This window comes from Chelmon rostratus, chromosome 1 (genome assembly GCF_017976325.1).
Source record: "Chelmon rostratus isolate fCheRos1 chromosome 1, fCheRos1.pri, whole genome shotgun sequence".
Classification (NCBI taxonomy): Eukaryota; Metazoa; Chordata; class Actinopteri; order Chaetodontiformes; family Chaetodontidae; genus Chelmon; species Chelmon rostratus.
This window is the reverse complement of record NC_055658.1, coordinates 3,876,784-3,948,872: the sequence shown is the minus strand read 5'-3', so window position 1 is coordinate 3,948,872 and position 72,089 is coordinate 3,876,784.

Genomic DNA, 72,089 nt, shown 5'->3' with positions numbered 1-72,089 from the left:
TTGCTACATTTTATTCCGAGTATTTGAATTTTTATGAATTGGTAAATAAATGCACCAGCGTGCGCATAGCTGTGCAGATGGATGTTCTGAAGTTGGAGGGGCATTTCTTGCGAGCCAAAAAAGAAAAACTGGGAATGTTAGTTCATGTTTTGAGACAGATGTTGTTTGGCCGGCGAGCATGGCAGATTAATATTTGACTGTGTCTGATGTGTACTTAAGAATGTATCAAAGAAGATGCATCATTTTGGGGCCTACCAGGGGATGTTGCAGCTGGCACAACGACAAAAAGCATAAGGCCAGACTTGGCACCAGTCAGTCATATGCTTACAGGCTGAATAGTTGGACAGAAATGTAGTGATGAGACCGAGGTCTTGTTCACTTCTAATCCCTGACCTTCTTTCTCCCTGGACACTTGGAACTTCAGTCACGCTGTGTATAAAATACTCTTCTCATCTTTCACATACTGTTTGCATCTAGTGTTAGCCAATGCCCGTGTTTGTGTGGAACATGCTGAAGTAACTCACTAGTTAACACACCTTTAAAAGGTGTGTTGTATTTATTGTTTTTGCTGGTTTAAATGTCTGAAATATATTCTATATCTAAAATCTGCTGCAAACATTAGGGAAATATTTGACATTGTTTATTCATGGGAAACCCGCATGTGTGCATTGGCACCATTAGAGACAAAGAGACACTCATTCCCTGCACCCTGTTTTATATCTTGGAAATGTTAAGTGCTGCCTGGAAGGACCTGAAACCTTCTTTGTTTTCACAGCACAGATCCAGCATTCCTCTGATATCTGCTCTTAATGCGCTGTGGTGCGCAGCGATGGTTTGGTTGTTGTCATCAAGCTCTATTGTTTATTTTGTCAAGTTTTTGACAATGGCTTCATGATCATAAAATAGAGATTTGGTGGATGTCTCTGTCAGCAGCGCGGGAGTTTAGATCGTTGTAAAAGCCTGCCCCTCTACTCTTTAAAGTGCTTGTACTTTACTACATTATGGAACTTTATACTTGTAATCCATTACATTTCAATAGGAAATATTACACTTTAACATTACAGCATTGATTTAACAATGGTTGCTAATTACTTTGTAGATAAAAATTTGCATGCGAAAATTTTTGTTCTTTTAAGTGATGGATTTTTAGAGACTAAACCAGTGTTTTCCAGCCTTTGAGGGGTCACCAGACCGATTCGGTTTTTTTTCTCCTGTGAAATATTGATACCTTCAATAGTATGAAAAAATATTTACTCTGAAACTTTAACTTTTCATATTTAAGTGTGGAAAAATCTCAGATTCTTCACTTATTTAAAAGTATAAAAGCTAAAATGTCATGACAGTATGGAAGTACTGTTTTGGGAGCTAAATGCTTTTCTAGCATGTAAAGTAAAATACTCATTTTGCAGGGGGAAAAAAAAGCTTTCAAACTTTACATTATTGTTTTATTATTACTGATGCTGTTGTATTTTAATGTTACAGTTGGTCACGGTAGAGCTAACATTAACTACTTTATATACTAAGAACAATAAAGTAATTTGTTTTTGTTGCTCTTAATGCACTTGCACAGAAATAGACATACAGCTAAAAACAAGGATAATCAAGTTGGTCTAAGGTAAACGTGAGCATTTAACAAGCTGAAGTCCACAAACAGGATCCTAGCCTATGTCCCTGGGGAGTCGAGGTGTTGGAGGATGTAGAGTAGTCCCATGATGACATGATCATCCACTGACCTGTTTGCCCGGTAGGCAAGCTGCAGGGAGCCCAGCAGGGGGCCTGCAGTATCCCTCAGGTGGGCCAACACCAGTCTGTCGATGGATTTTATGACCACAACACTGAATCCAGGGTTTGGTAGTTTAACCTATAACAATGCATCATATCTTATAAAGAGGACAACTAAAGATGGGTCATAAAGTAACTGAACTGAATCAGTAATATGAGTAACACAGCAATATTTATCTAAAATCTGTGAAGATTAGCCAATGTTAACCATCAGCTACTGATCAGACCAGACCAAATAAGGCTGTAGAAGCAAAATCCCTGAGTGTATTGAATCGAATGAAGGGTATTGACTGTAAATTCAACTCTTCATTTGTAAGAGGGAGAATGTTATGTCTTCTTTCAAAAGTGACCTAGTGTCAAGTCAAGTAAAGCATCAGAATCCTTCCATCACTGCAATAAGGTACAAACTACGAAACTACGTGCAGAAAGTTACATGAATTGTTTTATAAAAATAAGGCTAAAATCACATATGAAGCCACACAGCATTTTTGAATGGCTCTTTATCCGTCCTCTAATTATTCTCCTCCTCCCACTCTGGGCTGTCAAACCACTCATCTTGATCCAGCTCCACAGAGGAACACAAAAGTGGGGTCAAAGACCATTACCATCATGGAACACTATCACTCCTCTTCATCCATTGATATGGGTAGTAATGATCATCTACGTGCTCCTGAGATCACTTCTCTGATTGATATACGGCCCAATTCTAACAATAAGATGAGAGCTTTTTTGCACTATGAGTTGCATCTTTTCTACTTGTTTAATGTTACGTCTATTGAGACTCAGTTATATAGTGGATTGAGTTTAGTCCAGGTTGCTGATGTCTTAGTAATGACTCTGTTAGCTGAGGCACCCTGCACATATATTAAACATACTGTAGAATATCAAACAATGGGATGCGGGTGACGCATCTACATTATGATATACATAAGTGGAGAATATACGGCATCATCCCTAGTATTAAATGCAGATATTAAAAAAAGGATCTGCTAGGATGTAACAGACGTATCTGTTTCCACAGAAAATGTTTGAGGATGTAACACAATAACATTATGTCAATGAAGGAACCTACTTGTGGATATTTCAAACATGTGCCTGTATTCCCTGATGATTTCTAGCCGCCTCTATATAATATGACTGTTTCCTTTCAAGATCAAGTCCCCAGGCAATGAGAAATAATAGGCCTACAGTTTGTACCCCTAAGCTTCAGAGCAAAATAAAAAACATAGAGCCATACTCAGCCTTCAATAGACATACCGACTGTCACTGCTGTGCAATTGGTTAAAGCATGCCATCCACAAAGAACTGCTAAAAAACAAATGGTTGCTTTGAACACTTTTTTTTACATCATCATTTCCTCCTTTTCTATTACGCGATGACTCACAAATAAGAACATATTGTATGTATTTTTCATGTTAAATGCTGCAAACAACATCACAAGGCTTAAATACAGTTTGTGCACAGACGATGGAAAAAAGCATGGGAACAGAGCGCAATTGACGGCATACCACTGAGCTGTACAGTAATAACTAAGGAGACTATTTACCCTTAATAGATATGGCCTTTCTTACCATGAAAAGAACAATTATTTCTAGCACCGCACGCATCTTATGTGCACAGTAAGCTATCAACACAAAGTGCCCTGAGTGAAATGAACAGAACTCACCATCAGCCTTTTCCAAAAAAAAAAAAGAAAAAAACTGGCAGAGCTTTTTTCATCTTTTCTTCTTTTCTCTCATTCCCTCTTGATATAAAAGTGCCAGAAACAAGCTCAGAGATGATAAAAAATATGGCAGTGTAATACCAATTTAATATATCAATGGTATTTATAAGGCATTAAAGTCAATGACACATGGCGAGCAACAGCTTAAAACAAAGAGTCCTTGATAAAGTGGATGCATACCACTTTCATGGCGCACTGCATAATTTTGTTGGAAAGCATCCTTATGAAAGTCATCAGTGCTGGTTGGCACCATGCAGAACAGTTTTGTTGATCACACAGATCCCACTCTGTTGAACCCTCTCTGAGTCCATAGTTAGACTGTATTAAGTCGGGACAGTGGAAATACAGAACGCTATGAGAGCACGATGACTGGGAATTAGAAGGAAGAAGCAGTGTAGATGAAAGTCAGTGGAATGAGGAATTTATTTCAGCTCTGTTTCTGTTTAGTATTTCTCTCACTGACTATGACATGAATTGGATTTAAAGTGAACATAAATTAAATCACACTATGGGTGTTTTATGTGTGCAGCACACAGTCGTCACATGAGGCCACAAGCTTTGACATTTTGCAAGTATTTTTGTCACTCAGGCCCTCTTTCAAGAACACCTTTACTCACTCAAAGGCAACTTAACGAATAATCTGGACAGTCATGCACACTTGCATGCTGTGTCTCAGAAGACAGCATTATGTTCATTGCATTGTAGGAAAGCAGATCTGCTCTTGGTGAAAATATTTTCAGTGTTCAGTGTTTATTCTCCCTGTTGTTGGTACGAAACTGGGAGTCTCAGTCATTCATTCATAGAGATGGACAATGACACCTGACGTATTTCTGACAAAAAGTGAAGCAAATGTTAGTCTATTGTTATTTGCATGCACTGACCATCAGACCATTCATTTGGTGTGTGTTTATTTGCCCTTAACAGCCGATGTACCAGCGGTACAGATGTTAGCTGTGAGTGAAGCTGGATAGCCATGCACACGCCAGTCGTGTGTATGGGAGTGTTCCTGCACGTTCCTGTATTTAAGGTCAGCCTCCAACTGGTCTCAGAGCTCAACAGGCACTCAAATCTTTCCATTTTTTTCATACGCTTCTTTCTCGTTTGTCAAGACTTATTTTCAACAGCAACCCGTCCTGACTGTATCTGCATTTAATGCGTCCAGTCGCATCTTTACATTGACCTTGTAGGCAATCGGGCTGCCTCTAAAATTCGACTTGCATTCTAACAGGAAAAATACATTTCCAAGGTAGTCAAACCTTTTGAGCATTGATGGATAATGGATAATTCTAAATGCCATCCATCCATATTTGAGTAGGTAAAGATGTAGCCTATCAGGTGACTCGCATTAATATTAGAGCTGCTCTTTTTCGAAGAGAGCTTGCATTTGTCTCTCTAATAAATTTGCAGAGTGATAAGTGACATTAGTGGGGCTTCTGTCAAATGCTTCTATTTTCAGAGCTTACAACGTCAGTAAATGGCGTATTATCAGTGATAATTTGATGCTTCAAGAGGAGGACTTTTGTTGTTAGCATGCTAAGGCTTAACATACTACAGATACGCAAGTACTGTCTTCTCAGTGTCATTTATAGTTAGTGCTTGGTAGAAGACAAGCCATAGTGTTTTTTGATACATGTTCTATGAATTGGGTTTGAAGTAACAGCAGAAGCCTTGAGGATCCAGAGTGAGACATAATCCCTTTCATTAATCCCTGTGTCCTGCACTCATAAAAGATATTGGCTTGGGGTGTGAGGATATGTTGCTATCATCAAATATACATGTGATTCCTTTTGTTCTTTCTCAGAAAATTTGATTTTACGATCGGCCGTGTTCTAACATTCAGGCACAACCCCCACTGCCACCCCCGCGCCGTACTCCATATTTAAACACTTTGTTTATTTTGTGGCGAAATAGAAAAGTCAGTGCAGTAGTACATAAAAGCAATCAGTCTGCGTGATTTAACAAGAACCTGAGCCCATTAAATGAACTCCAGCGCTATTGGAGGAAAAACGATCCACAGCACATCAGCAGTTTCCCCACCGTCCCCCAGACAGCCAAAGACAGGGCCTGCTCTCAAAATGGCACTTCTGCTGGAGAGAACGGAGGAGTAGGAATAATGTACAGTGAGTTATTTATGTACAACATCTCCAATGGAAAATCAATTAAATGAGATTGATGGAGAGATGAAGACAACTGGGTGGGTTGGGGGAGGGGGAGGCAGGGGGTGTTGGAGGGTAGTTGGATCTGACTGTCTGTCTATCCCTGTTTGCGTACCTCCTGGAGGCACAAATGTCAGCTTTGAGCAGTTTGTGGACTCCCCACTAAGCTCTTGGCCCGCTCTGATCCAGACTGGTTCTATCTTCTGGACTCTTGGCATGCCACGTATGAGCCGTGGCCATCAATGTGTCATTCAAATGCCATGGCTTCACAGCCACCACTTACTTCTGTGCTCATGGATATCAGGGTTAGTATTTTGCACTCACGCTTATCTGCAGTGTTAACAGTGTTCTCACTTTTACTGATTTTCTAGATGAATTGCACTAAAATGATCTTTTTACTCGATTTGCGTTCGCATTTGCATTTATTAGGCTCTCTTATCTTGCATCATAGATAAAAAGATTGAGCTTCAAATCCTAGATCACCAACATTACAGAAAAATGATAGTTGAGAATTCAAAGGTCACAATAATGGTAAGAATTACTAGATCGTTATAAATACAGATTAAAATAATTTATGGTTGAGAAAAAGGGCACAAAGGATTGGTGTTGGTGTTGTCTCCTAACCAATCCGGCGCCCTATCAAGGTTAGAATCCATTTGTTAAAGACAGCGTGTAGAATCATTTTTTAAGATTTTCTAATTTAATTTGTGATATTAGTGGTTAATGAGGTCTCTGTGATCAATCAGCAACCAGTTTACTCAATGCAGATATTGTCATCACATCAGAATGACTGATGTGTCTGACATAGCTTGATTTGATAACAAACAAAAGCAACTAACAGTTATTTTCATCGCGGATTCATCTGCTGATTCTTTTCTTGATTAATCATCTGGTCCATAAGATTTGCGGAAAATGCCCAAGTTCCCAAAGTGACGATCCAAATGTTTTATGCCTGGCCAACAGTCTAATTGACTACAACAGAAGACAATGGAAAACAGAAAATATTCACATTTAATAACACAGAACCAGTGAATTTTTGCTCTAAAAATCATTAAAACAATGACCCAATTATCAAGACTTGTTGCTGATGAATTTTCAAATAATCAATTAATCTAATATGGCACAAGTATACAAGACATGGCTTTTAATTTTTATCTATTTTTTTAATGTGTTTCACTTTTGAGACTGATTATCACTGTTAGATGGTGTCCCAGGATTTTTACTGATGGTGGGACACACAATCCACGAACATTAGTGGCACATTCTTTCTACACAGGGGACTGAAACGACACGCTCTGGTAATTACTATTTTGGTCCACCTTCCCTTGTAAAACAAATTTTTTCCCAATAAGGCTTCATGCTACGATCCGATGGGACATGTTTCCTGCTTTTTTAAATGCCTACATGAAGCTGCAACACGGAGCAAAGGGCTCAAGGGTGCAAGAGGACTCGCATCATTCTCAGTGCTTTTATTTCCTTGTATTATCAGGCTAATCTGCAGATAAAAGGAACAAAAGAGGGAGGAATTTGTTCTGAAATGCAGGAAGTGCAATGTCCCCACAGAAGGAGCACAGCATCGACAGCTGGGTCAGCTGGTCCAAGAGACCCCTCCAGAAATCATTATTTTCTTTTGTTAAGAGGAGCTAAAGTTTACTTATACAAAGATATGAAACTTTTGCTGACACAGCCACTGCAGCCGCACGTGATAACGTGACATGATAATGGTAAATGGTAAAATGTTCATTTCAGATACACATGAAAATCTGGCTGAAGTTTTCTAACATTCAAACAAGAGTGTGAGAAAAGGCTTATGAATTGAACTTTGACGTGGTAAGAAGTGATTTCATTGATAAAAACTACATAAAAAGGCCCATGTCAGTGCATTGAAATGCAAGTTTAAGGCCTGAAAAGACACTAAGAAAATCTCTTGTATGATCAATATGATAACGGTCACTTCACATGCCCTGTAGTAGACTTTTCATGCCAAAGGGCACCTAGTATACGATAAACGCACATGGTGCAGAAAGACAAATTCACTTGCAAAATGTAGCAAATAAACCTCTCTTTTGCAACGGTTTGTTGTTTGTCACCCCTTTTCATTGAGGCATTAACTATTGAAGACAACTGCCAACAAAAGTGATGATGCCAAAAAAAAGAGAGGGAAAAATAAAGACACAGCTAAAAAAGTGCTGCTACTGTAAAATGCAGGTATTGTTTAAAGATAAAGAAAAAAAGAGGAGGAAGAAGTGAGAGTATGGAGCCGGTGGCGAAGAGAGGAGTGACAATGCTGCTGCTAAACAGCTTTGGCAAGAGATGACAGGAAGCAAGTGAAAGAAATAAACAGTCAACACACTTTGTTTCTGCTACTTAAAAATATCCTGTCCCGTTTTAAATCCTGACACATTCTGTGATGGGGCTGTGTATGGATGAAGGGTGTGAGATAATATATTGGCGGAGAGAGGGCTAGCTTTTCAAACGGCTCAGAAGCGAGAGTGTGTTTTTTCCCCATAGCTATTACTACCATTACAATGTGAATCCCAGGGCCCCTATGGATTTGCTTTCTATGTAGTGCCAGCACTTGCTAAAGAAAAACCCCACATGGAATAAGCTAATCCCTTTCAAACGGGTCGCGGCCGGCGCGGACATGACTTTGCAACGAGCGAGCAATGTGGTGAAGGGAGCAGGAGCAGGAGGAGGAGGAGGAGGAGGAGGAGGAGGGTGAAGTCATATGCTCAAAGTTTGGATTCAAAACACTCGCCCCTCTCTCGGCGCGCCTCCCTTTGATCCTCACCGCCAACTATAATAATCAGCTTCTCCTCCAAGTATTTATCAGATAGAACACAGACAAGATTACGTCGAGAGCAAATATGTGTCCCTATTATCCTGCCAAGGAGGGACTCGCAAGACTGACAATAGCAAAGGTGACAGAGTAAGAGCTAGAAATGAGGGTGGAGAGGAAGCGAGCGATATGTAGTGTAAGAGAGAGGGGGAAAAGGTTGTTGTTGAGTGGAGAAGAGCAGCAAAACGACAACTCATTATCCCAAACCCGAAAACATCCCAAGCACACACATACAGTATGCACTCACACTTGCAGTCAGATTTTGTACAGCACTTTTGTTTGCGTGCTCCGTCTCTGTCATTTTGCTTTACTTATTTATGAGACTTTACAAGTTCCTTGACGGAGATGCAGAGCGTTGCAGTTTATGTCTAATTTAGTAAATATCCTTTCGCCAGTCAGGCCTGTCAGCCATTGTTTTTGTCTCTTCCCTATGTTCTCCCCGTCCCCATCTCCTCCTCGACTTCCCCTGTCTCCCGTCTCCGGTCGCTGGGTGACAGTGAGAAATCAAGCCTGGATCTGAACGCCAGATATTCCCTCTGATTCGTGCCCTTTTGTTGTTTGTGGGCGTCACAGTGAAAGTTTAACTTCTGAACTGTGTGCCACAGACAAGGCCAGGTAACTAGTGCGTGATGCCAGGCTAGTTGTGTGAAATGTGTCAAGCCCTCATTGTCATTTAATGCAGAAGGGGGATAACAGCCTGCCAAACAGGCAAGTGTCTCCACACAAGTCTCCTTTGCAGAGCCCTTCGTTAACGATCACAGCGTGCTGGTGGCGGCATACAAAAAGGGAACGAGAGGGAGGGAGAAAAGCAAGAACAAGAGCAAGAAAGATAGAATATATTTTGAATGTTTTATGGAAAAACAATCTGACACAAAGTAATATTCATCTCCTATGAATCGAATATTCTTTTTGGAATGATATTAGACTGTATCTATTATATCTTCCATTGTGTTCCCATCTGCCCTTTTCAGGATCTAAATTATGTGCATTAGTACGTAAATGGGCTAATGCCTGTCTGTATTTAGCTGGCTACATGCCGCGAATATATTCTCTGCTTCAAGAAGTAATTGGTAATTACAGTGGTCATTTAGGCAATCACTGTCTCCCCGAGATTCATGTCATTCTTAAAAATAACTAGCTCTTAACCTTTGACAGAATTCTACAGAAACTGTTCATCATCGCCCCCACTTTGATTAATTTTTACTCACACACACACACACACACACACACACACACTTGCACACAATAGGCACAAATGCACTCAGAAACAAAGATGGACACACACCTACAGTATCCGCTGACACACAGTGTGTAAGAGTACACAGCAAATGGACACACACACACACCATCAGGCCATCTTCATATGAATAGAGAAAGAAATTTCCCGTATCTAGTGGAAGACAGAATATCCCACCTCTGACACCATTAGTTCCATTTCATAAACAGTAAGACTACACATATATATAGGTCATTTAACTTATCTGCCCCCGTCCTCCCTCCCTTCATCCATCCATCTCTCTATCTCTTCCAAATTTGCGCCGGATTTATCTCACCTCATTGATAGTAAACAGTTAAGTCTTTTCATCTCTCCTCAGCACAGCCTCTCCTCTGTTTTCTCTCAGTTTAAACAAGCTCTCTCAGACACCAGTCATTTCCATGCATAATGATCCTCCATAGACAGTGCTGCTGGTGGGGAAGTGAAAAACTGGTATTGTATGTGAGAGATCGTCAGGTTGGCGATATTAGCATCGAAATACTTATCCGCTTACTCTGATGCCCTCCATTACTGAGTGCTCCACACAACTCTTTTGCATCTCCGGTGGCTTCTGTATGCAGAAAAATGTATCATCGTTTTCTTATACTGTCACCCACTGGCATATCAGCAATTTTACAGTAATAAGCAGGCAGAGTGAGTGTTTCATAAATTCTCCATATCCCTAGTACTGGTTTTATGAATCTTTAATGTGAGAGCCAATGACCTCAGTCTTGATATATAGAGTAAAAGCCACAAGGAAATAAAAGCCTTTTACAATGATGAGTAAAATGTTTAGACACAAGCTGCCCCCTTGGAATCGTTAGTCACTTTATTGTCTTTTGTGGTCATTTGTATTGCTTTGTTTTCAATGATCTCGCTCATATTGAATATTGAATCAATGTTTTTGATTTCTCACAAGTTACATGAAATAAACACGGATCTATGTTCACGAATTGTTCACAGAGAAGGACTGTTTACAAAGAATCTGCAGTAAGATTCCATCCAAAGTTGTCGATGTTTTTGTATCATCAAAAAGAAGAAAAAATCACAAATTTATTTACACTGGCGATAGACAAGGTTTTTGCTTCAATGTGTCATTATGAAGTAAATGTTGATTGCACAGTGTAATAGCTATGGAATAATGCAACCATCACCACCACTGTTTAGACTGGCTCACTATAAGCCAGGGGTACAATCTCCCTGGAAAATGAAGGCTGACTGGCGATCCAGTCAGTCTGGCTCTGTTTCTACCTGCTTTCTCTAATCTCTCTAATGTAGATTAGATAAATGAATGAACTTGTGCTTTTTCTGCTAATGTTCTCTTCTACTCCCGCCTCCACAGCGATGCCAAACCCTACTGTAGTTACTTGTTTGCGTGACACAATACTCAAACTATATTATTACTCTATCTAAAATTATGACTTTACCTCCTCTGGAAAAATGCTGAATTCTTCTCTCTAATGTAATGTCTGCATCGTCTCCATTTAATGTCTTGCAACTGTCATGCACAAGAGTTGACATATTTGTTTCCTTCAAAAATAGTGATTGTTGCACTTAGTACCAGCACATCCTGCTAGCATGCCCTGCACTCGTGTGGCCTGCAAGGAGCATGATGCCCAAATAGAAAGTCTTATATATTTAGATGTTCCAACTCGAGAGCACAGAGGCAACACATCACTCAAATTTCCCATCACTGCTTACAAGCCATGTGCAGACAGTGCTATGCTAGCAAAAGTATTGAAGAATGAAGACCACAACATTACAATCCAAAATGACCAAAGTCAGGTGCATGTAAGTTTTTTAAGATGTTTAATTTGCAACGCTGAGAATCAAAGTCTGAGGATCTTTTTGTGTTGCGTCATGTTGTGCTGTCTGCTGTTTAGGCTGACGGTCCTTATGGACCTTATGCATCCACTCATCACACGGTTGGTGGTTCAATCCCCCTGTTTCTCCTGCCTACGTCAAAGTGTCCTTGGACAAGACAGTAAATCCCAAATTGCTCGCAGTGGTCAGGCCAGCACCTTGTGTGGTAGCTTGCTGACATCGGTGTGTGAGAGTGAATGAGAGGCAAATTGTAAAGCGATTTGGATAAAAGCGCTATATAAATGCATCCATTTGCATTGCTGCTTTATGGTAATGCAGTTGAAAATAAAATGATTTCATTGGCTGTATGCAAAGGAGTTCCATGTCCATGTAGACAGAGAGACAACATCATTATTACTGGTAGAGGTATCATAATTTAAAAATATATACAATTTCTAAATTTTGGGTGCTGATTTTCTGCTCAAAAGAGAATACAGAACATACTATGATCTGTATGCTGTGGCGAAAAAGTCAGAATAGTGATAATGCAGGTGATTCTCACTTTGTGCATGCACTGGTCTAACCCATAACATCAACAATTTAATCCAGATAACAGAGGGATGGTCATAAAAAAATATTACTATACACATTTAAAAATTTCAGAGGAGGCAGAAGAGGAAGTGGAAAAGGAGAGGTTAAAACAATTCAGTAGTTCTTCTGTACACTGAACCCTAAAATGTGATTTGCACACCTTATAATTCCTCCCTGCTTCAACGTTTGTCCCCACTCAGATGGAAAAATTAAATGAAATGAAGTCAAAGAAAAGTCCCTGTAATATTAATGAGACACTGGAGTTTGTATGGTATAATTTAAGATGCCTTTTTTACATGCCTGACTTACACACGGCTCTGAATTACGCGTTGTGAATAATTTGAAGTTCGGCTGTCTTTAAGTGAGCAGATGTACCCACAGAATGTTCTTTTCAGTCTCAGTGGGGCTACAATAATGGGCCATTTCCCAGCAACTGCCAGTACACTATGTGTGACCTTGTGAGCACCCCATTTAAAAAGTCGTCTTGACCAAGCCTATTTGTTTTTATTGTTTCATCCTTGTCAGTTTTTAGAATAAAAAGTACATTTAAATTTAGGTTTTATTTGTTGCGCTCAAATGTTATGGGCTGTTAGCTTAACATTTTGTCCTTGATTACAGTATTCTGCTTTGATTAAGAATGCATCAGTAAATAAGTCATAAATTGTGACAGTACAGACAAGAGAAAACCTTGAGAAAATCTCAATTCGTATATATGTGCACATTTTGCTGATACACCCCTCTTCAGCCACTACAGGACACTGTTGTCTGAAATCTCACACTGTGTGCTTACTTACACTTCAGTGAATTGCATTAAGTGGGAACACACACAAGCAATCAACATATTCATCTTAATACATAAAACAGCACCAAATCCTTTGTCAACTAAAGCCCCATGCACATGGGACTAGTATTATACAGGGACGTTATGTAATTTATGGCTCTCTCCTAATATGTGTGTCATACAGTTCACCTTGCACCTGAAAACACTGTCAAAACCTTCCCCCCTAGGCATATTTTACAGACAACATTTTGTCTTGTCATTGCAGGAAAAGCCCAGGTGTTGCTGCCAACATTAATGTGATGTCTCCATTCCATTCAAGTGGATCAGTAAGACCAGCTTTCACAGAACGAGGGACCGGGAACTCTCGCCATCCTTTTTTTTCCAAATATCTGGCGCCGGGTCACAGTGGCAGCAGGCTAAGCAAGGTAGTCCAGATGTCCCTCTCCCCAGCAATGTTTTCTAGCTCGTCCTGGGGAATCCTGAGGCATTCCCAGGCCAGATGAGATATATAATCCCTCCAGCGTGTTCTGGGTCTACCCCGGGGTCTCTTGCCAGTTGGACGTGATGGAAAGCCTCCACAGGGAGGTGCTTCTTTCAAACTAAAGGAGTAGTAGCTGTACTCTGAGCTTCCTCCAGATGTCTGAGCTCCTGACCTCTCTTTAAGGGTGACCCCAGCCAGGCTGCTGTGGAAACTCATTTTGGCCACTTGAATCTACAGTCTCATTCTATCCGTCGCTACCCAAAGCTCATGACAATAGGTGAGGGTCGGAACATACATCGACTGGAAAATTGAAAGCTTTGTCTTGGTGGCAAACCACCCTCGTCCATGCTGAAGGTCATGTCTGATGAAGCTGCACCTTGAGATCCTGTCCATGAAAATCACAGTTAGAACTGAACCCAGCCTGAGCCAAGCCAACCACGCTTGAAAGCCTCTTTATTCAGCTTGACGGCCTCCCTCACCACTGATGTCCACCATCAGGTTCTTAGGTTGTCTCCACAACAGATACAGCGGACTTTATGACCACAAGTCTTAACAACCACCTTCACAACATGGCTTTCAGCATGGTCCACTCAGATTCCATGTCTTGAACCTCCTATGTGATGCATCAGAAATTATTCTGGACCTTGTAGACATGGGCCTCCACCAGTTGTTCGATGTTCATCCTAACTACACGTTTGGGTTATCAAGTCCTCCGCCATGTGATCCAACTCCGATCAGTGGACATCTCTCCTATCTTTACCTAAGTGTCCAGAGCAGATCTGATGATAAGACCACAAAGGCTGTTCCTCCCAATCACCCCCTCCAGGTTTCTCCATCATTGCCCATGTGAGTGTTGTCCCCCAGCAGAACTAGAGAGTCCAAAAGCAGTATCCCTTCCTGGACACCAACCCAGCAACCCCAAGAAGGCTGGGTACTTTGAACTACTGTTGCATAAGCTCAAATAGCAGTCACAGCCATCCTCTCATCCCCTCTCGTTCCACAGGGAGACTCATGACTATCCCCACTCACCCTGGGCAACTCCAGAAGTGGTGAGAGTCTAGCCTCTCTCCAGGAGTTTAGATGTGAGCCCAAGTATATGTATCTAGTTGGTACCACTCCACCTCTCACACTAGCTCTGGTTCCTTCTCCACCAGAAAGGTGATGTACAATGTCCTTAGAACCAGTCTGTGATGCCTAGGTCCATGGCTTTGCCTGCCATCCAGCTTGCAATACATCCGACCCCCCTGGGTCCACAGGGCAGTGGTTCCATTCATTCTTTGTTGTGCAAAGTAAATCTGTACAAATTTTCCAAGTCCAATTTTGGTGAACTTTGACATGCAAATTCATGACACTGACCAAGAGCAAGCTGTCTCAATAGTGCTGACCTTTGAGGCAACACAGAGAGCCACAGAATCCAAAATGGAGGAAGTTATTGTTTTGAATAAATTGTAGAAATGTATTGTTCCACTAGAAACCGTGCTAACAAGCTTACCAACTGTCAGTGCCTCTGAAAACTTTTTACCCCATTCAATAATTCTTTATTCAATTAAATCATGTGCAACACCAAGAGCAAAATACTGAGAGGAATACACACCACAGCACAGAGAAAACAGAAAGAAGCCCAGAAAGCTATTGCAGTTGATTAGCACTAGCATGTTGGCTTGCTAGCATGTTGGCCATTGGCTTGCCAACTACAGTAGTTCACCTAACCCTGCAATTAGTCCCTACGTCGCCAAGCCTTTGGTACTGCCTGTTTCACAAGGAAGCATGGATGAACTTTGCTGTGACACTTTCTAGAGTGACTTGGACTTAAGACAATGTTGCGTCCATCTGTCCTGACTGGATGACGATGGAAATTGTACATATAGAAGACATTTTTCTATACATATAGCACCATGGTATTATGTGTCTTTTTTCCAAATACACCACTGTCTTTTTTCTTTTCTTTTCTTTTTTTTTGGGCTTTTTTGCTTCATGAATTAAATACATCCTGGCATATTTTCTGCTAATTCATTAAGGCATTAAAACAAGATAAACTTGAAAAACAAGCCGGTATTTTTTCAGCACATGCTCAATATTATCAGGGAAATTTTCAGGGGCTGAATCAACGACAGGACTGGACGTCCACAGTAACTATAAGTATTGTGTAAATAAATAAGTTAACATGCACTTGAATGAGCACTCTGTTTGACTCCACACTTGTATGTGACTTGTGGCCCATTTAGCCATGCCCATCAGATGGCATACTGGTGGAGATGAGCAAAGTGGATTTGCCATGATGGATGTGACAGAACGACTGAGCGATCGTGGGGCCTTTTTAGCAGAAACATTTATACACATCAGTATTCATCCTTGCAAGTCTCTAAACATTGTATATCCCTGTCAAGGATAGGAATAACAGGGCAAGAGGCTGAGGGTGGATGTTAAATGATGTTAAGTTAAGCATGTGTGTGTGTTTGTATCTCGTGCAGTAAGTGGTTGATTGTAAAGAAAAGGCAGAATGTGTGTGAGAAAGTGTGAGACAGGCAGAGTTCACTCTCCACTTGGCAATTCAATATCTCTGCATGAAAGGTAGAGATAGTTACTCGCCTGACCCTGAATCCCCTCTGGAGGAAAAAAAAAAAAATCATCACTGACGGATATAATTTTAGAGGAAAAATGAGTCAAAGAGGCAGAGAGAGGATATAAAAGCAGATTATATTTAAGCAGTAATCAGGACAGTGAAGAGCTTGGGAGATTTTAATATGTTTAAATGTTCTTAATTGGGCTCAGAGTGGAGTGGGGCCCCCTGAAAGCATCCACCCAAAACAGTGCTCTAAAGGTAAAAGCAGATTGGCTTTTATTGAATTGTAATGAGAAGTGGGAAATTGGATGTTAATTCTGTCCCCGGAGTAAGTGAGTGCTCCCTCTGCTCAGTGCGAGGTGTAGCTGTATCGGGGTCGTGCGATTGAAGTTGTGTTGCATCTCATTCAGTTATTTAAGGTAAGGGGAGGGCGTTGTTAAAACTTAATGAATTTTGTGCTTGGTGATATATGTGCCAAAGAATGTGTGTGCCAGTATTTCAGTGTGTGCTGGCTCATATTCGCTGGCATACACATACACACCACCAAACACACGCTGATGTGGAACTCATGATGTCTATAGACGGTGTGATCACGTTTAGAGCTGACACTGCTGTCACCTTATTGAGGCCTTGTAGGAATTACACCCCAGAAGATCTGCTCCAAGCATACTCTAAACACACTGAGCTGTGTTTCTCCGCAACTCCGGATATTATCAAGATTTCACACTGGGAAGGGAAATATTAGTGTGGCAAACATATCTGCCAATACAAACTTGCATCTAAAAAGGCGTAGCGACGGCGCAGCTCGAAAACAGCATTTCCATGCACTCTGTCCCTTTGAATTGTAAAATCAGCTTGGCAAAAGAAGCGGCACCATAAAATTCAGCTGTGGTTTTCTTTCAGCCAAAGCGCTTTTCTTTTGTAGGGAGGGGGAAAAAAAGGAGGGAGAAAAGCCTAGGTCTTAGCTGTGAGAGCAAGAGTGTGGGGAAAAGCATGGGTCCATCTGGCAGCGGGAGAGGCAGCTTTGTGGAGATCGGGTCCAAGACACACTGCTACAGAAGGGTCCTTCTCTGCAACACCTGCAGAATACCTCCGAGCTCCCGCTGCCTGCCTGCTTGCATTGTTCTACACAAAGTACGGGCATATGCCGCCACAACCTCTGGTCGCCCTCGCCCAGACCTGGTAACAGAGGATAGGCCTCTCAGATTACATTATATCCTTGCACACACATGCACAATGTGTGCACATGCAGAGACTGGAGTCATAGCAGCGTCCTGTCATCGTGTCAGCTGTTATTAACATGCATAAATGTATCGATATGGAGAGAGAGAGGGAGAGAAAGACTGTGATAGAATGAAACAAACAGGCACAGAGAGCGACATGGAGAGGGAGCAGCAGAGCAGCGAGAAGAACGAGAGTATGTGTAAGAGAGAAAACATAAGAACGAAAGAAAGAAAGAGAGAGATGTCTCTTTTATTTACCCTCATGCTTCAGTGCTCCTTGTTAAGGAGGGGGAGGACACGAGGGCCTTATCACCCAATTTGCTGCCCGTGTCTATGCGTTTCTCAATTGATTTCTCTGACAAAGTCCGGAATCATTTTTCAACTCTCCTTCATCCCCTTCCTCTCCCTGCCCTGTCTGTCTCTTTCTTTATCTCTTTCTCTCTGTCCGTCTTTCTCTCATATATCAGTGCACACGCTACCTCTCTGCTCTCATCGATGTTTGAAAAGGGTGCTTGAGACCCTCGGCTCTGCTGATAGTACATATTCGACACATGAAGATGTCCGTGAGACAAGCATAAAAAGTGCATTAAATAACCATCACATGCGTTAAATATAGACTATTTCACAGATGTTTTATGAAAATGAGAATTAGGACATGCTTGAAGCACACTGATGACAAATCCTCTCTAAGCTTTAATTAGGAACCGTGTTAAAAAAAAAAAAAAAACAGCCAGTCCACCGGCACGTACAACTTTTAAAGTGTATTAAATGCTGCAATCATATTTAAAAACGTTATAATCTCTCTATATAATTAGAATTTTATGCGTAATTGAGAGTGCGAGTCACAGGTCAAGGTGAGTGTTAATTCTCACACAAAACCTCATCTGCAGCATAATGACAACACTACCACAGTTAGATTAATGAAAACTGCTAAAAAGTACTATTATTATTATTAGGCCTAAGACGTTCCCCTGCAAAAACAGGACGGCTGAAACAAAATCTCCTTATATGTTGATTTCCCTTTCAGGATTTTATTCTCACATTCACCCCACAGCTAATAGCCCATAACATCCATTTTTACACAGCTGCTGTATTGATCAAAACAGCTCTAAAAAAAAAAAGTGAAATAGAAAACCTTTTTAATACCTTCTATAGAGCAGAAATAATACCTTGCTATCAGGGAGTGAAAAGAACAAGTCAAGGGTTTAGAGAGCTCTGAGTACTTTGACATAGTACCATTGTGCCAATGGGTGTGTATGTGTTGCCAGTCACACGTTGCCAATTCACTTTTAAAATGGTATTTTCACTTTGATTTTGTTCATTGTAAAAAATGCTGTTGAGTACAGTATAGAAATTGGATGAGGCTCCCCAATAACAATCCAATCCAAATTTCTGTCATTGTGTCAATCACCCATGAGCTATGCCAATCTCTAAACTTTTACATTCGTTTTACACTGGCTGAATGGTTTTCCTTGCTATAGTGTGGTGTTTGCTGGAGATGTCTCTTGAGTTTACTTAGCATCACTGCTGCATTTGACAGTTTTTCCCTGCAGGTGAGACATCCCGTGGCTGTGTAGCTTTCAGTGTACAGCTGGATTTGACCTCAGTTTAGCTAGGGCTGAAGTGTTTAAGCATTTCCTTGAGCTCTATTCTCCAGTGACAGTTCTTTCAATGGCTGCATATTTTTAACAGCGTTTTTAATATCATGTTGTACTGCTGATGTTATCCCCCTGCTTTTATATGATACATGCAGTTAATGTCAATTTTGACACATTTTTTGAAGTGATACAATTTCACTGAAACATACAGTTAGGTGTGGCACCCTTAACCTCCCTTTATTTTGGAAACCACTGCACCACGCAACCAACCTTTTGTACATATATGTCTCTCCACATACAATTAGTGGAGTATTACAGGTGGGCTTAAATTAAAATGTGTTGCTGTGCATTGTCAGAAGTTCTGAGAGTGTAAAGAGTCCTGCTGTGCCCAATGGGAGGAGGCCTTAAACAGAGGGGTGGCTATCAGGTGATCACTTGACACGAGTCAAGTTCCCATGAAGAGGCAAGGGGCCACAGCTAACAAGACCACTTATGATGGTGACAGCTTTAAGTATAGCAAGCCATTAGAGGAACACTGTTCACATTGACTCAAGTGTGAAATGATGTGTGGAGAGATAGCGCGAGGTAATATTACCATTATCACAGGGTCATCTCAGGAAGACATTGATCTAGAGGATTCTTGTTAACACAGAGTAGGAAACTCTGACTTGTAATAATGCTTGTGTTTGGTGATGCTTCCATTGTCTGACTAAGTGAAGCTTTCGCGTGTTCAGAAGCAGCAAAAATCACTGGATGTGAGAATCTGAGCAGAAAGCCCTCAGTAGCGCCTGTGCTATTTATCAATCAACCGACTCAGAGTGAAAGATGCATCGCTTTCCATAGAGTGATGGGATTTAGGTTTGAAATGTGACCATTTCAAGTGTCAGATTATCGGCTAGTCAATGGCCCCGCAGAGCCGCCACTGACACTCTACTGGCCTCTCTGTTGGGTTTCCACTGATACTGATGGCCCCTATTGATCTGAGGACAGCTCATGCGTTTGACATAGCCCGCCCCCTTCGAGGATCCTGCCTTCCCCCTCACATCATGCACGCTGAGATAAAGGCTCGCCAGACGTGAAAAGTTGCAGGCCAAAAGTTTGAGCTGAAGAAAAGAGAAGAAGAAAAGAGAAAAAATGGAGGAAGTTTAAGCTGTGGAGCCCTTCCCCTGAAGGCAAGCTGGCCTGCCATCTGTGCAGGCTCTCTAGCCATAGCCACCACCCCTGGAAGAGAGAGAGGAGAAAGGCAGCAGGGTAGAGGCAGCCAGGGAAGGAGGGAGGGAGGGAAGGATGGAGGAAAAGAAGGAGAGACAGACTGGGAATATGGATGCGAGAACGGATGCTAAATTGAGGATGCAGTAAATGGACAAAGGAAAAAGAGGGGAAAATAAACGAAAGGTAGCATCATTCCTGACTGCCTTCTCTGAGGTCGACCTTTGGAGCAACCCACTAACCCCAACCACTTCTGAAGATGACAACATAGCCTCTCCCTTCGGGTCAGGAAGATAAAACCCAATGCGGCCTTGAGCATGAAAGGCAGCTCTTGACAAGCGGACACGAGCTTTGCTTGCCTGCCACTGACACTGACTCCACTTTTTAACCAAAAAGCATCCCAGTTTTGTTGCCTTTTTTTTTTTCCTTTACTCCACTTTCCTGGGAAAATCTGCCAGAGCTTATCCATCGAAGCCAACACATGAACTTTCAATCAGGGATTAGCCGGATTTTCCAATGTGGATCTTCTTTTGTGAATTTGGCCAGCGTCGCCTGTGTCGTTGGCAAAGAGAACGTAAATAGAATATGATCCCTGGGCCAAGGGATTGCCTCGCTTATTTCAAAGAAAGACTTCAAAAACAGGGCCCACTTAGCCTGCTCCATGAGTGTGATGTTTCTGCGGTTTTGAAGTACATCCTCCACATCAGACCACCAAAAAAGTCCAAGAAGGCATGGACACGCATGTTGTGCTCTCATGCACTTTGTCCAAGGGGACAAAAGAAGTGAAAGAAGTGGAAACAATATGTCTTAAAAGAGCAGGAAAAGCAAAGAAAACAACTGGTCACACCAGTGAAAGGGGGATGGCAGAAATGTTGCTCTTTGCTCTACTGGTGAGTATGACATCCCTCTATCTCCTGTAACACCCCCACCCCCACCCCCTCTATCTCCATCTTCTCGTCCCGCCACCTCCTCTCTTCTGTCACCATTGTCCCCTGTGCTGACGTCCAGTCTTCGCAGATCTAGATGCTAATCCTAGCTTACCGTGCTGGCTGCTCCGATAAGAGAGGCCCCGCCATACGACAGCAGTGTGTGTGACTCCCATAGACTCCAGTGCTCTATCAGACCACTCCATGTGGCCGCGGGCCACCGCCGAAGTTGGACCGAGGTCTATCTGAATGAGGGTTTATATGCAGGAACACACATGGGCACGCACACACACATGCACGGCCACGAAAAAACTATATAGAAACGCACCCGCGCAAACGGAGGCGCTGAGCCGCCCAGACATAAAGAAAAACACTCAGATACAACAGCTACCCGAGAAGATTTAAACTTCCACATGGACAGAAGTTTTATCTTAAAAAGGAACAAAAGGCAAATATGCCACCCAACTGAGCACTGTGTTTGTTCTTTAAATGTCAGAGTGAAAATCCCCCCTACTTTGAAGAAGATAGGGCTTTAATCAGCCAGCTCACGCTGTTGCATCCGTCATTCGTCACTTGGCTCGGCCATGGCAACAGACTTAACAAACACTGTATGTTTGCTCAACAGCAAGTAAAAAGATTATCTATAACTTCACTCCGTCTCTTCCTCTCTGTCCGTCTGCCGGGGACAGTTGATCTTCTCGTCTCGCCGTCCCTCCTGTTGTGAGGTCCTCCTCATCAGGTAGATAGCCTCGCACGGGATAGGCCTCAGGTGAAAGCAGGGCCTCGCCATGAAACTGATGCGAGTAAGAGGCTATAAACAGACATGTTTGGCTTAGTGACACACACACATATGCACATTTTGAGTAGGAGGTGCTAAATGACACATTCTTCCCATGACTTCTGTCGTGTGGTTGCTCTGTAAAGCAGGCGCAGCAGTGACTGCAGATCCGGGAGGTGAAACGGCTGACAGCAAGCACAGGGTTAAAGACTCACACATGGCTCAGGGCCACTCCCACACCTATTCTTGTCCTGCTTTCTTCTTTTTAACGTATTTTTTCGGCGTGGAGATCCTTGTCAAACAAACAAACTCTTCTTTTGTTTGGATGTAAGACTTGCTTGTTTCCCAGTTTCTCCACGGTGGTGTGTGGTGGAGATTTGTGTGTTTTTGTGCGTGCATTTCTGTTTCTGGGACACCTTTATAGCTAATGAGAATCTTTGAATGGTGTGTGTGTGTGTATGTGTATGTGTGTGTGTGTGAGATTAGGGTACAGTTTCTGAGATTCCCTTAGGGCCTGAGGGTGCACTGTGTGTGTGTGTGCGTGTGTGTGTGCACGCGCAAGTGCGTGCGTGCGTGAATGCCTGCGTGTGTGTGAAATGTGAAAGGACCCTCCTCTTTGCCCACCTATCTCTCCCTCGATGCCACGGCTGAAAACCACACTAAATTGAGCCCTCAATGTTTATTTTTACACTTTGCATTGTAAATTAAAAAAAAAGAAGAAGAAAGGGAGAAAAATAAGTAGGATGGAATTTGAGGTATTGTCACAGCTACATTTTTTTTTCTAATTTGTTTCCCTGCAAATGAGATTGTTCTCCTTGACTAAGAAAGCAAATGTTACAGCCCAGAGCACACAGGAAGACGATGCATGAGAAATATGCGCAATGTGTGTAAAAGTCTCTCTGTGTGTGCAATGGAAATGCTCAAATGCACTTGATCTTTTATTTGGTAGCACTTTTCTCCAAGTGGTGCTCACATGCTATTATAAGGCACAATAAGCCCTTTCTAAATGGATTATGAGCAAATTGTGATCATGATAATCTGTACATAATATAAAATGCTTTACACGCTGAACAATGAAAAACTATTGGCTAATATTTTGTGGGGCAGCATTACAACTAATGTATTTCAGAACACAGTGATGATCCACTGTAATGCATGAAATAGTGCATCTTAAATATTAATTTCCCTACAAAAATACACATATATGTCACATGTAAAAAAATACTTTTCAAATAGGAAAAATGTACATGTGGTTCTCTGACATGTGATAAATTCATAGCAGTTTCACATTCGAACACGTCACCTGTGGTCTGTCTATATAATGTCTAGATGATGTTAGGACTGCTTGGTTTTATTTACTGCATGTGCTGCTGTAAGATTACTCGACATATTTTGGATGCTTGATAATTTCATGACATGGAAATAAAAACTAATCTCACATGAGGAAAACCACTTCACATGTAATTACTTCACGTACGTATTTATGCACATTTACTGTGAATAATATCATGTCACAGTGTCACACATTCACAGTTGAAAGCATGAATTGGACATGTGTTTATTTTAACTGAACTACATTTCAGAGGAAAATCTTTTCATCTCACCTTTAATTTTGTACTTTTTACTGTACCACAGTTACATTTACACATCAAGTCTATGATGCGTTTATGAAATGTAGGAATAGATGAATGTATCCAACAGTACATGACACAGTTAAAATTAGCTTTGCATCCAGCTGCAACATTAAATCCAACTTATATGTTAATCATAAATAATAACTATCAGTATAGTATAACTATAATATCAGTGCTAACGCTACACTCAGCTGCATAATGAGTACTTCTTTACAGGACTTTTACTTGAGTATTTTTACAGTGTGGTATGGCTGCTTTTACTCAAGGAAAGAATGACTACATTGTCCACCGCTGGGTCAGAATGTGAGCTGTGGTTTACACAATCTAAAGAAAATTTTACTAGTCTGATACAAAATGTATATAGAAGTGATTTGAAGTTAATGAATCAATATTTCAGTCTGTTAAGCATGTAAGCAATGGATGAAGCAAGACAGAAATCCAGAAAACAAAACATGAAGTCATGACTGAATGCTGATTCTTAGCTAATATGTACATGTCTAGCATGAAAAATCTCCATTACACGTCTCTCTCCCTTTAACTCTGTTCTGTGTATGCAAGCATATTTGCAAATGTGGTGCCAGCTCTCAAGTATGTAGAGTTGTAGAGTAGAGTTGATTAAGGAATGAATACATACAAAAGGCAGCCTATCACCCATATTTAAGATATGGGCCAAGATGTCTCCACATTTTTTTTTTCTCTAGACAGTATCGTGTTATGAGGCTTCTCAAAATATGATACTGCCTTTAATGTATTCTGCTATATTGCTCTAAATGCTTTCATCAGTCTCTGAATAGTGAGAAAATATGCAGTTTCATTATCTTTCAATCGTGGGTGATGAATCTATGCCAAAGGCCTCTAAACTGTACATGTGATTTAGATTTGCGTGTGTGTGTGTGTGTGTGTGTGTGTGTGTTCACGTCCACAGATGTGGATAAGATTCATATGTGTGGCTCCATATGTGAATTCTTTAAAAGTCTGTGTATACATGTGCTCACATGTGTGTGTGTAGATTAGTGTGTGTGTGTGTTGGTGAGGGGATGAGGAGAGAAGGGAGGGAGGCACAATCTTCTCCCCTCTGTCTCTCCACAGTTATTTGTATCAGTGCTGCGCATCACTACCTTAAAGTCTCCATTAATCAATCTCCCCTCCTTTTTATTGTATCACCACGCACTGTGCCGAGATTGCTAAATAAAAAGACATTTCTGTATGGGGAGGAAGGGAGGAGAGAAAGGAAAAAATGCAACTGTATTCATTGGACCTTAAAATGTTTTGATGGCTTCTGGGAGCCACATTATATTTACATAGGAATGTGTCATTAACATCAATGGTGCAGCAGAAACTATTAAACTAATACAATGCTAAAGCCAACAACCTTGAGAATTTGATTAAAGGCCTTTGTTGAGTTTTAAAAACGTTCCATTCTCCGGTTAAAACAAAAGACTGATGGATTCGGCTGCGGTTATAATTCAGCTGTCAACTTCTATTGACGCTTCTGACTGTCGCAGCCAGACGACATTTACATACTTTATATATAGACCAAAATGAGGGGTCTGTACGCCTGCAATCATAATAGGAGAAGGTTCTGGAAACACACACGCATGCACACGCACGCACACGCACACACACAGCCGCTGTTTGTCCTTCATTTCAAATTAGCCCGCTGTAATTTTGAAAGAGGCTGCAGGCGTTGTTTGCTTGGCAAAGTGTTGCTGTTTTAGTGCATCTTTAATTCTGCTTTAATTGTGAAAGCGTCTCGACCCCCTCTCGCTCTGCCAAGTGCTCTTTAGTTCTTTGTTAATCTTAGACCTTAGCTCATCATTGTGTGGATATTACGCCGCCCATGACCTTCTAGGCCTGTTTATTAGCTCACATGTACTGTGTGTGTGCGTGTGTGTGTGTGTCAGTGAGAGTGTGTGTGACAGGATGCCAAACATAGCATCTTAAGGGAGTCTTCTACCATGAATTTGCTTTCCCTCTCCCCCGCTCAGTGCACAATATAGTCGACTCTCTCTAGTAATTTACTCTTATAGTAATAGGATGATAATGTATGCCTCTGAATAGGTGGGGGACAGGCAGTATCATATTTAGCACCTAGCTGTGTTATCCCCTGATCATATTTTCAATATAATTATGAATTTTCAGAAAATGCAAGTGGGGATGTTTCGACAAATAGGAGCCATGGCAAAGCAGACCCTATTTGTGTTTCATTATCTGTTGGAACATATTTTACAGTCATTGTGAGATATTTAACATTGTTTTATCATACCCCCGAGATATCTTACACACCGATCTAATTAAAGTCACCATTTTGCCCAGTATCCTATTTAAAAAATCTATATATTCTATATAATTATGAAATGATGCATTATTTAATATATAAACCCCAAAGCTCCTTGCAAGTGGCGATAATTTTAATCAAAAGAAAATGAATAGATTCCCCCTCTCTTGGTTCTGTTTAGAGGCTTAATTGGAGAATGGGGTAATTCTTGATTGTTCTCGGAGTTTTTCCAGCCAAAATGAAAAATACCAGTGAGTGAATTAGTATGAAAGCATGCATGAAATCTAGTTTTAAATCATTTACGAGCCATGTAACAAAGTGAATGTGATTACATCGACTTAGGCCACCACTTAACAAACTGTCTGTGTGTGTTTGCGTGCGCGCACCTCATGTACACGTTTATTTGTGTGTGTGTGTGTGTGTACATTCCATGCATATGCACGTGGGAGGAGAGCGAGTGAGCCTGTGCTGCGCCTCACGCCAAAAGAGGCTGTATCATCAGTTTTTACAGGAATATTACACAGACACACATTGTTGTCTCCGGTATTGTTGTTAAAGTAGCCCATTAAAATGCAAGCATGTATATTAAAGAGCAGCGCTGCCTTTTGATGGATAGTCGACTGCCCATGAATAAGTGTGCATATTGATTGGTGAAAAAGGTGAAAAGCAGTTTGACACAATTATTTCTGAAAGGCCCTGGTTATCCCGCATGATTTAAAAACCATTTTAAATGCCTGTCACTTACATTCCCTTCTATGAGACCCCAATGACTCCTGAAAATAATAATTATGTAAAATGTCCAGGCGATATTGGATGTGGCAGGCTATATGCAGACGCTACGATATGTATTGATATGCATCTATAAGAGGAGATAGAGAGAATAAGAAAACCATTACCAGAGCCACAAAGACGACTGTCCTCTCTGTCTCTCTCTTTCTCTTTTGCTCTGTGTCTCTCTTGTCCAATAGATCCAGATTTGTTAAGCCAGCATGTAAAGTTTCTTATTCCCCAGTGAGAAAGCAGCTATTAGGCTAAAAACTCACTAAAAGTCCAAACATTTTCTTGCAAAAAGATGAATCCTATTCGGAAATATTAAAGATTGCAGCCGGAGACTGGATTTACAACACAGTGATAGTACTGCGATGCAATTATCTGTGCTTTCGCAACACAGACTAAAAGAATGACAGGTAAGGATTTTCTCCTCTGAAAGGGTTTGGAATTGAAAGCCATTGTCAACCGTTCACCCCCGTTCTCTTCAGTCTCTCTTATTTGCTGGATTAGAGTGTTTAAGTGGAGATTCTTCTTTAGGTTTCCAAATTTAATCAGCAGGAGACACAGCGAGGAGATAAAGCCGGTGGAGCCGAGTACCTGGATTCTACTTTCTGTCCCGAACCCGTTAAAAGAAGCAAAGTCCCAGTTCACGGCCAACAGGATGCTGCTAAAATGCGTTTGGAGAGTAAATATATGAATGCACAAGCAGACAGTCATCTGACAGCAGTGAACGTGCATCCTAATAGACAATTATTCTGCGTGCACGTTCGTCTCTCAGTAATGTGCCTCGCGTGCTGGTAGCAGGCTTGTGTGTTCTGCTGTTAGTGAGTTCAAGAGGTGACAAAAGGAGAAGCACAGTAAATGCGTGGAGGTACGTGAACAAACGCATCAGCTGTTCTCCAAATCTGACCAGCTTCCCCTGGTTTTTCCTCGCGTGTGAAGTCAAATTTACCAGCATGTCTTGATTCTCCAGTTAATCACTTGAAATGGCATTGCACCAGGGTTTTAAAGCATGTCTGTCACTGCAGAAAGTCACAGCGGGAAACTTTTCTGAGCAGCATTGATTCAGCTAGACAACTGGAGATCAACAAATACATCGTATTAGGTGTGCCACTAATGATTGATATGCCATTGATTTTTTATTAATTGATTGATTTTCCAGAGCCCAGGGTGACGTCATCAGATGTCTTTTTTTCTGTCTGACCAACAGTCCAAAACTCAGATTGAATTTCCAAAGATATGAAACTGCGGGAAACAGAGAACTGTCAGATTTGAGAGTCTGGAAGCAGCAAATGTTTGGCACTTTTATTTGAAAAATGACTTTAAGCATTCAATCAACGATTGTCATTTAATATTCTGTCAATTCAGTGATCAATTGACGAATTGGTTCATTTCAGCAATACTCAACAACAATAATGATGCTATCTGAATTCACTAACGGGAGAAAGAGCAGGAGGGCAGGAGTTATAAGAGAAGTTACTTTTGTCTCCATCACTGAAACTGTGCTCTTTATTCTTTTTGTCTTTCTTTGATCTTGTCATCATAATTCTTTGTGGTTTAGATTTTTTTTTAATTTACATTTATCTTGTCCTTCGACACATATTGTGCTGTTATTTTTCAGAAACCAATCCAGGGCCATGTACTGTATGCAATATAAATACTACATTATTGAGGTTTTCATTCATTTCTGATGTGTTTTTTTGACAATTGCTGTTTTTTTCTATGCATTAAATTAACAGCAGCTATTGGCAATCATTGTTTTTCATCATAATTCCCTAGTAAACATGTTTCAACAAAGAATTTTATGATGGTGTCAGTACCTGAAAAAAGGAAGAGAGCAGGAAAACAATACCAAGATCTGCTCTGCTGTATAACAACCACTGTCTGAACTACTGTACGCCTGAAAAACTGTTTTTCATGGGATTTGTGAGAATGGGCTGTGTGCAGCAGACAGACAGTGTGTGTGTGTGTGTGTGTGTGTGTGTGTGTGTGTGTGTGTGCGTGTGTGCGCGTGTGTGAGCATGCACGCCTGTCTCTGCATGTGTGAGCAAAGTGTATATGACTGCATGAGTGCGTATGTTATGTGTGTTTTTGTGTTTTTAATGTACTGTAGTTTCCACTAGCATCAATCATTCCGTACAATTAGCCCAATTCCTGCTCAATTTTCTGCTTTCTGAGGAGAGCAGCATTGCTGACTGCACAAACAGCTGTCTCTGACCAACACACACGCACAAGTATAAGTCCAATCTCTCCCTCCCCTCATGCTTATGTATAAGAGATCACGCACAACCCTCCGAACATGTACGGTGCACAGAGGACAGCAGGTGTCTTGTCAGAGGAGGGTTGGTGTGTGTGTGTGTGTGTGTGTGTGTGTACTCGCACATGTCAGTTTTCTTTCATCAGCTATTTTTCTCTCCCTCATTCGACTGGGCACACCTCTTCCTCTCCTCCTTCACCGCCATCAGCCTCAAGTGTCATTTGTTTACCATAGCAACCGGATTAAATTAGGGGAAGTGATTACGGCTTATTAACAACCAAACGCTGTCAGTATATTCTTATAATTTGGTATGTAAACACTTTGCCCTCATAACGCTCTCTACTAGAAATTGCTTTGTACAGTGTGAGGGGGCCCCCGAGCTTAGTCATAATAAAAATATAATTATGAATCAGACAATAGCCACTCATAGTGCCCCCTATTCCAACCTTCCACCCGCTGCCCCTTTACCACCCCGCCTTCATTCAAACACACCAACACACCCATGGCCTAACAGCAGCAGCAGCACCCTCAAAACCCCACCACCACCACCACCCCCCCCACCCCAAAGACAAAAAAAAAAATCCCAGGTACCACCAGAGAGCCACTTGTAATGAACAATAAAAATGCTAACCTCTTCTCATTTTTTCCCTCCTTAATTCTAACTAATAAACCCACTAGAATTAACATTCACACTTCATGTAATGAGGTGAGGGGGGAGGGGGGCGCAGAAGGAAAGGGTGGGGGTTCAGACTTTAGTTCTCCATATTGACTGCTCTCGCCCTTAGCCCCACTTTGCATTTAATACAGTACTCGGGGCCAAAGTGATTGTCAAATTATTTCCTTGTTGTGTGGAGAGATATTTGTAATTAATATTAAAATTAAGCATTGCGTTGATGCCGGGTGGTGTATTATTACAAGAGCTGCTACCAAAAGGCCGCTGTGCTTGCCCACTGCTCTCATCTCATTCCGGCTTTATCTTTTCCTCTCGCTTATGTTACGCATCAAAATATTTCTCTCTGCTCACCTTTTATTCTGTCTCGAACTCTTCGCTGCTCATATTTTTCTCTCTCGTTCATAGTGAACCTCTCTCGCTCCCTCTCTCTCCCTTCTCTTTTACTTATCGCTTTTCTTAACCCTCTAATATTTTCTCTCCTTGCCCTCCCCTCTCCTTTAAGACATCAGTTATACACCCACGGATTATGTTTTCATGGGGTGTCCCACCGGTTTTGGCAGAGTGCTTTAGAAACACAGGATCATTTTAAATAAGCACCTACTCAGAGAAAAAGAAAAAGGAGGTGGGGGGGTGGGGGGGTGAAGGAGTATGAGAGATGGAGAGAGGAAAATAGAAAAAGAGAGAGGGGGCTGCTCTAGGCCAAGAGAATATGAGCAGGTGCAGCAGGGAAAATGAGTGCTATAAACAAGCCTAGGTCCTCGTAATTTATCATTAATCTGGGTGCCTGTGCTCGCAGGGCCGGGCTTATTCTGCATGCTGATAGCCATGTCATATTTCTTATCACAGATTTGTTTATGCTTTTATCCTTGTTTCTCAGGCTTTACACTTACTGCCATGGCATCAGCTATTACCACACTGGCATTTGGGGAAGGGAGACGGTAAATTGTGTATGCATGATGAGCCACAAGCAAGAATGATCCACAAATGTGTCACTTTGGCACTGATGGATAAAACGGACAGGAGCACGGCGGTTTCGCCGCGCAGAGAAAAATACATGTTTCCCATAGACGGCGAATTTAGCCTTTGACGGACAAGAGTAGAAGTCAATCAAGCAGTCGCTGCACTAATCAGAAACACATTAACAGTTGTGCCTGAGCTTGCTGTGGAAGTCCCTCCTTTGTACTGCAATATCTGAGTTCCTCAAACTAGAGACAGATTGCCACGGAAATCAGTTCAACTTTATGGAGGCTCAGATGGGCATCAAATCTGTCCAAATGTTCTGTACATTGACTACACACACCAGATTTATCATGAATTTCTCATATTGGACTACTTCATTAAAAATGTTCCAACCATGTTTACTTGAATAATCAACCAACTAACTGTATCTAAAGCAACAACATGATCTACTTTGGAAAATTGTACCAGAGGCCTTACTGTTTGAGTGACTGTCTCGAATGTTTATTTTTCATCAAAGTTAGGACGATTAGAATGCCCCCCCGCCTCCCTTCATCCACATTTGAATTGGTAATACTGCTTCTTTGTTTACTCTGTGCAATTTACTAATGAAAAATATGTGCAGAAGTTATTGATTCATGACCGTAATTGTTTAATTATTAATCAGTTTAGTCTTATATTAGCATTTTAAATGTAGCAGACAGCTTGAGAAAACTGAGACGCAGGTTCAAGTTTGTTTTTTCTTATGTGCCATCGGAGATTGCAGGAAACATCAAAGAGAGACTTGCATGTGCTGAAGCATGTGCAGTTTCAAATGATAGCCTTAAATGTACAGATTGTGTCGTGTGAAGACCTTTCACTTAAATTTCAACTGACTAACAAACGTTGTTTTTATACGTTTTGGGACGATAATGTGAAAGAGAAAGGCCATCAGTGGATGTGTGATGCTGAAATGGCAGCTAGCATCACATGATGGTAAGTTATTGGTCATCATTTACCAGATTAAAAAATAACACATTCTGTCCTGAAGCAATATGCCACGAGCTTTATGGATTTTACATTAAAAGGACAAAACAAAGAGACAGTCGCATGAATGTATCTCATGTAACAGCTAAATTTATAGCTAAAGAAAGGGCAACAAGTGCCTGATGTTCAGCTGCTTAGTTTAATATCACCTGGAGATGTCCAACTGTAAAAACTGCAGCGGATTGTGAGTGATTCATGGTCACATCTGTCATAATTGCTGAGTAAAACTTTTAGCACAAATTGCCCACTGTGCTTTGGTAAAGACAGAGCTCCCCCGATGATACCATCCAATGTGAACCGAACTCTCAATAATTTCAGAGGTAATTTGTTTTCTTCTATATGTATGAAGCCTCTCCAGCCTGCCTGCTGTCATGGGAGAGATAGTGGAATCAAAGGAAGGTGTCAAAAGCACTTTGATCAAAAACTTTCTTTTCATATTAACAGAGGTTCAAATTACTGTGTTTAAACTAAAAGGGATTGTTCATATGTAATCATCTGACTTTTACACACATTTTAGTGTTTTTCAGCTCATTTTTTGATTTTCTGGCACTCAAAGTCCACTGTGATACTTGTTCCACTGCACACTACCTGCCCAGCACTAAAGAGACACAGTGGAGCATTTAAGTTTAAGGAGTTATTTGTCAGGTGGCCAAAAACCCTCCAAAGGAACGCTAATGTTCCCTGCTGAATTAATAGGCAATTGTTTGCTAAGAACTTTATAAGGTGATAATATGTCAATGTTACTTTAGTGCAGCTTTAGCATTCGCCTTGCTGAAACTCAAATAGATTATTTTCGTTCTGTGTTTCTGGTACATGAACTACCAGTAACAGTTTGATGTGGTCTCCGTATTACGTAAGTTTAGTTTGAGCATAGCAATAATTATTTCTACCATTCCCGGCTGAAAGTTCTTTTCCTCAGAATCATACTGCACGTGGTTTAAAGGACATCAAGTTATTATGTAACACACAGGCCAAGAAGTGGTGACTCCCCGATTGTTGGGTATTTGTTTTGTTTCTTTCAGACCTTTTGCTCTGTGTTCACACCACAGTCCTTAAATCTACATTTTCTAGTCAACTGAGTCACTTAATGAGAGGTGCATTTTACCACCACGGCTAATCACCCATTAGGCAGTAGCATGGGGATACTGCTTCAAGCGAGCACAATGCTTTTACACACATTCTACACAGAAGTATTAATATTGTAAAAACACAGACAACTACACTGAAAAACTTGGCGTACTGGCACCAGTTCCAGTGTATGAACAATGAAAATCCATTGCTTTTAACTGTCAGGCTGTTCCAAAAGTTATTTCCATATGACGTGAATGCAACAATACACTCATTCTTCTTATGAAATAAAAAGCGAGGACAGGACAATGATGTTTCCAGATGACGATGTGGGAATACTGTATGTGGGCCCTTGTTCTCACACAGAGGGAAAAAGGTCACTACAGGACTGTCACAGCCCAAGGTCAGAGTCTGTACTTATCCAGATTCAAGCCAAGTGCATAATTAATGATGTAGCTCTGAGGCACCAAACTCATTTTCAGCTATGAAAACATAAAGGAAGTGTTTCATAGCAAAATGAGATATTTCTCCATTTGGAAAATTTGACACCTGTTCTAGTAAAGATTTCTGGCATTTAAAGTACAACTCCAAGTCAAATGCTATTGTCCTAAATAAAAATGAAGGAAGCAAAAGCATTTGGAAATGGACAGTTTATTTTAACATCACTGTGACGTGACGGCCATTACTGTAATCTGTTCTGTGACTTGTATATTTGTTGACATTTTCTGTTTGTTTTCCTGCTGTAGCACGGACATATTTAATTCTTCATGATGGTTTTGGTTCTTCTTTCACTCGTCTGCCAAACTAGTAATCATTCTGAAATGAAACCCTTCAGACATCAAAACTGGGAACACAGGCTTTTGGAAATGGCATTGGTAGATTTCTATCTAAACATAGTCCCATCTGACGGAAACCCAGGTGGGGTAGCAGGTGTCTTCACTCTGTGACCAATCCCGGCGATTAATGGATCAATTAAGCTGCAGGTAGATGAGAAAGCAGCTGCACCCACACCCATCCTCAACATAAGTGACCTATCTGTGAAGACCTTCATTTCAAAATGATTGCGAGTATGAAAGGACAGCACATTATGGTTTGTTACTGAGGTCATGATTGGAGGTGGTCCAATCCCATATAGTGTTATTTTCAAGCCACTGATATATTTTGATACTCTGGTATGTGTTTAGTAATAGTAAAATTAACTCAAATGTTTCAGTCAGTGCTATTTTGTCACAGTTACGGAAAGCTGCAGCTTTTCCCTCAACATTTAGATTTTTCTCCAGTATCTCTGTAGATAATGTGTAATAAGAGAAATCAGCCAATCAGAGTTTGAGAAAGGTTCGACCTGTTTAACCCATCTAGTCAGTGAAGGGCTAGAAAAAGGCCATGAAGACCCAGTGCAATTTATTTGCATTTGTAATCCCTAAACAGCCTGTATATTGCATTAATATATTGTAATTAGTATACACTGAAATCCACTACAGTAACACCACTAATATAGCACTAATATTTTGGGCCATGTGGTCTGTACAGCACATACAATGTGCTAAAACAAGACAATGCAATTTGCTGTGGCCACATGTGGCAGTGACAGCATAACATAAAACTGAGTTTTCCTTGATTTCCCAATGAGAAGCCAGTTGCTCTGAAAGTACTCTTTCAGTGTTTCTCATCCCAAAACTTTATTGTGTATACTTGATGACTAACAAATGTGTTGAATGCATTTCCTTCCTTCTGAAATATTTGCAAAGCTTTTGAAACTCTGAAACCCGCAATGTTTACATCCATGTTTGCCGTCTTTGTCTCCACTGCATTTCCCTCTTTTTTTTGGAGGAGAAAGAATTTGTCGTTTCTAGTTTCTTTCTACAACAGTTACAGTCTCGTGTCATCCGCCCACAAACTGTGATTCCTTTTGTTTCGAAAATGATGTTTCCATACAACGTAAAGCAATGATCAAAAACTGCATACGTCAGTTATTAGTTTTTGTATTGAAGCTATATTTACTCTGTATTGAATATTCAACACGAACATGCAGGCACACTTAATTCTAAAGGATTATCTACAGTATGTTTGGTAGGCTACTTAATGACCTAGTTAGAGACTGGGTTAAGCTAAGAGCATCAAAATAGACATTAGCAAGACAAGCACATTACTTACTACATTACATTTCTCATTGCTGCTCCTCTCTATCGCTCTCAGCATCTGTCTTTTAATATCAGCCTATTACTGTGTTGATCTCAAAGGTCTATCTCTAAGGTTGAGTATCTCTTGTTATCTCTATCAGTCCATCTCTCTCTCTCTCTCTCTCTCTCTCTCTCTTTCTCTGAAACCGAGCAAAGGGTTCCTCTTTGAACCTCCCATAACATTCGATCTATGATGGTCCATAACTGGTACCTACTTAAATGTTACAGCGTGATGAAAGAGCACAGTTAGTTCTGTCCCACATGGGCTTGATCACGCAGACACACACATATGGCCTCTATGAGCGCCCACATTCACACTTTCAGTCATTCATACCAACACAAACAAACAAATGAAGACAGGCAGCGATGTATGCTTGCATGGAGACGCGCGCACACACACACATTCAAAGTTGGTTACCTGAGCTTTGATGTGTGCAATACTGTGAATGACAGGATTGATTCTTGGGAACCGAGTTCATTTACATATTTTTACTTTTCTCACAGCATCAGCACACTTAATTTTTTCCCCCTTACAAATTTCCCTGTGCCGAATGCTCGTGTGTGTGTACGTGTGCACACACCCCACTGGTGAATGTGTGTGTCATAGTGTGTTATTACAGGGGAGAGAGGGAGAAGCTTGTCTTTTTCAAGGAACACCCCCAGAACTAATGTTCCACACCTGTGCACAGTGCAGCACTCTTTATCGAGCATCACAGGTGCACTGCATTAATTGTGGGAGAAACCATTTCATTGTGGGGGTCCTCCTCCTCCTCTTCTCTGGCATGCATTCAATCACTCAATATTCACATCTGAATTGCTTTTAGCTTTGAGGGCTTGAAGGTTTCGAAGCATCTGCATGGATGATATCAGAGGAAGAGCATCACCCTATTTTTAAGTAGTGATTTTTTTTTTTTTTATGTTAGTTTGGCATAAGTCCCAGAGTGTGTTTGTGCATGTGTGTCTTTTCATGTGCATGTATGTGCCAGAGCTGGCCTTGCTACTGCACTTACTAACAGGCATGAGAGTCTTGCCAAATGCATGTAATGTTTTCAATGTTCCTTTGTGGTGAGGGGAGCAGACAATTGTGATGTGTGTGCATGTGTGTTTTTGTGCAGTTGGAACACCTGCAGGACCCAGAGTTCAAACGTACAAGACTGCCCCCTCTGGTGATGCAATTACCATGCGTAAATACCTACCCCACACTCTTTCCCTCTCCTTCCTCTCCTCCTTTTTCCTCTCCTCTCCTACACCTACTTTTGGCTGGAACCCAGTAAGGTGGGGCCAGCCCTATAAATGTGCAAGTCTGTCCCTGACTTACTGAATGATGAAGTTACACCATAGGTCAAGTGTTGGAGTTCCCCATTTTAGCTCTTTCAAAAGAAATCGGCCTGAACGTTAGTTATGTACTGTAATTCCAGATTCTGTGAACACAGTACTGAAGAGTTTTAATTCACACCCAGTGATTAAGTGGTCTGTCTCACCTTGTTTGAGGTAAGGCCAGACAGTCAGCTTCCACCCAGCTTTTTCTTCAGCTAGTTAAAGGAACCAGCGGGGCCCACTATTTAGACCTGTACACGTAGAATCTGGGGTTACAATACGTAACTAACATTCTGTTTTGTCGCCTTCAAAGGCTATTCCAGTGGAATAGGATGTGGTCCGTGCCCTGCTGGGTCCATCCGGTACTTCACAAGCACAAACACACCCATTTCACGTGAAATCAATAACAAGTCCACACTCCGTCAGTGTGTCACATCACAATCCCTCAGTGCACATAAAGTGACACAAGAGCAATACAGCACCTGTTATTTGCTAAGAGGAAACGGCAGCAAAACAGTCCAGCACAGAGCAGAGCAGGAAAGCGAACAGGTCTCCATATGACGAGAGGCTGCTGTGCTCGTTTCACTGGGAATGTACACTGTTCTGATGGAGAGCAAGTATGTGTGCGCCCAGCGCATTAGTTGTCTGGCTATGCTGAGCTGAGCACACTGCCCCTTGGCGATTCATGTAAGCTGCTGCCGTTTTGTTGTCTGTACGAATCAAAACGTGATGATTCTCCGGCAGCCGAGCGAAATGTTGAATCACCTTTCACACACCCTGAGAGCGATTCGTCTGAGAACACTGAGATGTGTGACGCAGCTCTGCCCAGGGGCACTGCTGACAGGATGGGAGGGCTTTTCCAATAATTCAGACCTACTGACCACTGCGCCTCCGATGACACACACGGATACATCGTTTTTAATCTCTGTCTTTAACCTACAGCATTAATAATCATCCCACTGTGTATGTCTTCATTGTTACACACCAGTCATATTATTTTTGTCATTTGTCAGATATTTTCACATTTCACACATTTCACATTCCGTATGTCGTGCTCATACCGTTCACCTTGCGTACACTGTAAAATATACTGACTAACTAACAAACTCAGCCATTTATTGTTGAGTCCACACGCTGGTCCAGACCGCCGCTAAATAAACCACCTAGCTGTACTCAACCATCAGGTAATGCAGCGCTAAATTCCTACAAATAACTGAAGCAACTTACCAAACAGGCAGTAAAGAATCCGTTTCCCCTCTCTCTCTCTTTTAGCCTGCTCAGTCTCTATCTGCTCTGGTTCATACAGCTATCCTCGTCTCTACAGTGAACAGCATTTTGTTGTTTGCTGCTGTCATAAATGCTCATTTGAATTTTCTTGTATTTGTTGTCTCAACCACATACTGCTGAAAGTCTGACAAGGCACTGTTGCTCTTACGGCGTATGAATACGGAAGGTCTGCGGTCGAGAAAATGTAATATACCTTATATAATCCCTCTTCAGAAAACCCAAGCTGTCTCTTAAACCATGTGATCTGCTACTTCAGTCCACTTTAAGAACAATTATTAATGGGACCACTACAGAAAACTGCAGCTGAACATTTCATATCCAGGAATCCACATTATAGACACTTCCACTGACTGTCTTTGTAACAGTCTGGCCATAATTCAGCACATTGACCGAACACGGTTCAGACATATGCGATGCTGCGATCTCGTCTTGTTTTCTTCCAGCTGGGATTAACCATTCCTTTACATCACCTTTTATCGCTTCCTCCCCTTCTCTCCACCTCCTAATTTTTACCCTTCTTCTGCCGCCTTATCCTCCTCCTCCTCCTCCATCACCCCTCTTCATCTTTTCCGTAGACCAGATTATGACTTTCTGTCAATCACTCCATTTAACATCTGCTCTGGGTAAGGCGAGGCAGACAATAACACATCACGGTCACTGAACTGAATATCCCTAAAGATTTCGGAGGAGGCCTTTTTTTTTTTAGCGTTTTCCTTGACTTTTTTTTTTTCGCTTTCTTTTTCTTCTCTCCCCTCTTTCCCTTCTTTTTAGGAGGTCCAGTAATGAGTGACAAAAGGTCATTGGAGCATTGCAGCTGCTCATCCACTCGTGCCGTAATCCAAGGCACTCATGCCTGATTACCTCTCCAATGGTCAAAGGAAGGGGAGGGAGTAAAAACAATGGGTGCAAGGCATGAGGCTCCTCCAAAAAATATGGGCCAGGGGTGTTATTTTGGACGGCGCCAGTCAGAGAGAAATAACCCTGAGCAGATCCATTTATTCTTTTAAATCAAAATGCCTTGGCAGCAGCATGCAGTGAGGGGGAAAACATGACACATTTTCTCCCTTCCCCTCCATCAACAGCCATTTTGATCTCCACAATTGACCTTCCATGGCATCATTTACAATGAGTCATATCACAGCCGCAAAGTGTTAAAGCTGTAGTGCACTTGCCACACACACACACACACACACACACACACACTTAAACACACAGATAATCATTCTCTTTTCTTGCCCACACAAGCTTGCAGGCACACACACACACACACAAAGTTGTGTTGCCAGGCACGTGCATACACACACGCTTCGACATTATCAAACGCGCACTTGTAGGCATAATAGCTTTAACTAGACCAAATTGTCCGCCCTTCATTTGTATGTCTATGGCGACCCACATTCTCCATGACTCGCCCTTTGACAAAGAGGGGTCATTCCCCCAGCAAAGAAAATGAAGCCCAGTAGATATTGTTTGATTGGATTTTTCCTTTTCAAGGTTTCAGGATCATTACAGGAATTCATTTGAAGTGTTGCTGAAAATGAAACCGCGACCCTCTTCTCGCGTTTAATTATTCTAATACCACTTTCTTTTTTGCTCTCATTCTCTTTTTTTTGTCTGTCTGCAAAGTGTGTCATTTCCAGAAATTAAAATCATCAGGCTAGCCTTAAAATGAGACCAGGGTGGACCAATTTTCACCCGGCAAGTTATTTTGTTTCTTCTCAGCCATCTCATCTCTCTCCTCTGCTTGTACACCGCCGTCTTTTTTTTTTCTTCTTTTTTATTATCTTCATTCTCCTTTTTTCTTTCCTCAAAAATCATCCCTACCTCCTCTGTATCCACTCTGGATTTTTTTTCCCCTCTGTCCTCTTCTAACTTCCTCTGTCTTGTCTTCTTCCCTCTCTCACGTTCACAGTGTTTCCATCACTTTCGTCTCATCCCTCCAACCCCCTCACCCCCACCCATCCACATTTTTAAACACAAGCCAGCGCATTGGTTCCAAACCAAATGTGTTCTTTCCAACATTTCAATAAATTGAGTAGGGGAGGCATTAACGTTAATCACAGCGACCACATTGTGCTTTAGACACGTCGGTGGGATTATGGATTACTATTAGCTGGATGGAAACCGATTCTTTCATTTGAATTCCGACTTCCTCGTCTTGCTAAAATTAAAAAGAGAACTAATACTTCTTGGACAATAATACTTCTTCTTGGACAAGACTTTGCTTTGCTCTCCCCCCTCTCTCTCTCTGTCTCTCTCAGTCTCTCTCTCTCTCTGATCTGCAGGAACATCCAAGGAGTAGCGGATGACAGACAACCAGACAGTTCACATCTCCATTTAAATCACAACCACATGAAGCTTATTGTTTCATTTAGCCCACTCATACCTCTGTAGCTGATAATGATAATTTCCCTTACTGAGGCCAATTACTAGTCTGTCTTACTATATATTCCCTGTTGGTCACATTGGCCATGTCACACTACTGACAAATTGCATCTGCTGCGTTAATCAATTTGTGTGTAAGTGTCTAGGTGGCAGGACATCTTGTTTTTTGTTCAGCCAGCTCCTCAGAAAAATATCTGGACCTTCAGCTTTTGGCTTTTGGTCCTGGGCTGATGAGAGCTGTGACAATGAAACGTACAATATAGATTTGTCTGACTTCAGTCCTAATTGAGTATAATTCTATGTTTATATGAATGAAATTCATTATTTATTAAATTATTGCCAGTTTTTTTTTTTTTTACAAATGTCACACACATAAAGTCATGTTATAATAACTTTATCAAACAAATCAACGCACTATTTTACTCCAATAATTTTAAGACATTTAAAAATATATTTTGAGAAATTAGCAACATTAATGGCTTGTAAAGAAAACAAACAACACACCTCTGTGTTTGTGTGTGTACTACACAGTCTCAAAGTGATACAGCCTGCGTGTGGGTTGCAGCACTGCAGGAGCGGAGTGCCATATATCTGGTCACGCTGTAGACATGTGTAACAGATGGCCTGAGTTATGGCGTCCATATCGTCCTCTTCATCGCGTCTTTACTAAAGGAGTTTCCCTCCGCCGCTATCAACACTGCTGATCACGTTAATAACCTCATGTTGGATAGTGACTGTTTGCACATTCAGCTTCTGTTACAATATTAACAGATTAGCTTGTTTGGGTGACACAGATCAACTATGTGTCACGAGGAATCTTTGGACATGATCAGATATATAGATATTTGCCCTTTGATGAATTAGTTAAATTTAGTCTTTCTAGATATAACAATGAATGTTATTTCCTGGACCTGTTAATTCTAAATTATACTCGTTAGCCTTGCCTTGCCAAATACACAGTTGAAAGAAAAACCAAGTGAAAATACCCTCCCAACCCCCTCTTTCATCTCGAATAAGCCTAGTGGGACTATTTTGAGAGAGCCAAGTAGCTGTGTAATTCACACAGTCACATGTTGAACAGGAATAATCATTTGAATTCACCTCTTTTGTCTTCTTTGATTCTCTCTTTGAAATTTACTGCGGCTAACGGAGAAGAAACAGCTTTTCACTGCACGGTCACTGTGGAGGTCTGAGTGTGGACAACGTGGAGTAAGACTGAACCGCAGAGCTTCTTGTTTTTAATCGTTCAGTGGTCTTGAACACATGCACACACCGACCCCGGCAGCTCTGTTTTGTTTTGTTTTGTTTTGTTTTTTTTCCAGGAAAAGTCCTTTCTTTGGCTTCTTTGGCAAGATGTTGAAAATGTAGGACGTGTGATGATCTTATCCTGTATGAGTAGTGGAGAAAGTGGGGGGGGCTTTGACGAGGCAAGGGACAGGACTTTGACACTGGAGACTGGGGTTTCTTTACCAAGCAGCTGTGGTTTGGATTAATATCTGAAAATAGCTGCTTTCCAATGGTAACAAGGTCTGCCTACCAGCACCTCTAAAGATCATTAGTTAACGTGTTATAATTCCTTCGTGCTATTAATTAAAAAACAAAATCAGCAAGTTGTGGTTTTGCACGGAGCCATCGGCCAGACTATTTCTTGCCCCCCCGGTCACCTCATAGTGAAGACAGGAAGTGGACGGTACCTGGCCAAGGAGAGTGACATCCGTCTCATCTATCTAAGCAAACAAGTGGACAACGCTTTCCATCTTGTCACTAACATCAAACCTTCACCGAGTGTTTAATCGTAACCATAAAAACATTCATCATGCTTCAGTAGCCAGGAGAGGACACTAGGAAACAAATGCAATTTATTGAAAGGTTTTTTTAAAATATCCTCATTATGTTGATAGAAATCCCAATCCAATCTGCATTATGATTCCCACAAAACAGACTTCCTGGCCCACTTCAAATTAGTTTTATATAAATGCATTCTTTAAGAAACCTGGTTACACATACACAAATTTACAAACTTTAAAAAGAAAAAGACAAAATTTTAATATGCTTAACAAATTCACATTTACTGTAGCTGTGATCCATCCTCAAAGCCGGTTAATGCGAGGTGAGGAAAAGCACCCAGGACTAATAATTCAGCATGTATAGAAAGCACTTTAGCTATCAGGCATCAGAACATAATATCAGAAATGAGGAATGAGGCAACACCATCTGTGATTTAACAGAGTCATCCTGAAGTTCACCGCAGGATATAACAGCTTTTGATGTAATAACCTAAAAAGATACTGTTCCTAAAAACTAAGTCTGGATAGTCTGAATGATCTGAAACGGAACCAAATTAAACCTGTCACTCTCTCATTTGAACACCTTTTTAACTTGCCCCATATTTTTTGACAAGTACTATATCTAAACTAAGAGTGCTTCTAATAGGCCGGTGTATCTGAATATCAGTGTGTGTGTGTGTGTGTGTGTGTGTGTGTATCCCTGACGCTGCTGTCACCAGTGGATGGTATATGTCAGCCTTGACTACATGCTGGCTCCACTTCATCACCAGCTGCAGCCCAGCTCAGCTGCAGAAAAACTGGCAAACTGTTTGTCTGCCTGCCTGCTTGATGCACAATAAAACTGTGTCTCCATGAGACAGGCCTCTGCAGGCCCTACACACACACACATACACACACACACACACACACATATAAAATTTCCACACAAACATACAACCATTTGCACACGCAAGTGTAGCCCGGCACATGCACAGATAAATGTGCAAATGGACACACACTCACACCGTGCCCTTGCAGGAAGTGTGTCCACAGTCCTTTCGTGTGTGTGTTTACGTGTATACGAGAGTGTGTGTCCTTTGTACCTTTTCTAGAGACAACTGCAGTCTGTGCCAGATACCCTCATAATGTTGGACAGGTGTACAACATGGTAATCAGGGATTTACGAGTGTGTGTGTGCATGTGTGTGTGCGTGTGTGTGTGTGTACATGAAAAAAGATACAGCGGAGAAGAAAAAAGAGAGAAAAGCAAAGACGGAAAGATGGCCAAGTGTTCAGTGTTCTTTACCTCTGTCTTTTGCCCAGACAGCTGTGTTGTGTGTGTGTGTGCATGTGTGTGTTTGTGCGTCCCTGAGTGGGCCGTCTGGACAAGGTCAGCCTCCGCTGTCCTCGCTGCCCCTCAACACCTCCTTCATTACCCCCCATAACAGCCGATTCACTCTTCCTCTTCACCCCCCAACACACACACACACACACACACACCTTTGTCTTTCTTTCTCCCACCGTCGTTCTCTTTTACATGTTAATCCCGCCCCTCCTCCTTCTGTTTTCCCTCCCTCCCCTCCCTACTATTTTCTACCTTTCCCTGGCTGCGGAGCTTAAATGACAGGCTGTCAGAGGACACTGAGTGCTCTGGCCTGGTTAGTTAATGTGTTAGTTACAGACACACCTGCCAGTGAAAGAAAGCGCCATCAGGGATACAGACTCCAGATAGCAGAGGGCAGACGAATGAACAAATCGATTGATCAATCAGTCAGCGAACAAAGTCATCAAATTTGTACTTGCTTAACAGCCAGTGGTGATCACTCTACACACACACACACACGCACACACCCTCCTTTATTTTCATATTTATTTCTCTATTCACCATTACCCTGGCTATTGCACTGCCCTCATAGATGCACACACATTAGCACATAGCGCTGTCAACCTAAATGATACTTTTCACCATCTTTCCATTTGCACCTCCTCCTCCTCCTCCTCTCGCCTTCCTGTGCTTTAAATTATTCAGATCTCTCTACATTTGATTTAGCATGCCTCCTGTCTGCCATTTCCCCCTCTTTTTTATACATTTCATTATGTTGTATGACTTTAGACCCACTGGCTGGAAAATGACAATTATTTTGCTCCAGCAGCCAGCTATTAACAGAGCTGAAGAATACATGGAGTGGCGTGCTGAGTGGGGACTGCAGTGTAAGATGAAGACACGTGCAGGCATACACACATGCACACACACACACACACACACACACATGCTGAGATATACAGACAACCACACATGCATACAGGTAAATCTGCATGCACAAACAGTTTGACCCAAAATACATGAACACGCGTGTATGTATGCAGCTCCTGTGCAGCTTTATGTCTTTTCATTTCTTGCATTTTCTCAGATATACACACACGTACTATCCATGCACTGTACTACGACGCAACAAAAAGCTGGCTTGTGGCCGAGACCACATGAGGAATGATCCCACGGAAAGAGCAGAACAAATAGAGAGATCCGTCACTGGAAAGTAATGCCTTTTAAATGTACCTTTAGCGTGGCCAGGCTAGTGAATTCAACCCATATCTAATGGTAGCTTGTTTGGCCTTTTCATCAATTCTGCATAAATATATATGAGCCACAGGGAAACATACAAGGGAGCCTAATAGAAATGAATGAACTACTCAACCATATATTTGCTGTGAGAGATATGCAGCTTGTGATTGGAAAGGGCATCCACTATCTGCAATATTGATAATACTTTTCAAATTTCATCTGCTTTTGTTTGCGTTCTGCGGCCGCCTGTTTAAACATGGTGAGAATTATAATGAGGCCAAACATTATCTCCACTGGTTGTTCTAGGCTGAACATATAACTTTATCACTGAAATGATTCCCGTACTTTGGCTGCATTGTAGCGTTTCCATTAGAGCTTGGCTATCTGACAGAACTCCAACCAATCGGCAGCAACAGTGGCCCACGTCTGGTGGCCAAGCAGTGCCTGAGTCTGTGACACTGTGCTCTGTGTGTGTGTGTGTGTGTGTGTGTGTGTGTGTGTGTGTGTGTGTGTGTGTGTGTGTGTGTGTGTGGAATGTGCCAGGATGTTTAATTGTAACCATCTCTGATCAAATATGCTGGGGGACAATGTGAACTCACTCTATTTTACCTGGGATGGTACTTATTAAACATCACAATGTTCTGTGTATTGTAACATCACTTGGCATTTCAGGGTTATTACTGAGATCCTGATCTGAAAGATTTCATGTTACTGTATAGGGTCCATACCAGACTCGAAAATATCAACTGCCTGTCTGCATTTGTTCTTTCTTTAATTTTGTTTTTCAGCATAGCCTTTGTCCTGCTTTGCCTGTTTATCTCTGGGACGTCGATCACATCGATGTACGGTTGACCTTTTTGCGCTAGGGCTGAAAACATAGTTCTGCAACGATACCCATAACCTACAGATCTACGAAGGGATGGCTGTAAGTCAGTCAAAGGGGCTTGCAGAAGAACTGACTTGTGCACCGGCCAAAAAGCAAAATCGGTTCAGGCAGTCTTCAAACAAACTGGCTGATTGATCCAACGTCTTGTTGAAGGATTGGTTTGAAACGGACAACCCGACATCCACGCCCAGCTCACGCAGAAGAGAAAGTATGCAGAGTTTGAAATGTCCTCCCAAGTGCTCTTTTTTCATTCGCCTTTGAGCTGTGTCACCAGGGATAGACATGTCACAAATGCCTTCCAGGAGAGATGTTTGCTGTTATCACCCTACTTCAACCATTATTGCATCAAGCCTCACTCTGTGATGGCTGGCTGTTCACCTCTCCTTCAAGCTGACCATTCAGAGCATCTATGAACACAAAAAAACTTTTCCAGTACAACCTAGCCCTTGCATGCTCGGCTGTTCTGTCACTTGAATGCGAGTTGCATCTGGACTGTTTATCTTTTCGATGTCGAACGCATCTGGACAACAATAGCACAGTGATCATAATGTAAGGTTGACCTTTTTGGGGTAAGTTCCGTTCGGATAACTCTGCACATGAAGTGTACAGACCTGCCTGGAGACGGGTGTCTTTGGCATCCATGGGTCAAAGAGGCTTGAAGAGGAGCCAACGTGCACATCTTTCAAACTGCAACAACCCAAGGTGCATCTCAAACAAGCTGATTGGTTGATCCAGCTCCTTGTTGGGAGGAAGATCAAAACGGAACAGAGTAAAGTGCATTCATGTTCGTACATGAACAACACTGGTGCACATTCACTCGCGTGCATCCCAATGAAAAATGTTCCACCTTTACGGCCAAAGCTTGTACCTCATTTCAGCTGATCAGTGATTTATCACCTGGCTTTGATTCATTTATATAATTTCTGTCAATATCATAGCAGTGCTACAAGTGTGTGTCACAGCTAAGCAGTGGATATTGCAGTAAACCTTTATTCTTTTCCATTTGTTCTTTTTTTGCTCAGTTTCTCTATTTTTTTTTCATTTTGTTCTGCTTGATTTCGCTCTATGTTAGAAAACATGATCCTCCTTGGTGGCTGCCGAAGAGTCTTCTCAAAGGTTCTCAGCAGCAGTAGTATGGAGAGGTGAACTGTATTATATATCCTCTTAAGAAAGCACGGGAATCAGTCTTGCATGATTGCTCCTCATAGTGGCTCACAGAGAGGGAGAGAGCAGGTTATCCATGTAGAAATTGCACAGCAGATATCATACACCGAGCTCTGTCATGCACAAAGACGCTGGAAAAAGCACCAAGACTATCTTTCATCCCGGAGTTGCTGAAATCCCCGACACACACCCTTCGAAGAGCAGTTCAGCCCCCGCGCAGGGACTGAGGGTTATTTGAACTAAAGCTTTGTACAGGGTTACAGGCAGCATTCAAGCTCTAAGACCAGGGTTGGTCCGTTGCCTACCATGGACTTATGGTGATCTTGGTGACTTGGCCAAACGTCGCAGCCCAGATCGAGCTGTGTCACCAGGGATAGACATATCAGAGGAGCTCAGTGAAGCTGGCAGATCATGATAGTCATCTTATGGAGAGGGGTCCCAGTGATTAAATCCAGGCTGTTGGATCCCACCCTCTGGCACTTGACCACACACATGCGCGTGCACACACACTGACACGCACGCACACACACACATATGCAAATTCGCACACACATACATACACAAAGATGCATGTGTGTCCAGAGTCCCAAACCCAGGATCATTAATATTTGCACATTATAACCCTCCTCTTTTCTCACACTGCTGCCACCAGATATACCAGCTGGGCCCGCCTATCCATTACCATAATGCCATCAGTGTATGTGTGTGTGTGTGTGTGTGTGTGTGTGTGTGTGTTTTTCGATGACTGTGTCTGTCAGCGTGTAGTTTCTTGTGTGAGATTTCGTTGTGTGTCTCTCTGTATGTATTCTGTGCTCACATTTGCCGGTGCTGTTCTCTCTGTCAGTGTATATGATATTTATACGTGCGTCTTATCGTATGCCCGCCTGTTACAGTGGGCACGCATATTCAAAATGGATTTAAGGGCTAAATTGTATAATGATTTCTGGGAAAACAATAAATTGAGGTTCCAAATAAAGGCCATTATGGAAATGAGATTAGGGAGCAATTGAATTAGGCTGTAATCACCGTTTCTATATGTCATTACAATGCAACTTTATACAGCATTACTGTGTGCCGAGGGCTATAAATGACAAACACTGTTGTCTTTGAGGGGTATTTCAGTAAATCCACAAGGGGAAGGTTTAATTCAGATTCTCTAAATGCAGCTCTACCTCCACCGTTTTATTTCTGAATTCACATTATTCCCATCGGGCCAGACAATAAGAATACATATTTTCAAATTTAACAACTCACTCCCATGTCGCAGACCAAAATATGACTAGAGACAAATGAATTCCCTAAATAAACTAAGGATGACAATTTAATCTTTTAATATTCATGTAATGTAATCGGCTCCAAACCAGAGTTTTGTATGAACAGATTTTCATGTAGGCCGATTTCTTTTCAATCAAATAATCAATCAAACAAATTCAGTGTCCCATTTGAGCTTTTATAGTTTTTATAATTTTGTTTGGATATAATTTGGCTAAAAATAATGGATAATAACAAACTGCACTAAGTGAAAAGATTAACAGATTCACAATAATCATTTACAGGGTTTTGGCTGATAACAGCAAAGCTGAATTGCAACACATCCTGGCCACGTCTGGTGTGGCGTCATGGCGTCATGTCATTGAGGACTGTAGCAAACACCAGGCATGCATACAGACAGAAGAAGCAGTCAATGCAGGACAGAGGAATAAATCAACAGGGCCCATCTATCAACTAATATTTTCTTATTACAGATATTACTGTATCAGAATATTATAATTGATTTCTGTTATGTATTTAGGAATTAAAGACTGACTATCTGTCAACATATAGTTGTCATACTGCCATGAAATGCCAGTATCAGATGGGTTCTAGTCACTGAGATGTGCCAGTCAGGAGAGAGAATTTGATGATATTGCTGCTTTACTGAAGCAGTGACGTATCCGCCCGCCATGACGCGTGTCAGTGCATCAAGACCCCACCAGTGTGCGAGGTTACATAGAAAATAAGAGGTGCAGGTGTTGTGACATGTGTCATACCTTGCCGTCGTGTGTTTCCCCTAACAAACAAATCAAGTAAATCCGTTCAGTAAATGGTTGAATGCTGCAAACTGGGCTGATTCAGACTTCAGCGTTCCTTCAGCAAGAGGAGCCAATCAGGGCGATGCCAGCTGTGACAGTCTTCTTGCAAGGCATGGTGACTTCCTCCGAAGGTACAAACTTTGATCATTACCAGTTACTTTAAGTCTAGAAGTTTGTAAGAATGCGTCCGAACATCTTTGACCATATGCACACATGAAGATAATTTACATTCCTGGAACAGGCACTATTATTCTTACCATCATCCACCCAAACCACACTCACATACAGCGCTGCCAGCACACACACACACACACACACACACACACACAGTCCATCATCACCAATGAGAGTCCTCTCCTCCTGTTTTCTGTGGTCCATGGGGATTTGTCAGTGCTCGTCAACCAACCGTGTCAACCGTGACAGTCGTCCAGATGTCTCCTGCTGCCACGGAGATGACAGGAAGGACAGGAGGAGAGGAAGAGTGGAAGGATAGAGAGAGGAATATCCCTCATCTGACAAGCACTACAGTGGGACATCCGTGAGCAATCAAATTCAGAGCACAGAACTAGCCACGTTGACGAGCGCTAATAAAGTGGATTCCATGCCTGTGGTACTTCAGGGAATACACAAAGTTTGTGAGGAAATGGCCTGTTGGTCAGCTTACCTGTTGAAGCATAACTCAGGCTTTTTTACACGTGCGCTCCGTCTTATGATCTTTTAAATTCGGACCCGTTCTCAGCAGCTGCTTCCCTATTGAACTATTTGCAGCTCTCCTGCGGGCAGCTCTATAGATCTCCTCTGGAGCTAAAGAACACTCAAAAGGCAATTTTATTCAGTTGTTGCCATGGCAGCTCTTCTTGTGTATTTTACATGACTTTACACAGAGGTGCATATCAAATAAGGATTTTTTAAAAAAAAGTTTGAGAAAGGCCTGGCTTAACCTTTTAACTGCTGTTCTGCCTGTGAGACATGAGCACAATGTGTGGACTGCCAGTTACATGGATCTGAACATGTGATATATTTAATAAGAGACTAGACTCTTGTATTTTTAGTCATTATCTCCAGTTGGTGGGTGTTAAGGCTTCCAGGAACACTCCAATGATAGAGGATGGAGTATGATGCCATGAAATGGGCGTAAGAGAGGGGGAAACAGCATAGTGATACATGCAAATTGTAGAGACAAAAGCATTTATTATTTTTACTTGTGTTTGCTCAGACCACCTCACAAAGATTTTTTGTAGCTTGTTGACTAAGGCACAGACTGACCTCTTCAACTCTGAGCTGAGTGTTACAGCAGCCACTTAAATACTGCACCTGTAGCCAGCACAGGCAGGAATATCTGTGTTGCAGCTGCACTCTCCAGCTTTTGATGTATATGTTATTATTTAGATATTCTGTCACTGTACCAGAACCTAATGGTAATTGATCTCCTGTGCTTTTGAGGTGTTTCACACATATTTCATGTTTACACAGTGAGATTATTTGTAAAGCAGCAAAGCTCCACACCCCGTTTTCTCTGGATAATCAAAATCTATAATGTCAGCAGGAGGGAGTTCTCAGTTTTTGTAAGTTGCTGCTTACTTTTCTCATGGTATTTACAGTAGCAGCATTGTTCTGCACATGCAGCCGATACCCTCATATGACTAATGCAACCTTTTTTCAATTAAGTAATTAAAAACATTACATCAACAATAGTGGAAACACAGTTTTAGATGGAGCCCCACCTGTTAAGCAAGTAAGGTTGCCCACATCATGTTCACACTGATAGTGTGAGTTTCTGCCTCTCCTGAAATGTAAATTCAACATCATCTTCCTTTAAAAGCATATTTGGATTCTGTATGACAAGACTAGGAAAGTGAATTAATACATGAAGGTCAATATTATAGCATTTTAGACACTAATTCACTACTATGGACTTCTGCTCTGTATCCATTTTTGCCAGCTAGAGAAAAACCGTTTTCTCCAGAAAGCCATCTTGGACTTTCCCTCGAGCTCATTTAACAGTTAATGGTTAAAGAGAGGAACTGATGTGATGTGATTGGCTAATGGCATTTTCAGATCTCACCTCGGGCCAGACTATCGCTGGCACTGCTTTGGTTTGTCGCTACCATGTTAGGTTATCTCTGTCGCTTGCAATCAGCGTATGCAGCCGTAGTCGCGGACAAGTTTCAGAGAAGCAATAACAACTGTGCTGTGTGTCGGGAGCTCGTGTGCTGGTCTCACATTCAACATTGAGGAAATAGGGAAATTACCATTGTGTTGCAAAGTGGGCAATCAAGCAGATGAACAAGTGCTAAATTGCTAAAGTATTGCTAGTTACTAATCTGTCACTTACATGTGGATCCCTTTTAGACAACTAATTAAATAACAAATGAATCCTGGATGTTTAATGTGTAAGATTAGCAGCCCTTTATGTCCAAAATCTGTGAAAAAGTTTTCAGTAGCTTGACTGCTTCACTATACTGATGTTCATCATTCAAACAAGAGGTTTATAAAAGGAAAATGACGACAGAAAGAGAGCCGACGGAAGCAAAGTGCAATCTTCAGACTCACCTCCCAACCCTGCCGTACATAAGCATGTTTTTTGCGTGCATATGTCGCCTGATATAGCTGAAACCAGTACAGACAAAACATTTTTATGCGCAATTACTGGCAGTGAAAGATGAGTGACCCTTACAGTTTCACCATCAAAGATTCACTACCCACTCTTGTAACCACATTAAGCTCATGTGGAGGGCATGGCAAGGCACGGATCCAGCAGGCTGGGTTGCCTGTGCCAGGAAGTGCTCTGTAAAGCACATGGTGAGAGCCTGCAGCACCAATCAGCCTGTACTGAGGTTGTCAATTGGCTCATTAGCGCTCATTACAGCGACCTGTTGGGCACCTGGGTGCCCTTCAGAGCTCTTAGGGCAGGGGGGTGGGAGTAGTCTGTGGGGCGGGTGAGGAGCAAAGCAAGAAAAAACAGAGCAAAAAGAGGGCAACACAAGTGATATCATGTGTTTTGTCTCACATGAGATGAGGGTGAAGACTGGTGAATCAGGGGAAGGGAAGGCAGGAAGATGAGGTGATGATAATGATGTTAGACACAAAAAAGGTAATTGGGAGAGAGCACGCAGTTAACACTGGTTTGCTTTTCTGCGTTGTTCTCAAATGATGAAAAGGACCTTTACTGCCTCCACATGTAAAAAAGGCGCATGCACTGTCCATGTGTTGTTTTCTCAACATGCATTCTGATCGAACACAAAGTGAATTTTTGCCTTTTAAAATGTATTCAGGTTAATCTGACCACTGAAGAGTTCATTCAGTCTGTTTTTTTTTTTCGACAATACAGACATTAGAGCTGCAGCTTGCTGGGAACATGGCTAGACACTACTCTGACTGATATCACAACCAAAAAACTCACTGTCTTTCTGTTTCTTTCCTGGAGTTTCTTTTCCCTCTTGTATCCATATGTTCATAAAATAGAGTCACCAAAATCTAAGCGCATATCTGTCATTAAAGCTGAAATATTTTCTAGAGGTCAGACTTTGCCTTAGTTTGTGCTGTATATATACGGTATATAGAGCAACTTTGCATGTGTTTGCTCCGAATCACCTGTTTGTGTAAACTTTCTGGACAGCTGCACTGCCACTGAAGTTTGTCGTGTGTTCAGTCGAAACACACCTTTAAGAGTGTGTTGTGATCATGTCTGCATTTTCAGTTGGACAGATAATCCAGGACACAGAATGTACAAAGCATTACACTGTTCATAACATTAAATGATGAGGTGAATCCAGGTCAAAGCTTTAAGCCCTTGTTAATTTCCTTTATTTAAAGCTGTACTAATGGGGGGGGGTTAGACAAGTTCTCATTTTTGAGTCTCCCATTGCCACTCAACACCAGGATATTTTGTAATTATTTCTGTATTATGTGTTTGTTGTTTGAATTATTTGTGTTCATTGTATGCAGGCTATGCTGTATTTAATTTAATGGGGTCTTCAGACAGCAACAAGTTCAGCATCAATAGTAACAGGTTGAACAAAGCTCACACAACCATGAAATCAACTCAAACAGCCCCATCAATTTGACATCCTCTTACCCTGCTCCCTCTGCTTTCTCTTTCAATATGAAAGCTTTCGCATGATGGCTATACCTACCTGACAGCTCTTCTTTATGCTGCTTTAGCTTTGAGACTCTTACACTTGAAGTGTAGCACTTTTTGCTACAGCTAGAAGTATTTTACTTTCAGCAACCTGTGTGCTGAGCACTAAAAATATCAATTTTACGCAGTCAATTTTTTTACTTTGCACACGCACAAAAGACGAGGCTGTAAAGCAAAGGCACCCTCATAACGAGCCACACAAGGCACCTCTTTCTAAGCAGTTCAGAGGATGTAGCAGAGCCAGGGGACACACATGCATTTTTTGAACGCAGGAGCTCTCGTTTTGACACCAATAAAAGTAGACAGAACCGGCAAAAAAAGAGTATTTACGCAGATATTACAGAACTGTCAAAAAAGAGAGTATTTACTTAGATATTATGCAAACAGATTATGAAAAGAAAACTCTTTCAAAAAATACATAAAAAATCAGAGGATTGAACATTTGTTTCCCCGGAGTGCTTCGACTCTGCCTGCTCCATGTGTCACGCCGGTTTAGGCGTTCCTTGCACATTAAATAAATAATATACTAAAACTGGGCACAGTAGTTTTTATCAAACGTCACTCAGGCAGGAGGAAATTGTGCATTTGTCGGGGACTATTTTCAGTCATGGACTCGGTGCACAAGTGTATATAAATATATATAGCAGCAGCACAGTGTTTTTGAGATTAGGTTAAAATAGAGCAGTGTGTGTTCATGGTGTAGCCTGAGCCAAAGTTACAGATGATCAGTTTTCAATAAGGTGCAGAGAAAAAGCCAAATCAAGCACTGTTATAAGCAGTTTTATTAGGTATGAACATGGATACAAATTATCTGATAGTCCTGCTAAGACACGAGGCTAAAGGAACAAAATACTGTTTGACTCATCCAACCTACAGGTGACCACACCCAAGCTACCACCACACATCACTCCACAAATACAAACCCGGGTGCCAAACGAAAACCATGCCCAGTGCACCCAGTGCTTGCTTGGGCAGATTTTCCTTTGAAAAAACCCACATCCAATGGGTATCCATGTTTGCACATTATGTCCATAAGAGGGCAAACCAATACAACAAGAGACATGCTTCTCTCATATTCAACACAAACATTTTTTAAAAGATCTACAAACCTACACATTACAGAATAAACAAATCAAATAATGCTCTCTACCATGCTGTTGAATGATTCGCTTGTTTCAGCTTGACCTACAGACGTCGCAGACGTGCAGTTTCCAGTTGGTTCTTGTCCACGTGTCCTGGAAGACTTCAGTGTCAGAGAAACTGGACAAATTCTGGTCAAATATTATCTGATTATGGACCCTTGTGTCCCATGTTTTTGTGCCCAAGTGGCTAATGGAGACAACACATTTTGAAACTGGTCCAGTATTGAGCGAGAGCGCTGCAGCTGGCAGCTACGAAACGCACTGCAATGCAATCCCTTCTGAGTTTTGAGCATAATTAATGTACGTCCACGAAAAGTGTTTGTTTGTGCTGCGGACAGGCTCAGATTGTTACTTAAAGTGTCTGACGACATTATGGAAAGAATCCCTACAGAGACAGACCGTTTTGTTAAAGAGTAAGCTCCTTTTCGTTTAAGCACCAACAGCATATATTGCTCTCACCACAGCCACCAGACTCCATTTGTTGGACAACAGAAACTCTGGTTGTGTAACTCCTGTCCATCAGGCTTTTGGTCCACAGTAGAATTTTCACGATCAAATGTCTGTCTAATTTTTTACAATCCAATTAAATATTCCAATTTAGAGTATTCGTTGACAGCCCTAGTGCCTAGTGATTTCAAAGTAATGTTCCAAACAGGTGTTCCCAACTTGTTTGAAACGTGTTCCTGCATCAAATTCAGAAGAAGTGTATATTTACAAAATCCATGAAGTTGATGAGTAAAATATAAAACATATTGTCGTTGTACTGTTCTCAATTGAGTAGATGTCAAAAAGCATCAGCAAGTTATCACATTCTGTTTTATTCTCTGTTCAAGATGGTCTCTAGCATTAGATCCTCCTTGATTGTCCTCCTGCCGTCCATTGACCCCGGGCCCTTTCCCGTCTGATGCTGTGACCAGCTTCGGTCTGGTGTTAACGTACAGATGATGTGAGTTGCTTTGCAGTGTCGATTCAGTCTGTTGTGCAGGGTCCTTTTCAGGGGCCATTTCACTAAGGAAGTATTCCCCACAGCAGGGTCAGATTAATCTTCTAGGGGGCCCCAAGCCACAAATTTATTGTGGGACCCTCCAACTGATTTTGAGCAGAGTCCCAAAAATAACCAGTATTCTTATACTAGACTGCTACCCTGTCCAAGTTGGCTGTATGTCAGTTAGTTTGTTATAATTTGATTTATCCCAAAGTAGTTTAAGGGTATGCACCATCTACGCATAGCATCAACTGAATATTAAATGTATTAAGACTAGGAAGTGGCACAGGGTCCATCTACAAGCCCACAGTAGGGCTCTTACTATTTGAGTTTGTAACTGCATGTGATGTCAAACTCCAGTTCCTGTCTTTTGGGTGCACAAGCACAGATCTTGAATGGAGCTGCAGTTGTTATCATGGAGGATCTATAAAACTCTTGCCTTTGATGGGTTAACCAGTAAACAATTGCACATGAACTTTAAGTTTATTAATTTATATAACCCTGTATCACAAACATTAAAGAGAGGTGCGTACCCACAAACAACCAATCACATGACTAAATGAAGTCATTTGCTTAGAAAGAAAGACAGGAGATGCCTCAGATGGGTTGAATCAAAGAAGTATTGCATCCCATCAAGGATGGGTAAACCTGTAATAGTTGCCTCTCACATGAACAGTGATGTTACGTAGACACAAAGCAGCAAAGATCATCCACACCTAAAGCAAAGTATCATCATATCGGAACACTGTTCTGGCCTGTCCTCGTCTTTTTTCAGCTAGAGCTTCTTGTTTCCAAAAACTCTCTTTGAAAAATTGTGGTGAAGCAGTACAGCGGGGTTAAAGGTACGATCGAGTGGCTCCTTGGGGAAAACAGGGGCATTACAAAGCAGTGCTGAAGCACTGGAAGGTAGGTAAGTAGGACAATGTCCCTTTAAATAAGCAGAAAGGGGAGGAAGAAAGTGTGGGACATAAATTTTTAGTGCCTTTACAGAGGAAGAGTGCAGAGCTACAGAGATAGGAGGCAGTGATATAACAGGGTGAGGGTTTAAAGGAGTGTAAAGGCAGCTCAGTGAAACATAATCCAAGAGGCCTTTTGTTCTCTTTGCAACGTGATACTGTTGGTTCATAAAAAAGCACTTCAATTGAGCGAGTGTATTGAGTGGGTGCATGAATTTGATTTCATTCCAAACAGCATTTCTAATACGTATTCTGCTCAGGTGTCACCAAAGATGAAATACAATTAAGGGACCTCAATCTGATCTAACATCCTGCACAGAGAAAACTGGTAAAAAGGGCTGAAAACACTTGAGCTGAAAATGAGGCCAACAAGAAGAATACATACATTAAAGCCTCCGATTCACAATATTTGCTCTTCATATTACTCACACAACAAATTCCCACCTGGGAGTGAGGCTGCCTTTTAACAGGCAATGTCAATGAATGTTGCCTGCACCTAACATGACACAGATTTTTCTCCTTGAAAAGCTTAAATACAACATCAGCCCCCCTTTTTACTGCGCCTAAGATACTGTCATAAATGTTTCAGAAGCAGCAGTACAATATGGAAACAAAAAAGGATAAATACTCAACTCCCTGCTATGGGGATAAAGCCCCAAAATATGTTTTGGAAACATAATCAGCATCATAGCAGCTCTGTGTGTCTGTTTACATTGTGGCCTCTACCATCGCTCCCCTCTCCTCCAACAAACAAGAGGACGGGGGGATGGAGGAGAGGAATAATAAAAAAAAGCAAGAAATATCTTTTGCATATTATTTTAAGTAACTGTTCAAATTTCATTTCAGAATGGTAATCCACAAAACAAATATGTAGCGGCATATTTTAAAAAGGGAGGCTCCGCTCGCTTCAATTTCCTATTGTGGCGTTCGGCGTGTGTTTGCTCTTTGTGTCTGTTTGAATTGATTTGCACAGCTCGGCAGACAAGGGCTGAATGCTCAGACCAAGAATCCATAATTTCATATGATCTGATAGTTCTGCAGTATTAGATTGATTTTTTCCCCTCTCCCTCTCTCCCTCTCTTTGGTGTTTATGTTAACAAACAAGCTGAGGTACCTGCGCTCATGGAACCAGAGAGCAAAGAGAGGCATTTTGTTCAGTCTAAGGTGATAATGTGGAGACGGGGACATGTTTGTTTGAGGAAGGGGATATGTTTGTTATGTGTTGTTTTCTGAGGAGGTACTTCCCATCCAGCCTATTTAGCTGGCGGGCTGTGGTGTCTGTAGCCACACAATATCCAGGACTGGAGGCTTAACAGTTGCTTATCTACACCTGGTTAGCTCTGCACGTAAGGCCCATGCTGCCAACGCTTCATATGCGCAACTGCAGCAGTCTTGATGCCTCACGGTAGATGAGTAGATCAGATATTGGTCGTGATGGAAAATAAGCCATCAGCCAATGACACTGTAGGTCTGTTACATTGGTGCAGGGAAAAAAAAGAGCAAAGTACTGTCTTTCCTGGTGAGATAACCTCTTCCCGACTCGTGTATCAAAGCACTTCCACTATAATTTAAGACTGTGTCATGCCACTCTGCACACTCACTTAGTATACTCTCCCAAATCAGAATCACTCATTCAGACTTTCTCTATTTTGTACTAAATATCAGCACAAAACCCCGTGAGAAATCATAATTGCCACCTGGATTACACTCACTTACAGTGTTTTTGTTTTTTTTGAGTCAAGTGTATTTTCTTGTACCATGCAGAAATCAACGTTTGGTGGGTGCAAAACTTTGTCAGTGGAGATCCGGATTTGTGCCTCCAAAAATGGGTCCTCCAAATTAAACAGCAAAATATATTTGTCTTTTCTGAATTTACTCCCTATTGGCAGGACAACATCATTTGTTAATGCCAAACAACAAAACCAATCCCCAGAGATTTCACCAGGCACAGCTGCATCACGTTCAGGCTACAAGGCGGTTTTGTTCCGTCTTCCACGCGGCTCACAAACATCGAGGAAAAATGTGGTCATTTTTCCTCGATGTTTGTGATTGTACCATGGGGAAACAAGCTACGTAGTTAAATCGTTTTCCTTTTTTTGTTTGTATTAATTGTGTTTGCAGATCAGGTCTGCACAAGGTGTTTTATTTTGAAAACTGACTGGATGCTCTTTGCCATGTCTGACTTCCTGTCTGGCTCAAGCTACTCTGCGCAGCTTGACGCAGCTTCTGTCGAAGGTGGACAAGGTGCATATTGTCCATGGAGCAGGTCCTAGAGCAGCTTCTGGGATGCCTCTGGTATGTGCTGCAGTGCTTTTGGGGAAATCACAAGCACTGTCTGGAGTTGATGCGATGAGTTCCAGTGGCCGTGCCCAGTAAGATTTGTGAGCTATAAAACTTTGCAAAATGACCCTGTTCTGCCTAAGGTTGAATTGGGTTTTAGACTCAAAAACAACCTGGTCTGGATTTGAAATCATGGTTTTGGGTAAAATAACTACGTGGTTAATGAAAAAAAAAAAGAGCGATCCAATCGCTAGTCAGATTCTAGTTGTGATCTTTTTGATTTTCACACTCACCTGGGATTGGCCTTGAGGAATGAATAAAATATTTTTGAACTGAGGATCACAATCTGAAAAAGCCATCAGCATCTACTGTATTTAGTTACATGTCGCGCAGGTGAGCAATGCTATCTGAAAAGCTGCAGTCAACAGATGTTTTACAGCTTCAAAATGGAAAGACTAAGATCTCTTACAGCCCTGACAAACAGTGCCTTATCAAGAAAACTGAGGAGCAGAAAAAAATGCATGTTGCATGATTTATATGAGGCAAAACAAGAATAAAACATATTTGCACTGTGCACTGAAACAAATGAGGTTTCACTCTATATCGGGAAAATCAATACAATAACAGGCTCTGTGCGCAACGCACCCAGTGTGCATGCTTAATAAGTACTAGCCTCCTGCACCGTTACGCTGAGGATGCAGCCTGAAAACTTACATATTATGATATCAAGAACCTTTTTTTCCTATTTTTAAACTCCAATCTCAAACCTCTCATTTGGGATTTGGTTTGAAGAGTGGGGTGTTAAGTACTAAAACTACAGTTCAGAAGAGGCTTATGCTAAAAGAGCTATCCTGAGACACTCACCCACCGCCTTAAGAAGGGGAGAGACAGGGAACTGTGATGCTATCACCTTCCTTAACTCCTGCAGACCCCCACACACCCCCATCCATCCCCACCTGCCTTCAACTTGCATACACCTGTCACAGACTTATACAAATACTTAGCTCCGACTAACCGGGCAGGCAAACACCTCAGAGGGAAGACTGTGGGTGGGCAAGTGTGCTTGAAAAAAGACGCAAAGAGAGGAGGGGGGGAGACAATCAGAGAGAGCGCCTCTACGGCAGGGGAAGAAAGTAAGTCAATGATAGAGAGAGATGGGGATAGAAAAGAGCGATTAGGTTGAAAAGCGGTAACATCCTCTGAGCATTCTCCTATCAGTGGGGCGACAAAGCGGAGTGAAGCCCAGGTATTAGCCTTCCCCCTCTTCCTGTCTCACTCACTCTGCCTCTCATTCTCCTGCCGCATACCTCCTCTACCTGCCGGCGTCTATTTTAAGCCATTCCTTTAACGCGGAGTCAAACAAGCCTGAAATCCCTGCTAATACTAGTTACCCCTGAAACACTGATCTCACTGCAGCCCCTCGCCTCCCCCCCGAAAGGAAAAAACTTAAGGAGGAAAAACAGTGTTTTGACATTGCCTTTACATTTTGAGCTCATTAAATCCTGGGATCTGTCTCACTTCTACCTGGATTTTTTTTTTATTCTCAGAGATAAGCCAAATTAATATGAACACGCCAGGGCCGGTTTTAAATGCTTTGTGTTATCCAAAGCCCTGTGCTCCATCTCCCTCTCGCTCACACTCTCTCAAAGTTATCATGGGGCCCGTGATAGCCTTTAAACAAGCAAGGTGAAGTGCTTTAATTAAAACTAGCAGGGTTCCATGGGAGAAAGGAATGGGAAACGAATAGGGGGAAGACTTCATAATTTATCATACCAAAGGGCTTTCCCACTGGTGGCTAAAGGAAGAGGAAAAGGAGCTAAACATCTCTTAAGTAGAGGCATGAAAGATGGCCACTTTAAAGAGATGCAGGGCTTCCCGTGCATATAGGACACACCTTGGAGACAAAAATGAAAGCCTTCTGATGTACGGCTGCTCGCACACTAGGACACGATATACTCTCTGTACAGACTGCTCCTATGGCTGGTCTCACTCTTTAAAGTAGTGACACAAAATCAAGATTCAAAATGGGTGTGTTTTCTTCTTCTGATGTTAAGTGCAATGGCGCACTTAACATGAGGGAGAAACCCCCATGCAAGCCATGTAAATCAATCTGAGTTATATTGCTCTAAACTTTATGCAATATACCCTCAGCTGTCATTGCTTCTATAATGCACATTTACATACTGTCTACACAACATGCACGGATAGCAGCATGTACAGTACACGCACAAACTTCCTCACACACACACACTTGCTTATAAGAAATCTATTGAGAGTATTTCTCCTTGCCAAGGATTTTTTTTCCTGAGTCAAAGATAATACAATTCCTTTTTTTCTTATTTCCTTACAATACATCTTTCAGTTCTGCCTTTTGCGTGCATGAAATTCATTTTCTAATGGAAATATTTGTTTTGTAAATCAAATATGTATTATGCACAGAATGCAAAGCACAAATTAAATTATGTTAATGAAATGAAAGAGATATGAAATGCATATTTCATGGACAAAACATAACCCTGCCAAACAGCCATTTCTTGATAAAATCTTTAAACACAATCTCATTCGGAGAAAGACATATTGCCATGGCAGATAGCACCTCATTAAAATGGTCTCCTTTAATATCAGTGCTTAGTATATATGGGATTGTAAATAACCACTGGGGAAGAGGAACCAATAATGAAATACTGTATTTAATAGCTTGCCATTGATGTCAGCATAAAAAGTCTACTGGAGGAATATTGAAAATTGGGTGTGCACACACATATAGTCAAAAGCTGTAAATGATTGCATATTTAAATAGAGCTGACTAAGGAAAAGATGATATAGATATTAGTAATAGGCAGAAAATTATGCTGACCTTACATAATTCCACAAAAAAAGCCCAGACTGTTTTAAATTTTATATTGGTTACACTTAATGAATAATAGATTCTGTAGCTGTTGTTGTGCAGTCCATGATGTTAATAAAAGCCTAAGAATAGGAGCCCTGCTCTGCCCGGCCGACTAGCAAATGAACTAGACTGGCTTTTCAGCAGAAATAAATACAGCAATAAATACAAAAGGAGGGGGACGGGGTGGTGGGGAGTTGGGGGTGAGGGCAAAGAAAGCGGGAGAAAACAGGGGAACGATAGCGGGGGGGAGAAAGAGGAAAGATGCAGTAATAGATAGGGGGAGAAAGGTGTAAATATACAGAGAGAAATATGGAGAACAAGGCAGGAAGAGGAGCAGAAAACGCTGTGGACTTCACTGCAGCACGGTGGAGGTTAGATGAGGCTTGTAACTGGACGTGACCTACCTCATACACACTGACCAGGACATACAGTATGTTTCTTTACACATACAGTATGTTTCTTTCAAAGATGAGTTCAGCATTTTAGGAAATACACATTCGCCTTCTTGCAGACACATTAGAAGGTCGATATCAATATTATATTATATCAATATAAGATTGGTAAAAGGAGAAACAGCTATCCTGCTAACCAGCACCTCTGAAACTCACTAATTAACAGGTTCTCCCTTTTGTTTAAAGCGGTAATACTCTGATGTGTAAGAACGACTGTTGGTTTTATGAGTCGCTCTATTTCTTGGCAATGTAACATCACAGGTTCTGACCTGAAGGTGCAGCTTGAAGAGTATAGGGATACAAGATACTGTAGTCATTACACAGCCAAAAGAGGGCAAAAGTCAGGAAACCAGGCAGGCAAACAAAGAGAGGCAAACTCAAGCAGGCGGAGGGCAGGCAGAAAGGCAAGCATTTGGTAAACTATGATGTCATGACCTCTATTTGGCAGACTGCTGGCTAGTTTACGCTTGGTTAGCAGTGCTAGGCCGTGTGTTAGAAAAGTGTTAAATAACATAAATGAATAGAATTAGCTACTATTGTTTTGTGTTTTTAAGTTACTACCACCAAAATAAGCTCCGTATGCAAGCTCGGAAAGTTCTTCTCTGATGTTTGGTGTAGTGCTGATGTAGACTTTACTATCTATTACCGACTGCCTTGTTTGAGTGTTGAGTGTTTTTTTTTTTTTTTTGCATTCCTGTGTGTACAGACATATTTTGTAAAACGAAGGCCATGTGGACAAAGAGGGGGGAAATATCAGTTTTAAAAAATATCTGTATATTTATATACATGTGGTCAAGGCACAAAGCAACTTCATATTTACTATAAAGACACAAGAGTGGTATCCATCAGTTTTTCTCCCAAGCATTTCTTTGCTGTCCAGGCAGGAAGCAAGGCCTTGACAGAATGACACTGTCCTTTAAAGTTGCTCTGGTCATATTTTTTGCTGTTAGCATTATAGCATCATTCAGCTCATTGTTTATGTTTTATGGCCTGAAACTCTGTTGTTACAGTTATAACAGTGACTAGAATTTAGCTACTGAGGAGGTCAAATATTTTCCTCAGCAGATGGTGGAGACCAAAACAGAGCTAAAAGGCCAGTGACATATTGGACGTATTCATCAGGTGGCCAGAGACATGACTCCAAATGAATGCCGATGTTGTTCTGTGTTTGTAGAATGTGTTCATGGCAAAACCATAAAATCTCTATTAGGTGATAATCTGTCACCGTCTGTCTAAAACAATCGTCAGATGCCCAAATGAACACTGTAATCGTTCCCCCGGTTCATACTGGCCATTCAAAGATCCCATCTAAATTTGCTTTAATGTAAGTGATGGGGAACAAAATCATTCAGTACAAAAGTGCAGTTGAGAGTTTATCTGAAGCTAATGGCTAAAATACATCAGGCATGGATGCAGCGCGACACGTCTGCCGCAGTACAGCAGAACATTATAATCAACTGAAGCTACACTGATATGGAAGCTGTGTGCACCTGTGCAGGCATCACGCTGCTCATATCTATTTTTACATGCCTGGTCTGTTTTTTCTTTCAACATGTACCTATGCAGTCCTCCAACAGGTAAAAACTACATACAACTGTGTAAAAACTGAGTATAATCTCTTTGAAAATGATTCAAATAAATATTTAATTGTATCTGAGACAGTGTGATGCAGCAGAGCAAGCTTGTGGGTGTTTTTACATTTCACATTGAAATAAATCAATCAAATAAATGTGTATCCATGATCCTGTAGTTAAAATGAAGCAGTTATTCAATTCAGTACCAGTACCAATACGGCCAAACCCTGCATAACCAACTGCATTATCACTTGGGGATATGCACACAGCGAAGCTTGCACGCAAACACGCGCCACAAGGACGTGTCAGTGTAGCAGTTAAAAAAGCCCGCTCCACCACGCCTACGTGACTCATCACGTCCATGCCCCATGTGTGGCGGTTATATGAGGCTTCAGGAGTCTGAGTTAAACGTATCAAGTGGATTTCATCCCAAGTTTCAGTCTTCCTTTCACTGCAGCTTAAGTGTGTTTACTGCAGTTTTCAATACTGGCCAGTGATGTGGTTTCAATTATTTTCACCTGTTAAAACAATACGACAGTGAAAAGCTGAGGTCAAGCCATTATCATTTCTCTTAGTTCTCCCACTGCCCAAAACCATTCTTTGTTGTGCAAATGCACGGTGACTTTTTTCCCTACAGTTTGTCTACACTCATAAGAAAAGGAATAAAGCAAGACAGGAGAAAAAGATCAGTGGTCAGCTTGTCACCCCTGGGCTGAAACAGATGTGACAACAAACACAGCAGGACCCATCACATAAATACAGTTATGTTGTTTTCCTGTTTCGATTAGCAGATTACTCATTTCAAATATGCTGAATGCTGAGAATGCACGACCCAGCATTGTCTCAAGTGCATTACTTTAAATAAATCAAGTTTTCTAATCACATAAATGTCATCTGTTTCTACCACTGGCCAACCTATTATCTTGTTTACACGGAGTGAAAGGAACTTTCATGGTCAAAGAGAGGAGTGTGTGTGCCATTTTAGATCACACATTTTTCAATAATATATGTTGAGTTCAGATAAATAAAAAAGGGAACAAACCAGAATCAGTCCTTTTGCAAGAAAGGAGTTCAACATTGAACATTTTGTTACGTACGGAGCTCCTAAAGATAAATGCCAGGGACCCATACTGTAAATAAAACCCCTGATAGCTCTGTACCAAAGTCACACTGGGCTCCTAAGCACACACACACACTGTTGTTTGTAATTTATGTTGTAACAAGGGCATGTATGGCTATTTCTAAACACATTTCAAGGTCACTCGAGTGCTTTATCCAGTAAAAAATAATCAGATTAACACTTTTTAATTGTGTTTTAGGTAATTGTCATTCCGTTCCTCTCTTCATTGGCAAAGAGAAGACGTACACAACATGAGACATGAGACAGAGAAGGACGGCGGCGGCGAGGAGAGGAGTGTAAGGAAAGTCAGGGATGGGATGGTGGTGTAAGACGGAGAGAGACTGATGCTACCTGTGCAGTGTGGAAAAGACAGACAAGTCAAGAGATGCATGTGGTAAATACTGAGAGATAAGAGATAGTAGATCTGTTATCTTGTACAATGACCAGAATTCCAAAATATCCCTTTGTGTTTGTGGCACTCGTCGCTGAGCTATTCCTGCACTGCATTTCCCAGAAATCACTCATCAATCAAATCATTCCAGTGCTGTGACATGCCTTTGTCTGGTGAAGTTTGACTCTCTGTGGGTGGCCTTTATTTAAAACAGCGTACTTCTATTCTCAAATAAATTGCTGAGGGCGTGGCTGGGTAAAATAAAAGCCAAGTGATAAACACTGAGATGCGATGTGGTCATGTGAATATTGAGGGGGGTGTTTTGGGGTTTCATTAAAAATTAAAGGAAGTGAGATGATGTTAAAATAGGTTAATCTAACTTCAGCTGCAAAAAACCAACTCACTTGATAAATTCGACAGTGCAGTACAACAGCAGACTCCAGTCATACTCTCCATTCTACTCCTCTTTTTAACAAATACTTTCCTTCTTCACTAAATAATTTCAGTTCCTTCTACTTTGCCATTATGTTCCAAATAGCCAGGGGTGGTATGATATACTGTTAAATTAACACCTTCAGGCTACAATTGCATTAAATGTCAATCCAACAACACAACTGGAACAGCACCACACCAGCAAGCTGTGATGTCCAAACCAACAATAAATTCCATTTGTATAGACAGATTTTCCAGCCTGTGCATACCACGGATTATCAATGATAAATATACAACAGGAACAAATAAAAAAGCTATGGACTAATTGTAACCTCCAGAGCTGAAAAATGAAGCTATCGTGGAAATGCCAAAAACTCCAGCGTACTCACCACAGCAACGATGGTACTACATGGATCAAGTACCAACCCTCTAAGGGTGGGAGGCCAGTTCAGTGGCATCATAGAATACAATGACCGGACATCAAAGCCACCTATATTTGTGATGCAAAGTTCGCTACTTCCCTGCTTGGCCAGCCGGCAGTCGAGGCACTGCAGTTGCGTGCATGTTGACAGTAATCTGGAGGAGTAGACTGACATCAAACAGCTGTACCCCAAAGTCTTCACTGGCCCTGGATGCCTGCAAGGGGAGTACAGGTTTAAACTGAAGGAGGGAGTCAAGGCCTGCAAGTCAGGGACTTTATTATACAAACTAACCACAAACCCCTCATCTCTCTGCTGAGCAGCAGAAGACTTTCCTGCTTGAATCCTGAGATTGAGGCACCGACTGCTTTGCTCCACAGGCAGGACTGCACCTGTGTATGTAAAAATTATGTCACAGCAGATGTACCGTCCAGGGCTTCTTTAGTCATCTGCAAATATTTGGGGTTGGAGGGGTTACGTCTCAGAAGCTCAGAAACTGTTCCAGATATCATTTGCAAATGACTAAAGAACGTGCTGCAAAGAGGATGATCTAAAAGAACACACTCTTCCCCACCTGATCTCTGGCAGTCCATATGGTGCCCAGGTTGACCAAACAGGTGAAGCAGAAAGCGAAGAGGGTGTGATTTGTATAAGAGGAAGCTTACAATGGAACAGAGCCACTGCTGACAACACCGTACCTGCCATGTCATGGCAGCATGTCACAGCAGATCTTGTCCAGTGGAAAAGTGCAATGTACCTTGTGGTAACTGACTACTATCATGCTACACTGAAGTAGCTAGCCTCACTTCCAGTACCACAGCCTGTGTAAAGAACAAGTTGAAGTCTGTCTTGACTGTTGTCATGGACAATGGCCCTGTTCTCAGCCTGTCTCTCCCAATATAACCACTCCACCTCTTGCATTGTGCTCGTCAAAGTTTCACTTTGAGCTGAAAGAGGCTCTGCAGTCCCAACTGTGACAGAAATTGTCAAAAACAGCTGAAAGGCCTCACACGCGGCACTAAAGAACGACGTTCATAAGCAGAATTCACAGCTGAAGGATCTACTATGAGCATGGTAACATTTACCCACCCTCTGGGTCTGTTTGGTTTGTGTCACTGATCTTGCTGGGTGGTGCAATAAATCGGTGACTCATTAACATGGATGCAACCTTTTTTTATAGAATAGAATAATGCAAACTTCAACCCACAATGACATCATCCTTGATTGAGGTGTGTTCTTGTGTACTGTGCACTGACACAGTTTTTTTCATGTGCCTTGTGTTTTCACTGTGTAACAGCAGCAACTTGACGTGAAGGACCACACCTGTGATGAAAAGTAGTAAGTAAAAATGCTCACAAGAGTATATCTAATGTGTTACTTTGACCCCTGTATACAGCAGACATCTTTAACGGTAAGGTGCTCTATAATTAGAATCCAGGCATAATGCTGATACAAAACAGGTTATTCTTTGATATAAGAGGCCACTGAGAGACAGCAGAAGGAGATGAAGTGGATGTCTGGGTCCATGCAGACTGTGTATCAGGTGGAAGGAATCTTTGCTGGAGGACAACCAGAAGTCTGAGTCTGAGTGTCAGTAAGGAGGAAGGTTTGTCGAAGAGCAGGCTGATTCTTGACAGGAGGTCACCACACTCAATCACTTCATATCAACCTCACATTCCACACCTAATTTGCCTTCCACTCCCCTCCCACTCATCCTTTCTCCATTGCCCCTGAACGTCTTCCTTTCTCTTCTCTTTCTGCTTTCTCTTCCTCTCTTCACTTCCTCACCTCCTCCACTGTCTTTCTGGCCAGACTTCCGTGAAAGTGGGAAGTTCAGGTTGTATTCAGAGCTTTCCATTCTGCTCTTTACACAAAAGGAAAAATGTTGTTTTATGATCGTGACCCTTAAAGTAGTTTTATTTGTCTAAAATGAGTCATCAAGCGCACATTTAAGACCTAATTGCATAACTTGCAGATTAAAACGAGTTATCTGGAAACATTAAAAAGTCACCTGGAGACAGATTAGATAGCTATCCACAACAGCTTCAGTCTGCTAACAAGTGATCCACAGACAAACAGCCATCAGTGAGACATGACAAGCCTGCTTTTGTTTATTTCTGAGTGAAATCATATATTCTCCTCTCATTTTAAACTTCATATGTGCCATGCTACAATGGAATGGTCAACTTTCTACTACTTCATTATAAGGCACAATGTAGACCTTTAGCCAATGGCTAATGCTGATAATGTTACATTCTTCTTCGTAGCACTCGAAAAGCCAAATCAGCTCAGCAATTCATTAATTTGAAGAAAACTTTCCTGCCTGTGGTGAAGAATAGAAAAAAAATTAACTCTTATGATAGTTAGAAGGACAACTTTCAGCACTTTCACTTGATATTTACTCATCATGCATTACTGTTAGACAGTGTTTACATAGATTTTAGGTATGTTCGCATTCATTTATGTTTGAAAGCTTGGAAATTTATGTATGTATTTTCAGGAAAATCTGTCAGAAGGCTGACCCAAGAACAAGGAAAGACTACAGTGACCTGATCTCAATTCAACTGAATACATATATGAGATTATGGAGCAACATGTTAGGCAAAGAGCTCCAGCACCATCATTTAAACACCAAATGATGCACGATGGATGCCGCTTATTTTTCTTTACATAAATAAGCAGCATCCATCTTTTTTCACATTTTACACCAAATTCCAGTGACTTTGTGACCTCTGATGTTCTGTCTCTTAAGAATCTTACAGGATAAACCTGACATATGGCTTATTGCTGTTCCTGTGTGGGTTAAACTGAAATCAATATTGAACTTTTAGGAAACAGCAGTCAAACTTTGCTGCTGTTGATTGGAATATGTTTCAGTGAGACACAAACTTCAAGGAGGCACATCTAATTCACTTCAGGTATGTGTAATATGTTTTGTGATCTGTATGTTTTTGGTGTACTCTGTTGTAAAATAGTTTTAATCTCAGTTTGTTTTGTTTGTTAAAAATTGGTAAAGAAAAGATGTGTCTTTTACCAACCTACTTGCCTACTTGCCTACCAGCGCTATTCTTAAAAGCAGTCAGTGTGGAAAACCAAGTTGGTGCTACAGGGTGAAATATCAGCCAACGGTGAGGAGAAATCACTGTGCAGCCTTTCTCTGATCCATGCTCCCTCTTAACACAAACCATTGTCCCCATCAGTCCTCCTCTCTTCCTCCACACTGACTATGGGAAACTTGGTAAATGTAGACAAAGACCATATTGTGATGAGTTGACGCATCGTTTCTGAGTGGAGGACAAGAGAGAAAGGAACAATGGTACAATGAATCCCCATTTTCTCAAAGCTTAAAAAGACGCAGGAAAAGGAAAGTTCTGGGGAAAAAAGATGTTCAAATTTAAAAATGGGACACTGCATATAGGCAATTAACACCATTCTTCTACTCTCCCTTTGAATCCTTGAAGAAAATACTGTTGAAGAAAGGATACCAACGGTAAATTTGGTGGTAGAGAGAGGTGACCTTGTTAGGTAATTAACATCTTATTCTGAGTTTAATTAGACAAACTAAATCAATTCAACCTAAGTATGAAAGGAGGGCGCCTCTGAAAACAGGGAAGGGAGAAGGAAGGTAGATTCTGTTTTAATTGTATGAAAGCATTAAAAACGCACCTGTTCGCCGGCAAATTGCCTCACTCATGGAAATCCACAGGGAGATGCAGCCCCTATTCAAAATAGCATCAAGTTGTTAAGATAGCTATTTATGTGCTTGGGTACATGGAAAAAGGAAACAGACGAGGGGGGAGGAAATCTAAATTATGTTCCTTGTTGTTCACAGTCCCCCTTGTTAGGGATTCTAAACAATGCCTGAGAAACTTTTTAGATTTAGCACTTTGTGTCTCTATTGGCTTGTCTTCGCCAGCCAAACCCTGTCTTAACCCCCTTTGGTGTGCAGCGAACAGACTCAACCTCCCTGCAATCATTTCCTTGATGTTTTCATCCTCTCTCTTCTCCATCTTTCTTCTCCCTCTTCTCTCTTCTCTTGAATCCCTCAGCTATTGCTTTATTTGCATCTGGTCCAAAAATAAAATAAAAAGGGCCTGGTTTCTCATCAGGATGTGTTGAATGACAGGCCGGTGACAGGAGACTGTATATGAATCATAGATTCATCAGAAATTTAATTGAGATTGGGTCCAGAGGTCATGAAGTTAACGTAGCGGGGAAGCGCTGGCCTCGTAACCATGATTGATAGCATGACAGTAGCCGCTCGACATCGCGCCGGCACTTCTACACGTGTGCATGCCTTTTGAGTGTGAGTGTGTGTGTGTGTGTGTGTGTGCGTGCATGTGTGCTGGTGAATGACATGTTTTGGAGTGTAGTGGACGATCCCTGCAGCCACCGCTGTTGACAGTTGTATTCAGTGGTCAGTCCATCCTTTGTCTCCATGCCGTCACTGTTCTCAGTGTGTCTGCATTTTGAGTTTTACACTCACATATTCCTTTCTCCATCACTGGAACCTTCCAGTTAAAACGTTGCTATTATATACGATGGAGGATGGAGTTTTGTTAGTGTTTTAGAGTTTTATTAGTGTTGATTCCAAGGCTTGTTTGTATGTCAAATGTGTTAATTCTGTGATGTTTGTAAGAGATAAAGATATCACGATGAAACTGCTTTGTGCACTTCTGCCAGCCATAGATAACTATGCTTCCAGGGCAGAGACTTAACCTAGGTGGAGTGATTTTACAAAAAAGTCTTTTATAAGAATAAATCTTGAAGGTGTACTCCTGTGATTTTAGTATTGCACTTCCCAACAGTTTCAGGACCCAAAAGAGACTGAAAAGAATGATCAAAATCGAGGCAGCATGGGCTGAGATATCCCTCCTCTGCCTAAATGCCCACTTCTTCCAAAACCCATAAATCCAATTTGTAATGCTGTCTTTCTGTTAAAAATTCTAAGTCTCAAGTCCAAGTTGAGATTAGAGAGGTTATTTTCCAAGACTTTCAAAAGCTCCCTGCAACAGAAGACATTTTACATCTGTTTTCACAGGCTGTGCAACACTGCTGACATGCACACTGAGCTTCATTTGTAAAATCAGTGGTGTGCCCCATTAACTCAAGGTCCACTTACTAGATTTTTCAGGAGATTTAAACCACGTCTCAATGACTGGACTAAAAACTGAGAGGTGAATCCACAAAGAGTGGCATGCAGCTGCTGATAGCTCCACCACCATCACCGATCAGCACCATCTTAAGGTCCGATTCACAGAAGATATTGCGCTAATGATATTACAGTGCAAACACACCCATTAAGTTTTGCAGCTGAGTGCAATTGGCGCTTTTCTTGCGTCTGATTGCAATTACCCATGTGGAAAAGTATAACACACACAGTGAAATGACACCTGACAGCAACAGAGAAGAGAAGAGCAAAGATAAGACTCGCTGATAGAGATGGTAGCAAAAGAGCCAACACCCCTAATCAGCTGATGCAAGGACACAGAAGAAGAGCAACTGAGAACGAATGAGTAACATAAGGATAGTCTTCCTGATTGAGCTTAACGCTGACTTTCATTTTAATCAGGAGAGACTTCATGAGAGTGAGCAATTTTTTTATTGACACATGCACAATAAGGATGATAAATGTGAAAATTCCTTAACGATTAGACCTCATCATGCACTTCAGTTGCCACCAACTCTCTATAATTGACACACTTTAATGTCCACTCTATGACTATTCACACTGGGGTTTTTGATTTGGACTTTTTTTGCAGTGATTCTCTTTTGCATCGAAAGGGGCAAATTTTGCACCAAATGTATGCAATGCTTAATTTAAATCCACGTACGTGCGAATAGCACTGGAACGCCAAGATGCTATTCATGTAGCAGTGGCATTAAGGATGCATTTCACCTTTCTGGTGCTGTTTCTTTGTGTCTTGTTTGTGCAGGTTTAGTGCTTGCAAAAGTTGTGCAGCCCTTTTGTTAATTCCCCCCTGAGTTTGCTCAGTTTTTATTTTTCAGGGTTTTATCCAGGTTTTACTGGGCAAAGCATCTGTTGAAGGAGACCATGAGATGCAGACAGTTGAAAACTCTGGAAAAAGCTGGTTAGAGTTAAGAATCTTAGCTGGCTCTTTGTAAGATACACATACCATTAACTAGTTGCTTATTAGCATGCACTTTAGTAGGATATTTGCCAATTTATTATAAAGCACATATTAATGCTGTATGCTGGGGGTTAGAGTTATTAAAGTTAGGTTATTAACCCGATAATTCATGTGCAACTTCTTTACTATCAGTGTGCAGTAATTAGGAGGTTATTGATGGAAATCCTTTAGTTAACCTTGTGGTGTAGAATATGATCACAGAAAATAAGGCATTAATAAGGCTTTATCATGACTAATAACTAGCCAATATGCTACCAATAAGCATGTTAATAATCAGCTACATAACGGTGAATATAAGTACCTCAATATTAGTATTTCCTTTTTTGTAAAGACATTCCTGCTCCAAGTGATTTAGGCGTAGGTGTACTCTTATTTGATTTTAGGGTTTCTTGCCCACTTAGTCTCACGATGGGATTAAGGTTGAGGGCTTATGTGTTTTGTTTTCATTTATTATTGTTCGTCTTGTTTGAAGTTTTCTTATTATTTTTGTCCACTTTATTGTTAATCATTTTTATTTAACCCACAGGTGTACAGGTACAATTATTTTTCTGCTGATTGCACGATGTCCCTTAAAAAGAGCGCTCACGGATATGTGAAGACTTCTTCATGTCAAAAAGTCCATTAGTTGAAAATAAAATGAACCAAAATTACCAAAATGACCACTGTAGTGCTGAATTTGTTTTGTGGAAGCAAAGCCTCTCAGGTTATCTCAGTGATTAAGGGACACAACAAATATATAGATTTGATTCATGTGCATTTTGTAATTTCAGGAGAGAGATCATGTGAAATTAGTGTGAAGGCATCAGTCATCAACTGGAATATAGTTATAGTTTCCTCTCAGCTGTACCACGGTATCTATGCATCCTGAACAAACAGTCTCACCACTGAGCATGTCTTCATTACTCCACAACGGCAGCGTGTTATCGCAGAGCAGAGTTTGCTGTTTGCGCTCGGCTTGATACAACAGGATAAAGAAGAAAGGACCTGTTTTTCATTCAGCTGAATGCAGATAAGGACAAATACACTAGCTAAGCAAACTAACAGCAGATGCAGAGTGTATTGCTGGTCTGCAGTGAAAACAAGTAGCTGCTGAGGTGGTGAGGCCTGCTGGTGGTAGGAGCTGGCTGCTGGTCTCCCACAGCCAAACTGCATGCAGCAGGTACT